General features: G+C 51.2%; 1 protein-coding gene across 1 annotated transcript; it reads right to left on the reverse strand.

The window, feature by feature from the left end:
* Positions 1 to 5,035: 5,035 nt before the first annotated feature.
* Positions 5,036 to 48,843, reverse strand: CHRD (chordin). The gene is made up of 23 exons (XM_056849995.1): positions 48,720 to 48,843; positions 44,461 to 44,564; positions 43,541 to 43,667; positions 33,760 to 33,909; positions 33,174 to 33,291; positions 27,796 to 27,892; positions 26,648 to 26,789; positions 25,995 to 26,135; positions 24,329 to 24,411; positions 24,059 to 24,206; positions 23,553 to 23,659; positions 23,014 to 23,130; positions 22,692 to 22,848; positions 20,529 to 20,773; positions 18,604 to 18,717; positions 14,976 to 15,182; positions 12,705 to 12,798; positions 11,445 to 11,501; positions 9,746 to 9,849; positions 9,351 to 9,453; positions 8,253 to 8,407; positions 5,812 to 5,905; positions 5,036 to 5,148 (listed from the first exon to the last, which is right to left on the reverse strand). Exons 1-23 carry the CDS (start codon positions 48,841 to 48,843, stop codon positions 5,078 to 5,080), a joined length of 2,859 nt encoding a protein of 952 aa, XP_056705973.1. The 3' UTR covers positions 5,036 to 5,077.
* Positions 48,844 to 70,946: the final 22,103 nt, after the last annotated feature.

Genomic DNA, 70,946 nt, shown 5'->3' on the forward strand with positions numbered 1-70,946 from the left:
AGGAAGCCTGTTCCACTGAGGAACTGCACTAACTGTTAGAAAATTCTTCCTAATGTCTAGGCGGAAATTCTTTTGATTTAATTTCAACCCGTTGGTTCTGGTCTGACCTTCTTGAGCAACAGAAAACAACTCGGCACCCTCCTCTATATGACAGCCCTTCAAGTACTTGAACATGGTTATCATATCCCCTCTCAGTCTTCTCCTCTTCAGGCTAAAATCGCCAGCTCCTTCAACCTTTCCTCATAGGACTTGGGCTCCAGACCCCTCACCATCTTTGTTGCCCTTCTCTGGACACGTTCCAGCTTGTCTACATCTTTCTTAAATTGTGGCGCCCAAAACGGAACCACAGTACTCTAGTTGAGGTCTAACCAGAGCAGAGTAAAGCGATACCATCACTTCGCGTGATCTGGACACTATACTTCTGTTGATGTTGTAATAGCGGGCTTCCTGGTGCCTCTAGGAAGCCCACAAACAAAACCACTGCGTCTGCAGCAGCATTCTCCTACCTGTGTTCCAAAGCACCTAATATAATAGGCCTGCTCCTCTGATCCTGGAGAGAATAGGTATGCATCATGACTAGCATCCATTTTTACTGGTAGCCATGGATAGCACTATCCTCCATCAAGGGAGGGGCTGTGGCTCAGTGGTAGAGCCTCTGCTTGGCATGCAGAAGGTCCCAGGTTCAATCCCCGGCATCGCCAGATAAAGGGACTAGGCAACTAGATGATGTGAAAGACCCCTGCCTGAGACCCTGGAGAGCCGCTGCCCGTCTGACTTTGATGGACCAAGGGTCTGATTCAGTATAAGGCAGCTTCATGTGTCCAAGGTCAGTACTGTCTACTCAGAACAGCAGTGGCTCTCCAGGGTCTTTGAACGAGATCTTTCACATCACCTACTGCCTGACCCTTTCGACTGGAGATGCCGGGGACTGAACCTGGGACCTTCTGCACGCCAAGCAGAAACCACTGAGCCACAGCCCCTCCCCAACAAGGAGCCAAGCTAGTTTTTCCCTTGGTGTGTTTGCATTCTATGGCAAGCTTGTTTTTTTCCCTGGGAGAGAATTGCACCAGGAAACCCGAACAAACCTGCAATCCGAGAGGTCACAACCCAAATGAAGGAGCTGTTGATCTATTCTAGACCAATCTGTGGGTCACCACCCCATATGGGGTCGTGTGACTGAATGTGGAGGTGGCGAAAAATTTGGCAACAGTAAAAGGTTTCTTTATGATTTATTATCAGGAAATGTTTGATTTGTATGCCTATTTTATATACCTATATACCCGGGGTCACGTAAAAATTTCTCGGGCGGAAAGGGGTCGCGAGTGGGAAAAGTCGAAGCAGCCCTGATCTAGCCAGTAGCCTCAACTGTCCCCAAAATATTTTGCAAAGCCTTCAGCCCGCACCAGTTTTTTTCCATCGGGCCCGCGAGGCCCAGCAAAATTGGAAACAAATTGGAGCGTGCGTCCGTCTCGTCTCCAAGCTGGCCGCCCTGGCACCAGGTTGCTCTGGAAACGAGGGACCTTTTCGGCCGAAACAGCCTCCTCGACTGATGTCATTCAGCGATACCAAACGATCCTTTGGTCCACTGTGAAGGATAATGGTTTGTTTTTTGCCATCGGCACAAGAATTGCACAGCCAGAATGGGGAACGAGACCCGCACAAAACGGTCACGCGTGGGCTAGATAATCGCAGGAGGGTTGAAACTCCGGCCCAAAGAGAACACAAAGACCGGCTCGGCTGTCATTGATCTCTGCGGCTTGTGTGTTTTGCAGATTGGTCTCCAGCCTAGCTGCGTAGCTGATCGGAAGAGGGATCTTGCCTTGTGTGGTATGACGCCTGCCTTTTGGGCAGGGGAGGGGCCATGGCTCAGTGGGAGAGCCTCTGCTTGGCATGCAGAAGGTCCCAGGTTCAATCCCCGGATCTCCAGTTAAAGGGACTAGGCAAGTAGGTGATGTGAAAGACCCCTGCCTGAGACCCTGGAGAGCCAAGGAGAGGGGCCGTGGCTCAGTGGGAGAGCCTCTGCTTGGCATGCAGAAGGTCCCAGGTTCAATCCCTGGATCTCCAGTTAAAGGGACTAGGCAAGTAGGTGATGTGAAAGACCCCTGCCTGAGGCCCTGGAGAGCCAAGGAGAGGGGCTGTGGCTCAGTGGGAGAGCCTCTGCTTGGCATGCAGAAGGTCCCAGGTTCAATCCCTGGATCTCCAGTTAAAGGGACTAGGCAAGTAGGTGATGTGAAAGACCCCTGCCTGAGGCCCTGGAGAGCTGCTGCCAGTCTGAGTAGACAATACTGACTTTGATGGTCCGAGGGTCTGATTCAGTATAAGGCAGCTTCATGTGTTCCTGTGTTTTAGGGGGGGGGGCTGTGGCTCAGTGGTAGAGGCTCTGCTTGGCCTGCAGAAGGTCCCAGGTTCAATCCCCGGCATCTCCAGTTAAAAGGGAACAGGCAAGTAGGTGATGTGAAAGACCCCTGCCTGCGACCCTGGAGAGCCGCTGCCAGTCTGAGTAGACAGTACTGACTTCAGTGGACCAGGGGTCTGATTCAGTATAATGCAGCTTCATGTGTTTGTGGGCAGCTCCAGAGGAACCGGGGCTCCAACTCACAAGTTAGTTTGTTCATTTTGCAGATCCATTCCTCAAACGGGTGTGTGTGTGTGTGTGCACGCATGTGTGAAAAGACTTGGGCTGCTCCAAACCTTATGAAAGAAGACGGCTCATTGTCCAAACTGCTCGTATTAAACGGGTGTGTTTCTCAGCCACCGGGACTCAGCAGGCCGTGAAAGAAGCCGCAGAGTGAAGGGGGGGCAGGAGACCCTCATGAAACACAGACCAAATCCCCTACACTAAATCAAAAGCGGCTATCTGTGACACTTGGGAAGAGTGCTACTCTATCTTCACATCTCTATGGTGAACGCTGGGTCTTGGCCATTTGGACAAGCGAATACAAAATAGCACCCGATCTGCCACTCGGGACGGCACTGAGAACTGGGATGCCTTGGGAGGATCTGGGCACTGTAAGAAACACACGTGATGGAGAAGAGAAGAGCTGGGTTTTTATATGCTGGCTTTCTCTACCACTTAAGGAAGAATCAGACAGCCAACAGCAGAGCGGGGCCAGCAATTAACCCCCATCACACCAGCCCCTCCTCACTCAGGAAGCAGCAACTCTTTAGAAACTCTGGGTCCTGCAGACTCTCAGCCCAGCTGCCTCAGCTTGTGCCTCTGGTGAGAGGAGGAGGAGGAAGAGTTGATTTTTCTATGCTGACTTTCTCTACTACTTAAGGAAGAATCAAACCGGCTTGCACTTCCCTTCCCCTCCCCACAACAGACACCCTGTGAGGTAGGTGGGGCTGAGAGAGCTTTGAGAGAGCTGTGACTAGCCCAAGGTCACCCAGCTGGCTTCATGTGTAGGAGCAATGAAACCAACCTGGTTCACCAGATTAGCCTCTGCCGCTCATGCGGAGGAGTGGGGAATCCAACCCGGTTCTCCAGATCAGAGTCCACCGCTCCAAACCACTGCTCTTAACCATTACACCACGCTGGCAAACCCCCACAGCGCCCCTCATTTGTTTCCAAGCTGCATCAGGGAACCTCACGCAGGGGCAGGCATGGCTTTACAGCAAACCCTTTTGACTCTGCCAGCCACCCTTTATTAACAGTAAAAGCCCCAGTGTCTACAGCTGCAGTGCCCAAGAGGTAGCTGAGAACCCATGGCTGGGGTCCATCGAGCCAGTGAATAGGGTAGCCACCCTCTAGATGAGGCCTGGAGATCTGGAATTACAAGCGATCTCCAGACTATACCGATCGGTTCCCCTGGAGAAAACGGCTGCTTTGGAGAAGGGCTTTGGGGAGGGGCCCAGTGGTAGAGCATCTGGTGGCCTGCAGAAGGTCCCAAGTTCATTTCTCTGCGGCTTGTGTGTTTTGCAAATTGGTCTCCAGCCTAGCTGCATAGCTGATCGGAAGAGGGATCTTGCCTTGTGTGGTATGCCGCCTGCCTTTTGGGCAGGGGAGGGGCCATGGCTCAGTGGGAGAGCCTCTGCTTGGCATGCAGAAGGTCCCAGGTTCAGTCCCCGGCATCTCTAGTTAAAGGGACTAGGCAAGTAGGCGATGTGAAAGACCCCTGCTTGAGACCCCGGAGAGCAGCTGCCGGTCTGAGTGGACAATACTGACGTTGATGGACCGAGGGTCTGATCCAGTAGAAGGCAGCTGCCTGTGTTCATGTGGAGGGCAGCCCCGAATGTCGGCACACGGCTGCCCTCTGGTGATCGAAGCCGAAAGAAACACGCTTGGCCACGCTGGTTGGTTTTCCTTCGCCGGCTTTTAAAAAATAAATACAGAATCTCCCGTTCTCAATCCTTCCGCTTTGGGAAGAGCAGGGGAAGGTGGACCTTGCTCTCTGGAGCCATAAATTACACAACCAACCAGGACAGAGTACAAACAGTGAACAACGAGCCCCTTACAAAGACAAACAAAGCCACCTGCCCCCCTCCAGAGATGTCACGAAAGAGAGCAATTTTACATTATATACAGGCTAGTCGGGGGGGGGGGGGCCCTCCCATGTCTTGGGGGGGGGGCCACCAGGCAAGCGAAAGGCACAGCTGTGCAATCTCCCCCCAGAAGAGGTGGGGCTGACTGAGCAATTTCAGGTGGGACCGGGATAGGGGGAAGATGCTCGTACGCTTCTTATCTTTATATTGGGTGCGTCTACACCGCTGGGCCAGGCAGTGTCCAGGATCCGACCCCTTCAGGGGGGCTTATTGCTCTGCCCCAAACTGGGCTACGCATGCCCCACGAGCAACAGGTAGGGCGTCAGTCCGCAGCCTCCAGGGCCCCCCCGCAGAGTCCGGGGAAAGCATCGCCTTGCCGAGTCCGCCTGCTTCTCCCATGGTGAAAGATGCAGATATAACCCAGGTGCCAGGCTTGCCACTCTGGGGTGGCATCAGAAGGCGCCTCCTGTTGTCCTTGACAAGCCAACAAAAGACGGGCGGTTCTGGGAAAGCCCTGCCTGGTGCCAGCCACAAAGGGTCCCGGCTTCCGGCTCCTCGGGTGCGCCACGCCGGCCTCCTGGCTCCAGCCGGCCAGCTAGCGTCGCCAGGAATTCTTGGCCTCTTCTTGGAGCGTCTCTGGCGCTTCTTTGGGAAGGTCTTCTGGCACTGCGGGACGAAGGAGGGGGGCAGGAATGGGTCAGTGCGAGAGCGAAATCCCAGGACGGGAGGGCTCTTCCCCGTGGCGCCTTTTGCAATATACTCTGCGCCTGTCGATGCTTAGCTGGGAGGGGCTTGGAAGAGACCTGCGTTCGGGTCTTCCCATCGGTTTTGCAAGGACCAGGGCCACGGCCATAGGGCACATGGGGAAACTAGCCCCTGGTTTCACCAATCATAACTGGACCCCTCCCCAATGCTGTGTTTTATGGCCCTGGAAAGGAGAGTGCCGAACTCCTTTCTCTTCCAAAGGTGGTGAACATAAGAACACCAGAAGAGCCCTGCTGGATCAGACCAGTGAGGGTCCATCCAGTCCAGCGTCCTGTCTCACACAGCGGCCAACCGGTTCCTCTGGAGCTCCAACAACAGGGCACAGAGGCCCAGGCCTTCATAAGAACATCAGAAGAGCCCTGCTGGATCAGATCAGTGAGGGTCCATCCAAGGTCGCTCAGCTGACTTCATGTGGAGGAGTAGGGAAACAAGCCCGGTCCTCCAGATTAGAGTTTGTCGCTCACGTGGAGGAGTGGGGAATCAAACCCGGTTCTCCAGATCAGAGTCCGCCACTCCTAACCACTACACCACGCTGGCATGCCAAACACAGGCTCGGATCTTTACCTTGGCACTTGGAGCAGCAGGCGTCCTCTGTCCTCCCTTCTCTGGAGCAAGAGGCAGGGGAGCATTCCTGACGCTGGCAGTGCGTTTCCCCAGACTGAAAAGGAGCAGGGGCAGAGAGGTCAAGGGACACGAGCCAAGAAGGGGATGGGCTGAGGCTCAGTGGCAGAGCATCTGCTCGGCATGCAGAAGGCCCCAGGTTCAATCCCCGGCATCTCCAGTTAAAGGGACTAGGCAAGTAGGTGATGTGAAAGACCCCTGCCTGAGACCCTGGAGAGCCGCTGCCGGTCTGAGTAGACAATACTGACTTTGATGGACCGAGGGTCTGGTTCAGTATAAGGCAGCTTCATGCGTTCATGTGTTTGGGGCTGTGTTTCACGCCTGAAAACAGGGACTCGTTTCCAATACTTGGGTTCCCACACCAAGGCTCACTCTGTGCGTGTGTAGTAGTTGAGCTAGGACCAAGGAGACAAGTGTTCAGATCCCCCACTCAGGCATCAAGTTCATTGTGTGATTGTAAGTCAGTCTCTTCTCTCAGGTCAAACTTTGGAGATTAGTTGGGTGGCACCCCAGGAGAGGGGCTTCTCGGTCATGGCCCCAGAGCTCTGGAACTCTCTCCCCAGGGAGACTCACCCATCCCCTTCCGTTGCCGTCTTCTACCAGCAGGTGATGACTTGGTTGTTTTGTTTGGGGTTCCTTAAGCGATCCCTCCTTCTGACCCAGCGTTTTAATTGCTATTTTTATGTCTTATATGCATTTTAAACCTGTTTTTAACGGTTTTAATGATGTGTGTTTTGGGGAGGGGGTTGATTTTAATGGGTTTATCATTGTGATTTATATCCAGTACGTTTTAAATTGCTACTGGCCTCAGTGGCCTTTGTGAGGGAAAACGAGGGATATAAATTTTGTAAATAATAATAATAATAATAATACTTGCCTTCTTTAGAGATAGATCACGACCGGTAGCCGTGTTAGTCTGTCTGTAGCAGTAGAAAAGAGCAAGACTAGACTCTTGTTCTTTTCTACTTCTTCAGAGAGTTGTAGCAAGGATAAAACTATTTTGTATTCTTTGGAGGAAATGGGAGATAAAAGTGTGGTCGCTGAAGGTTTTCACTGCCAGGCTGTCTTCAATGATGCTGCAATAGCCCATATTTAAAAGCTTTAAATGGGTGAATTGTTGGTCTGTTTGGGGGGATTAAATTAAACATAAGTGAACACATGAAGCTGCCCTATAACTGAATCAGACCCTTGGTCCATCAGAGTCAGTATTGTCTACTCAGACCGGCAGCGGCTCTCCAGGGTCTCAGGCAGAGGCCTTTCACGACACCTGCCACTTGGTCCTTTTTAACTGGAGATGCCGGGGATTGAACCTGGGACCTTCTGCATGCCAAGCAGAGGCTCTACCACTGAGCCACGGCCCCTCCCACCTCTTGCCTTGGAAAAACCTACGGGGTCGCGGAAAGTCGGCTGTGACTTGATGGCATACACACACAAATATGAACTCCAATGTTGAAAGATAGGACTTTGTTTAGACAATAACCCTTACTCTCTCATACTGCCATAGAATGATAGAATCACAGAGTTGGAATGGACCACCAGGGTCATCTAGTCCAACCCCCCGCACAATGCAGGAAATTCACAACTACCTCCCCTCTCCACACCCCCAGCGACCCCTACTCCATGCCCAGAAAATGGCCAAGATGCCCTCCCTCTCATGAACTGCCTAAGGTCATAGAATCAGCATTGCTGACAGGTGGCCATCTAGCCTCTGCTTAAAAACCTCCAGGGAAGGAGTGCTCACCACCTCCCGAGGAAGCCTGTTCCACTGAGGAACCGCTCTAACTGTTAGGAAGTTCTTCCTAATGTCTAGACGGAAATGCTTTAATTTCAGCCCGTTGGTTCTGGTCTGACCTTCTAGGGTAACCTTGTATTCTTTGGAGGAAATAACTCCCTTGTCTGAGTCCAGCCCACATGGTTCGATTCCTTTCCCCGTCCTCTGAACTGTCTGCCATCCACTTTGGTTCTCGGATCAGGGTCACCAGAATTACTCTTTTGCTCCTCAGAGTTTGGGGCGCTGCTGACCAGCGGCTTCGAGCTGTGGGTGCCTGTGAGCAGTGCAGTGGCGAAAGCCTGATTCTCTCTCGTCCGCTCTTCCCTGCTCTTCTCCATCAACTACGAGAGGCCTGCCGCTTCAGAGGTGGCATTCTGTGATTCGCCTTCAAGCCCTCTGAGAGCAGCCTGGCCGCCTGCCTTTCAGGACGAGCAAGCCATGTGCGGAAGGCGCAGCAGTGCGCTTTGGCATCCGCACCGACATTGGAACGGACCCCAGATCACCCGTCTTGGATCGTGCGGTGTCCCCTGCTCTTCCCCCTCGAACTAACACGGCCACCCGACTTCTTAAGAGAGGGGCTGTCCCTCCACACGCCCGACACCGGCTCACTTACCACACACCAGCAGGTGATGCATTTCATTTCCCCGAAGGGGGGCACGGCGGGATGCCAGCTCTCGTTGTGCATGTACCACTGGCGCCCAAACCGGCAAGCCCTGGGCCCGTCAGCCTGCATCATGTCCGACAGCGCGACGGGACTCTGCTCAGAGGCTGTCGAAAGAAGAGGGGAGGTGGGGAACGCGGGAAAGGGGCAGGAGGAGATGGTTATGGGTGTGGAGTGCTGACAAGTCGCTTCCGACTCATGGCGACCCTATGAATCGATGTCCTCCAAAATGTCCTATCATTAGCAGCCTTGCTCAGGTCTTGCAAAATGAGGGCCGTGGCTTCCTTTGTAGAGTCAATCAATCTCTACCTACCTACCTATCTGCCGGCTGGCCTGCCTGCCTATCACACAGTGACCAACCAGGTGCCTCTAGGAAGCCCACAAACAAGACCGCTGCAGCAGCATTATCCTGCCTATGCTCCACAGCACCTAATATAATGGGCATGCTCCTCTGATCCTGGAGAGAATAGGTATGCATCATGACTAGTATTCATTTTGGCTAGTAGCCATAGATACCCTTCTCCTCCATGAACATGTCCACTCCCCTCTTCAAGCCTTCCAAGTTGGCAGCCATCACCACATCCTGGGGCAGGGAGTTCCACAACTCAACTATGAGTTGTGTGAAGAAATACTTCCTTTTGTGTATTTTGAATCTCTCACCCCCCAGCTTCAGCAGATGACCCTGCATTCTGGTATTGTGAGAGAGGGAGAAAATCTTCTCCCTGTCCACTCTTTCCATACCATGCATCGTTTTATCGACCTATCTCATGTCTCCCCTTAACCGCCTTCTTTCCAAGTGAAACAGCCCTAAGCATTTTAACCGTTCCTCATAGGGCAGTTGCTCTAGCCCCCTGATCATTTTGCTTGCTCTTTACCGCACCTTCTCAAGCTCTGCAGGATCCTCTTTTCAGTGTGGTGACCAGAATTGCACACAGTATCCCAAGTGTGGTCTCAGCCTGCCCCCAGGCACATGGCAGAGCTGTGACTTCAGAAGGAACGGCAATGGAGCACAGCCTGGCCCCAGCTGCTGGCCTGGCAAGTGCGGCTCACCTGGGCATTGCTTGCAGCAGTCGGATGGGTTGGCACGGATGGGGTTGCTGCAGGTCAGGCGCGGGCACTGCACCTTCTCACAGTGCACTTCTCCAGTGGCTCCCTGTGCGAAGACAACCAACCCTGGGTAAGGATGGGAACTCCGGCACATGAGGGACCTGCTCTGAGAGACGCTCTCGACTCCCATCGGAGCTGGGAGGCCTGGGTTCAAATCCTCCCCTCTGCCGTGGAAGCTCGCTAGGTGACCCGAGGCCCAATCCCACACTCTCAGCCTCCCCTACCTCACAGGGTTGTTGTGAAGACGAAACAGGGGAAAGGAGACCCACGTGCACTGCCGTGGATTCCTTGGAAGGAGGGCGCAAGCCTCGCCCAGAGGGGGTGCCCTCCAATCTCACCTTGCACGTGCAAATGGCGCATTTGATGAGGCCGAAAGGGGGGACGACGGGGTGCCAGTGGGTGCCGGCGCCTCTCCACGTCTTGTCACCGTCAAAGTAACAACCTACAGCACGAGAAGGAGAGAGAAAGTCAGAGGGCCTCTCCTGCCTTTTGAGTTTAGATTGGATACCGGTTGAGTATCTCTTATCCTGACTGCTTGGGACCAGAAGTGGTCCGTATTTTGGAATTTTGGTATATTGGAATTTTGGAATATTTTGGAATATCCGGCCCCTAGCCTGAGGCAGAGCTTCTAGCAGGAGTGCCGGGGGTAGTCTCCTCCTCCCCGGAAGGAAAGCTGGCTCCCCCCTTCTTTCTCTCCCCACCCTTTCCCATCCTCCTTCCTGTCTCCTCTGTACCCTGTTTTGGTTGGTTTGGATCTGCCCGCATGCCGGCTCAAACCGCCCGGTTTTCGGGTCAGTCTGGACATTGGGTGTCCGGATGAGGGAGGCTCAGCCTGTATTGCTCCCGGGGTACACTGCAGAGAACTTTCCCAAAAAGGCAGCCCAAGAGAGTGGTCGTCAGAAGCTACGAAGTCTCCGGACAGTTCACTCTTAATGAAATGTGCTAAGCTACAAAAGGCTGCCCCCCACCCCCACGCACTGGTTCTGTTAAGTGGGTCCCAGCACCGACGCACTATTTCATTTGCAACTTTGGTTTCTCAGTGAAGGATCTGAGAGTATTAAACAATTAAAACAACCTCAATATAACATAAGCTCAATATATGCGAAGCTTGGTGATCCAAACTACAACTCTATTGTCACCTTCATTGAATTACACTACTCTTTGCTTACCACATATTCTTCCACATCTATTAACACTTTTATTACTTATTGTAATAAGAGAGCCAGCGTGGTGTAGTGGTTAAGAGCGGAGGTTTGGAGGGTGGAGTCTGATCTGGAGAACCGGGTTTGATTCCCCGCTCCTCCACATGAGCAGCGTAGGCTAATCTGGGGAACTGGATTTCCCCCCCTCTCCTACACATGAAGCCAGCTGGGTGACCTTGGGCTAGTCACACTCTCTCAACCTCACCTACCTCACAGGGTGTCTGTTGTGGGGAGGGGAAGGGAACGTGATTGTAAGCGGGTTTGATTCTCCCTTAAGTGGTAGAGAAAGTCGGCATATAAAAACCAACTCTTTTTCTTCTTGTCGAAATCTCTCTCATTGGTCTTTTATGCATGGCTGTTTCACTCGCCGTCACCCCTCCGACAACCTCGGGTTTTTGCTTTGATTATGCATGCTGTTTCCAACCATCAGAGGTTGCCTCGCTCTCCCCCTGCATTTCCCTGCGTTTTGCCCACGTTTTCAAATTTGAGATAAAACAGGTCTCTGAAAACGTGGGGAAATGCAGGGGGAAAGCGAGGCGACCTCCGACGGTCAAAAATGGCATGCATAATCAACACAAAGACCCAGAGTCGTCGGAGGGGTGATGGTGAGGGAAGCAGCCATGCATAAAAGACCATTCGATCTAAATTTAATTTAGTTGACGTTCCCCAAAAGGAGATGCAAGGTGGCACCTTTTGATACGCATCTTCACTCAGTCACCACAACGGCTTCTCTCCAGGGCTGCAAAGCATTTGAGGACGGGGCTCGGCTAGATAAACCCCTCTTCCTCCACCCTCAACCAGTTCATGCCTTTTGAGCCTCCGTCCCCACGCTTACCTTCACTGCTGTCCCGGGCCTTCTCAGCTCTCTGCCCTTCTAGGATTTCCTTCTTCTCTGTTGAAGAAGAAAGGATGCGGGACGATCACAAACAGAGACATAAGTGGCCACCATGACCGCGTCTGATAAAACCTCCCACAAGCCCTCAGAGGATCCACACTCCTTCCCTCTGCTTCCTGCTGAGACTTGGACCCATTAATCCCCCTTTCACTAGAATGGTGGGAGGGCTGTGGGGGGCATATGGGGGGCACAATGCTGGCTGCGGCGTTAGGTCGCTTCTAGTAAAAAAAATCAGAAGTTACATAGGGTGGCTCTAGGAATCGCCAGAAATGCTATGGTTGATATAGGGTAGTTCTAGGAATTGTTGGAAAATCTCTGGCTCCTGGAGCTCCCCTATGTCACTTCTGGGTTTCCCCCAGAAGTGACACAGCACAGAAGACACCGATGGTTTATTTGAAAAAAGTTCTCCTGCTACCACTCACTAGGGACAGGAAACTGATGCTGACCGCCAGGAAGTGAGGAACAAAGCAAGAGTCAGCGCCACCAAGGAGTCCTCTTCACCACACAGTGACCATGCCTCAGCATCAGGGTTGCAGGACCTTCTTCGTCACCGGCAGGAGGTTTTGGGGGCGGAGCCTCAGGAGGGAGGGGTTTGGGGAGGGGAGGGACTTCAATGCCATAGAGTCCAATGGCCAAAGTGACCATTTTCTCCAAGGGGACTGATCTCCATCAGCTGGAGATCAGTTGTAATAGTGGGAGATCTCCAGCTAGTACCTGGAGGTTGGCAACTCTACTCAGCATCCCGCCGCTCCCATCAAGACGCGCGCAAAGATAGACAGGAGGCATGGCACCCTTGTTCTCCGCACAAACATATTTGCAGCAGGTCTTTATAAAAGTCAGTAAAATAGGCAGCTCTGCAAGTAGGGCTGCCAACCTCCAGGTACTAGCTGGAGATCTTCCGCTATTACAACCGATCTCCAGCCGATAGAGATCAGTTCCCCTGGAGGAAATGGCCGCTTTGGCAATTGGACTCTATGGCATTGAAGTTACTCCCCCCCCCAAACCCCACCCTCTTCAGGCTCCGCCCCCAAAACCTCCAGGTATTTTCCAACCCAGAGCTGGCAACCCTACCTGCAAGGGTCCCTGATGTAGCAGATGTAGCTTCACAAGCCCACTCAAAGATCCCGGTCCGCGTTTTCAGCAATCCACAAGGATAAACCCTTTGCCAACCACGCTCCTGCTCTGCCCCACCTCCCTTACCTTCACACACAGGGCAGCACTGGTCCTCCAGGTGCACCGGCTGGGAACAGTTGAGGGGCTGGCACAGGACCGGGTCACAGATGACGGTGCGCTTCTGCCGAGGTCGAGACATGCAACGAGAGGAGAGTCAGTCATTCTTGCAAAGGCCGATTAAAAAGCCGAGTACAGAGGACTTTCTATTCCTTGGCTCCATCGTCAACCGAAATGGAGACTGCAGCCAAGAAATCAGAAGGAGGTTGAGACTGGGATGGGCAGCCATGAAGGAGCTAGGAAAGATTCTTAAGGGTAAGGATGTGCCACTGGCCACCAAGATCAAGTTAATTCATGCCATCGTATTCCCTATTACTATGTATGGGTGTGAAAGCTGACAGGAAGAAAGTAATTCACAGTGGGTAGCCGTGTTAGTCTGTTTGCAGTAGTCAAAAAGGGCAAGAGTCCAGTAGCACCTTAAAGACTAACAAAAATATTTTCTGGTAGGGTATGAGCTTTCGTGAGCCACAGCTCACTTCTTCAGTGAAAGCTCATACCCTACCAGAAAATATTTTTGTTAGTCTTTAAGGTGCTACTGGACTCTTGCCCTTTTTGACTAGGAAGAAAGTAGACTCCTTTGAAATGTGGTGTTGGAGGAGAGTGTTACAGATACCCTGGACCACCAAAAAAACAAATCAGAGGGGTTTTAGATCAAATCAAGCCTGAACTGACCCTAGAAGCTAAAATGATGAAACTGAGGCTATCGTACCTTGGTCACATTATGGGAAGACCAGAGTCACTGGAAAAGACAATCCTGCTAGGAAAAGTTGAGGGCAGCAGGAAAAGAGGAAGACCCAACAAGAGATGGATTGACTCAATAAAGGAAGCCACGGCCCTCAATTTGCAAGGCCTGAGCAAGGCTGTCAGAGACAGGACATTTTGGAGGACATTGATTCATAGGGTCGCCATGAGTCGGAAGCGACTTGACGGCACTTAACACACACATACACAGAGGAAGCGCAGGCGTCAGAGACGTGTGCCGAGAGTTGTGGGTCAGGGGCTCTGAGAAACTTGAAAAAGTTAACTTTCAGGCTCCTGCAGTATGGCAGCAATTCAACCCAGCCCCGGATTAGGTTTAGGGGAATCTGATCACAGATCCCCGAGGTCACACAGAATCGGCAATAAACCGAGTAACAAACTGCCTTCTGCTGAGTCAGAGCATTGGCCCGTCTCGCTGTGCCGCATGGCCCTCAACTGATTTAGACATCTGTTGTGAGCTCTTTTAGAACTGCCTGTTTCCCAGAGGGGCCAACGGCGGGAGAGGGCCTGAAAAGCCCTTTAGGAGGCTCATTTGAATTTGGTCTTCGATACTGTTAATAATAACTAATACAACAACAGTTTTTTCCTCTTTTTTCTGAGGGAACAATTCCCCTTCTGGGAGGAGCTGCAGAGGATCAATTTGGGAAGGGGCTGTGGCTCAGTGGTAGAGCATCCGCTTGGAATTCAGAAGGTCCCAGGTTCAATCCCCGGCATCTCCAGTTAAAGGGACTAGGCAAGTAGGTGATGTGAAAGACCTCTGCCTGACACCCTGGAGAGCCGCTGCCGGTCTGAGTAGACAACACTGATTTTGATGGACCAAGGGTCTGATGCAGTAGAAGGCAGCTTCATGTGTTCAAATTGGTTTCTTCCCTTGCAAGAAACTCATTCATTCATTCATTCATTCATTCATAAAACGTGCATGCTGCCTCTCCAGAACTGCTTGAGATGGCACGCAACAAAAATGATAAAACACAACCAACCAAGACAATAAAAAGAAGTCAATAAAAAACAGATCACAGCCTAGCCAATAAAAACAAGTCAGGACAATAAAATAAATAAAAACGAGTCAATAGGAACAAACCAGGGCATAAAAACACAGGGCAGTCTCAAATGATGTTAATAAAATAGTCCTTGGGCTAGAAGGGGGTCATAAAACAGCTAAAAAAGATGGAGCCGAAAGTTAAAAGTCTGGGCAAAGAGCCTGGCCTGGCTGTCAAAAGACAGCACTGTGGGGTAGGAGCCAGACAAGCCTCAAGGGGGAAGGCATTCCAAAGGCAAGGTGCTACCTCCAAGAAACCCACGTCTCAGGTCGTCACCCGCCTCCCCTCTGCAGGTGGGAGCGCAGAGACCTGGATTTCAGAAAAGGATCTTAACTAGCAGTACTCTGCTTTGGTCGAGAAACCCATACATCCTCCAGGGGGATAGCGGGACCATCAGCCGTCTTCTGGGCTTCCAGAACACCCCACCTTTTACGGTACCCACCTGGCAGCTACAGACAGAGCATCTCTTGTCATAGTCTGGGGTCCAGCGGGAGCCGTGAGCTCGATGCTGTCCTTCAAAGAAGCAGGAGTTGGGGTCTTTCTTCAGCTCTTCGGGGTTCTTGGGGACGGGATCGCCTGGCCGTGGGTCCTCTGGGTCTTCAGGGGCCAATCGGATGCCCCCCGCCTCACAGTGGTTTGGAATGTGTACCTAAAAGAACGAAGAAGTTTTTTTTTTAATTAAGGATACAGAAGGTAAAAAAGGTAGGGAAAGGCAGGGTTTTGACAAAACATAGGGGAAAAAACATACGAAAAATTAACCGAGCAGGCTACGTAAAGATTGTATCTCTCGAATTGGCTAACATCTTAGTACAAAAAGCACAGATATAGTTTCATTCTAATAATAAACGTCATCATGTGTTTCTTATGACTGTTCAGGAAGTTTACTACTGTACTTCAAAAAACTAACTAGTAGTTATATAACGTTAGGCTTTTACTGTGGTTTCAAGTAGCCTCAAGTTAACTATACTTTCCACTTTTCATTGTGCTGATCATGAGACATCTCTTTTGCGTTCACCAAGTAGTTGGTTTTTATATGCCTTTGGTTGGTTTTTCTCTACCTTTGAAGGAGAATCAAACCGGCTTACAATCACCTTCCCTTCCTCTCCCCACAACAGGCACTTTGTGAGGAAGGTGGGGCTGAGAGAGTTCGGAGAGAGGTGTGACTGGCACAAGGTCACCCAGCTGGCTTCATGCGTAGGAATAGGGAAACCAACCCGGTTCACCAGATTAGCGTCCACCGCTCATGTGGAGGAGTGGGGAATCAAACCCGGTTATCCAGATCAGAGTCCACCGCTCCGAACCACCGCTCTTAACCACCACACCACGCTGGCTCTCATGCTGGCTGTTTTCCTCAAGGCTTGCCCTCTAGATCAGCAGTGAACATATAAACGTATGAAGCTGCCTTTTACTGAATCAGACCCTTGGTCCATCAAAGTCAGTATTGTCTACTCAGACAGGCAGCGGCTCTCCAGGGTCTCAGGCAGAGATCTTTCACGTCACCTACTTTCACGTCACCTACTTGCCTCGTCCCTTTAACTGGAGATGCCGGGGATTGAACCTGGGACCTTCTGCATGCTAAGCAGAGGATCTACCACTGAGCCACAGTCTCTGCCCTCGTCCATGTGAGAGCCCTTTGGCATATTTGCAGTGATCTCTTCTTCAGCGTCGGCTATGTTTTGTTGCATTGGATGCCGATGGAGAATCCTCTCTCCACTGTGCGTGCTGCCTCTGCCTCTGTCCCTGCCAATGCCAAGTGGCTACCCATGATCCCCTGTGCGTGCTGCCTCTGTCCCTGCCAATGCCAAGTGGCTATCCATGATCCCCTGCTAATCCGCCTGCCCAGCACCCAAGACTGGCAAGTGCCCGGCAGCCTCTCCCAGGGCAGGTGACACTTGTTCTCTTCCACCCAAGAACCGGCTCCAACATGGCTCAGCAGCAGCTGGGGGAAGGGGAGGGAGACGCATGTGCCAAGACCGTCGTCTGATGCCAGAATGGCTGGCAGCTTTCCAGCCCAAGGGAGCTTCTGGGAATCCGCCGGCCAGGCTGGCGTGGGGCCCAAAAGCGGGAAGGCGGAGGACAGTCTGCCTTGGAGAAATGCCTGGCTGTGAATTTTTCCAGTGCAGGCGCCGGGAGAATTGGCACGGAGAAATGCCAGGTGCTGCCCTGCAGGCCGGATGGCGGGAAGGCACTGCGATGATCTCGGCCTGGATGTACGGCTGGCCTCATCACCACGAGGGCCAAGTCTAAACAGAAATGGCAAACTGATCTGAGTCTGTTCCCAGAGAAGAATCGTAGAGTTGGAAGGGACCACCAGGATCATCTAGTCCAACCCCTGGCACATTCAGGAGGAGACTGAGACTGGGAAGGGCCGCCATGAAGGAGCTAGAAAAGATGCTTAAGTGTAAGGGTGTGTCACTGGCAACCAAGACCAAGGTAATTCATGCCATACTATTCCCCATAAGAATCATAGAGTGGGAAGGGACCACCAGGGTCATCTAGTCTAACCCCCTGCACAATGTAGAAAATTCACAACTGCCCCCCCTCTCCCTCTCTCTCATATATCTTCTACTCTGTCGACAGAGAAGGCCTCTCACAGCCCTGGCCTTCAAAGCCAGTCCGAAAATGTCCTTGCGAGGCAGATATTCAAGAGTCTATCAGGACAAGGACGGCCCAGGAATCCAGCTTTTCCTCCAGGGATGACGTCAAGAAAAGGATATTAGACACTACTGCACGTGTTCCAGTTTAAATACTGAGATAAGAAACGATTTGCTGGCGCCAAGGCGTCACCCAGCCCCCAACGTCTGAAAAGTTATGATTTCTCCCAAGTGGCGTAAGCAAGAGCAGGGATGGTTCGAGGTTTGGATGAGGGAACCCTGGGTTCAAAACCCCGTTCGGTTGCAAAGCTCTCTGGGTACTCTCGGAAGAAGAGTTGCTAAGTGACACGGGTCACACTACGTATGATGCTGGAATTCCATCGCTGGAACTCCAAAGGTGCATCCTGGCCCTTGAAAAGCAATTGTTATTACAGCAGCTGGGGGGGGGGGGATGACCAATTAGGGAAAGAATATGAAGGAAAAGAGCTCAACTCCCTTCCTCTGCACTCTTGCCCAGATCCATATTACCCCTGGATACAGGCGCTCCCATCTCTACAAACCTGACTGTGCTATGTGAATGGGGCTTCTTCATAGCCATTTATACATGGCTGTTTTTTATGCATGACCACGTGGTCACCCCGCTTTCTTCTTCAGGGATTTGCTTTGATCATGCATGCATGTTTCATCTGGAGCTCTCTTCCCTAATCTTCCAAAGTTTTGAACGATGCTTGTAGCTGCAGCTCCACCGAAATGACAGCACTCTTTGCATGTTCAACGCGTTGCATGAGCCTGAAGTCATACAGAATGGCAGAATCACAGAGTTGGAAGGGGCCCGTACAGGCCATCGAGACCAACCCCCTGTTCAATGCAGGATCAGCCTAGAGCATCCCTGACAAGTGTTCGTCCAGCTGCTGCCAGAAAGGGGGAGCTCACCACATAAGAAAGGCCATGCTGGATCAGACCAAGGCCCATCATGTCCAGCAGTCTGTTCACACAGTGGCCAAACAGGTGCCTCTAGGAAGCCCACAAACAAGATGACTGCAGCAGCATTCTCCTGCCTGTGTTCCACAGCACCTAATATAATAGGCATGCTCCTCTGATCCTGCAGAGAACTGGTATGCATCATGACTAGTAATCATTTTGACTAGTAGCCATGGATACCCCTCTCCTCCATGAACATGACCACTCCCCTCTTAAAGCCTTCCAAGTTGGCAGCCATCACCACATCCTGGGGCAGGGAGTTCCACCGTTTAACTGTGCATTGTGTGAGGAAATATTTCCTTTTGTCCGTTTTGAATCTCTCACCATCACGCAGCCGATTCTGCTGCTAAACTATTTCAGTGTAAAAAACTTTGCCCTAATATCCAGCCGGTACCTTTCCCCCCATAATTTAAACCCATTATATCACCCTGAAAGAACGGAGTCTGCACATAGCAGTTATCAGGGATCAGTTCAGAACGAGTCTCCCATGCCTACCTTCCCCCGGATTTCCCCTCGAGGATTCGCTTTGGTGCTGACTTGCAGGAACGCTGTCCCCTGGGCCAGGTGACGAAGCAGCTCCGGATCCAGGTCTTTCACCACCCCTTGGGCCTGCGCACGAAACAAAAACACATGAGTGGTGATCTGAGCATGAAATCTAAACTAAATTTTGGAACCCTTCCAACGTGGGCAATCGTTGTTCATCAAACAGCCATCCATCTTAACTGACCCAAGTTTGCCTCAAATATTACATAAGTGAGCCAAATAACTTTCCTTACTCAACTTTAAAAAAACAAAAAACGAAATAGCAAACTTTTGAGTTACACAGAGGTGTTTTCCAGATTCAATTTTTCCAAGCAAAGAAAAAGTTGGCAAGCGAGGATATCACATGGGCCACAATGCCTATCTGGTACAGTTAAATAGATCTCAAAGAACATCGGAGGGGTCACGATCCAGCAACCCCGCTCAAACGAAGCAGGTCTCAGCCTGGCTGGTGTTGCATAGGAGACCTCTTGGGGGGAGGGTCTTGTGTGAATGGGTTGGAATATCAATGCAACATCTGTCTAGTCCAGCGGTAGTTGGCAGGCACATGGCTGTGGGAATTGCCCAGTATTTTTGAGCCAACATCTTGAAATCAGAGCTGTGCAGTCTATCTCAGCACAAGGAGGTTCCATTCTCATCTCTCATGGCTACTAACAATTGATCTCACAACATGGAATCGTGTGTCTCTGCGTGTGTGTGTGTGTTAAGTGCCATCAAGTTGCTCCCGACTCATGGCGACCCTATGAATCAACGTCCTCCAAAACCTCCTGTCCTTGACAGCCTTGCTCAGATCTTGCAAGATGAGGGCCGTGGCTTCCTTTATAGAGTCAATCCATCTCACATTGGGCTTCCTTTTTTCCTGCTGCCTTCCGCTTTGCCGAGCATCTTACCACTGTGCTTTCCTTTGTCCCTTTGCGCCGGCTCACTTTCAAAAGCCAACTGCGATTCTAGTGTTTTGAACGAGAGCCACCAGCATTCCTCTTTAGTGGTCTTAATTTTGCCTTCTTAATTAATTTTGTCTTCTCTCGAGTCAAGTGCAGGAGCAACACCTATAACTGAGAGGTGTCCCAGAGATATGTTCCTTCCTCCACTGATCTGAGCGCCTGGATATATGTGCAGGGAGCACAAGGGGACATTGCCGGAAACATGTCCCCTGGGCTCAAGCAGAGCTCAGCAGTGGGGCTCGTCAGAAGATGAGCAGGCTTGTCACACTGGCTTTTCTCAATTAGAATAAAATAGTTCTTCTTGGAAGGGGGTCCCGGTTTGTGGCGCTCTTTGAAAGGTATCCTCGGCTCTCTTGTGGCTGAAAGCAAACCTGAGTTACATGGGCCGTTGAAAGCCCTTCTCCCACTGTTGCCGTGATTGTGTTTTGATTCATTCATTTTCCAGTGACTGCTTTGTTCAGCTGATGAATCCCGTTTGTCTTTTCAACGACTAAGCCACTTTCTGGGCCAATTATGGCTGAAATGAGGGACAAAAAGCTGTATGTTTTAAAGAAATAAAATCACATCCTTGTGGTAGGATCCAAAACTTCAGAGCAAACCCAACAAAGGTTTTTCAAAGAACCTAAGAATTACTTTGGTGGCTCATTCCAAAGGTCGATCTCAACCAGTATTCTGTTTCCAATGATGCCTCTGGGATCTTGGAAACCCAGGAACAACAGCAATAACATTCCCTGTGCGATCTGGTATTCTGAAGTATACTGCCTGCGGATATGGAAGCTCTACCTGAGCTAACAGCCTAATCTCCATGAATGAGTCTAATTTGCTCGGAAAGCTGCCTAGGCTCATGGACATCACCACATCTCGGAGAGAGTTCATTGTGCGATGTGTGAAGAAACACTCTGAATCAGAAGATAGCCCTCGCCACTACCGCCTTACCTCTGTGCCATAGAAGCCCCTAAGCAGTCGCTTGTGTTCCCGGCTGCTGCTGTCTTGGAGCTCACCCAGCTCGGCAAAGCCGTGCAGGTGGGCACTGACGGTTCCGTCATCGGCCCTGCCGAGGCCGGCGACCACGATTTCATAGTGCAGGTGGCAGTGATCATCCAAGGACACCCAGGCGTGGCCAGCAGATCCCGTGCGCACCGGAGGGGACACAAAGTGGCCCGCGAGGGGGATGGGGAGCTCTAGAGAATAAAAGCCAGAGGTCAGATAGACATGGGGCCAATCTATTATCTGCATTTACGGCAGTTTGCAGTGGGCTGGTCAGAAAGGGCTGGCCAGTTCCAGCTCTGGGCATTTACGAGCCTGGGCCACTCAAGCCCGAGACAGGGTGGAATGGAAGTGGGTTCCAGGAACCTTCTCCCAATACGAATTTTCTTCCAAGCGGTTTTAATTTGGGGAGGGGGAATATGATAACTTATTTTTATTTATTTATTTATTAGATTTCTACCCTGCTCTCTTCTTGGCCAAAGCCGGGCTCAGAGCGGCTAACAGTCATTGGAGAAATCCAACATCGCAACATAAAATTCGGTATGATACAATACAGATTAAAATCAGTACGATTTAAACAAACCAATAAAGCCTATTAAAACCAGTTGGTGCACATTAATGACACACTGGAGCCACAGTGAGTCAGGGGGGAAATCAGCCAGGACCCCACCAAGGAATCAATTAGATGGAATAGATATCAAAACAGAAATGATATCCCTGCTTACAAACTCTCCTGGAGAGTTTATGGTACAATAATGAATTTGGCAAATTAGGCCATGCAGCAGTAGTATTAAAGAGCAAGAGTCCATAGAATCATAGAGTCGGAAGGGACCACCAGGGCCATCTAGTCCAACCCCCTGCACAATGCAGGAAATTAGCAACTACCTCCCCCACACCCCCCCAGTGACCCCTACTCCATGCCCAGAACACGGCCAGTAGTTCCTTAAAGACTAACAACATTTCTGGTAGGGTATGAGCTTTCGTGAGTATATACTGCTACAGGCAGACTAACACGGCTACCCATCGTGATCTAGCCTATGCTGTATTATGCTTCTGGAAGTGAAGCCTCACACCGATTGGTTGAATAAGTGTGACGGGGGCAGGACGTTCCAGCTGCTCAGTGAACAACTGGCTGAACATTCCCTGTTTAGGTTGTGTAAGGGAAAGGAGACGAGGCGGGGATATGGGGACTGCAACGTCGCACGTGCCATTACGTCACTTTGGGGGGGAAACCCGGAAGTAACATTGGGTAGATCTAGGAATCGCCGAAATGGCTTAATAGTAAAACCATAGAGTTGCTGGCAATTCCTAGAGTTAAGAACATAAGAAAGGTCCTGCTGGATCAGACCAAGGTCCATCAAGTCCAGCAGTCTGTTCACACAGTGGCCAACCAGGTGCCTCTAGGAAGCCCACAAACAAGACGACTGCAGCAGCACCATCCTGCCTGTGTTCCACCGCACCCAAAATAATAGGCATGCTCCTCTGATACTAGAGAGAATAGGTATGCAGCATGACTAGTATCCATTCTAACTAATAGCCATGAATGCCCTTCTCCTCCATTAAGATGTCCTCTCCCCTCTTATTCCAAGTTGGCAGCCACATCCTGGGGCAGGGAGTTCCACCATTTAACTCTGCGTTGTGTGAAGAAAGACTTCCTTTTCTCTGTTTTGAATCTGTCACCCTCCAGCTTCAGCAGATGACCCCCCCTTCTAGTATTATGAGAGAGGGAGAAAAGCTTCTCCCTGTCCACTTTCTCCATACAATGCATAATTTGATAGACCTCTATCGTGTCTCCCCTCAGCCACCTTCTTTCCAAGCTAAACAGCCCTGAGTGTTTTAACTGCTCCTCATAGGGCAGTTGCTCTAGTCCCCGGATCATTTTGGTTGCTCTTTTCTGCACCTTCTCAAGCTCTGCAATATGTTTTTAAGGTGAGGTGACCAAAACTGTACCTTCCGTCGCTTGTGGGTTTTTTCTCAGAAATGATGTAACGGTGCATACCCCGCTTCAAGCAACAGGACCTGGAGGCACGGTATCCCCCGCCCCGACTGGGGGACTGGCAAACCTATTCCCACCTGCCGGTCCAGCTCCTAGCATGGCGTACCCCTCCTTACCTCGGTGTCGTGCCGGGAGTCCGCTGTACAGCAGGGAGTTGACCTGACCTCGCAGCTCCCCCTCTTCGAAATCCTTGGTCGCCACGTTGAGGAAGAGCTCATTCTGCAGCAGCATGTGAACCTCGCGCCCGTTCACTTGTTCCCAGGCCCCGCTGGCCTGCAAATGCACAGGGGACATTTGATCTAGAACCCACTCGTTGATTTATGTTCTAGACAAGCCAGGGGAAAACAGCCAATTTTATAGAGCAGGGCTTGGCTGAACAGATCGCTAATCCCTACACAACACCCGGTCCAGCCACCCCTCAACCCCTGGGGAGCTCACCGTCCCATCTCTGTAGCTGTGCGTTATGTCATACAAGACGTTGCGCTTGTTCCTCCTCCGTGGTTTGGTCTCCAATGTGATGCCGATCACCTCGCTTCCAGTGCCTGCCACCTGGACCTGCAGGAGAGGGAAGCGCACCTGTGAGCAAGAGTCTACTGGAGGTACAACGACAAAGGTTGCAGGAGTGAGAAAGGTTCCCTAACTGGGATGGACCGAGGCATGGCTAGTGGAGGAATGGATGGGGAGAAGAGGAGAGTGGGGCGCAAATTAAGAGAGGCCTTTGCACCCTGGAGGAACAGATGGGGAGAAGGGGAGAGTGGGGCGTGAATTTAGAAAGGCCTTTGCACCCTGGAGCAATGGATGGGGGGAATAAGAGGGGGGTGTGAATTAAGAGGAGGAACAGGAGGCCTCTGCACCCTAGAGGAACAGATGGGGAGAAGAGGAGAGCGGGGTGTGAATTAAGAGGAGAAAGTGACCTGGGCCCACACCGTTGCCCTGTCCTGCCAACTACGTGCCCAGAACCAGAAGTTCCTTCCTACCTCGTACTCCAAAGTCCCGTTTGAGTGCAATGTGAGTTTGGCAGAACCCACGGCCCCTGTGTGGGTGGGCATCAGGGCATCTCTTCCACACAGCACACTCTGGATGGCTGGGGGGCAAGAGAGAAGAGGGGGGAGTTTATGGCGGCAGAGGCGTTTTCTGGGTGGGGGAGCAAAATGCATACTCAGGAGGCGACACATGCAAGCGAGGGGCCTAGCATGCTGGCTGGGTGCCTACATCACCTTTGGGCAAAACCAGAAATGACACGAGGGCACTGTAGCATTTTTCAAAACCACTCTTGCAGAGTGCTAGAGTGTCACTTCCTGTTAAACCGATGCAACGCCAGCGTCCCAGCCCCTCCCTCCCTCTCAATTCTACCCTCAGTGCCTGATGCCCCTGTGGGCATCAAAGGGGATTGCTGGGAGGCCTCCTACTGTCATGGGCAGCCTGGCATCTCTAGCCTCCCCTCCATGTCCTGGGATCCGGGGAGCTCCTCTCCGCCACTCACTGTCACAGCTGGTCCTGGCAGTGACGCGACCGGCGATCTGGCGCCGGAATCGGCCCTCTACCTCCACGGCGATCTTCAGCTGCCCCTGCGCCAGCCACAGCATCTCTTCACTCGACAGGCCCGTCAGCACCTCGGCAAAGTCGGGGTTCTGAAGGCGGAAGAAAGTGAGAAAAGGGAACAGAGGGGCAGCTGCAGCAAAGCCATCGGGAGAAGCGGGTGGGGAGAGAGGGCTGGGCGGCTGCAAAGCGGCGTTAAAAGGCAGTGGCTTACCTGCAAGGAGACGTTGGCTGAGACCTCCCTTAGGACTCTTTCCTGGTGCAGGATCTGCACCCTCAGGGGGATCCCAGGGGATTCTGAGAAGGAAGGAAAAAAAAGACATGACATGCCACTTCTGTGCTGTAGCGATACCCACCGCCACCAGCCTGGCCCTTTGTCCTGGCGCCCTCCCAGAATCAGTTTATCCACAAGGCTCAACGTGAGGGTTCTCCAGTGAGCCTTAATACTACGGATAACAACAACAACAACAGTAATAATAAGCCATCAAGTTGCAAGTGAAGAAGAAGAAGAAGAAGAGTTGGTTTTTATATGCCAACTTTCTCTACCACTTAAGGGAGAATCAAACCGGCTTTCAATCCCCTTCCCCTCCCCACAACAGACACCCTGTGCGGTAGGAGGGGCTGAGAGAGTTCTAAGAGCTGTGACTAGCCCAAGGTCTCCCAGGTGGCTTCATGTGTAGGAGTGGGGAACCAACCCAGTTCACCAGATTAGCATCCACCGCTCATGTGGAGGAGTGGGGGAATCAAACCCGGTTCTCCAGATTAAAGTCCATCGCTTCAAACCACTGCTCTTAACCACTATACCACACTGGCTCTCTTATGGTGTATTTATGGCTCTCTTGACTTATGGTGACCACATGAAGTTCCACCTTATAGTGTTTTCTAGGCAAGAGACATTCAGAGGGGGTTTGCCATTGCCTGCCTCTACACAGCAACCATGGACTTCCTTGGCCATCTGCTGTCCTAGTAATGGCCCTGCGTAACTTTCACGTTCTGACAAGATCAGGCTAGTCTGGGCTATATAGGCTGCTAAGGGATTCTACTTATTTGACACATTCTAATCCTGCCTTTTCTCTGAGGAGCAGAACATCGTTCTTTCCATCTTTGATTATATCCTACAACAACCCTATGAGGTAGGTTAGGGTGAGTGAGAGCGACTAGTCCAAACTTCCTGGGGATTTGAACCTGGGTCTCCCACTGCCTAGTCTGACACTACAACCAATACACCACACAAAACCTTTGCTTTGCACGGAATAAGACTGCAGATCCACTGTGCCCAACACTGTTTTTGACTAACTATTTATCTCTGAGTGGTATCGGATATTATGCAGGAGCATTAAAATCAACTTTAATTGATATATCACATGAACGCATGAAGCTGCCTTCTATTGAATCAGACCCTTGGCCCATCAAAAGTCAGTATTGTCCATTCAGACCGGCAGTGACTCTCCGGGATCTCAAGCAGAGGTCTTTCACATCACCTATTTGCCTAGTGTTTTTAACTGGAGATGCTGGGGATTGAACCTGGGACCCTCTGCATGCCAAGCAGAGGCTCTACCACTGAGCCACGGCCCCTCTCCATGGCTTTCTAGGTTCTCAGGCAGAGGTCTTTCACATCATTTACTTGCCTAGTCCCTTTAACTGGAGATGCCAGGGATTGAACCTGGGACCTTCTGCATGCCAAGCAGATGCTCTTCCACCGAGCCACGGCCCCTCCCCTAGAGAACTCTGCCGCTATAAAGTTTTGCACAGGGAAAACCTTAAAAAATGTGTTTAGTACAGATCCTCTAAAACGACTCAGGAGGGACTCTCTTGTTACAAAACAGGGCGCTTTCAAGGGTTTGCCCGCCTCCTCCCTGCAAGCCAGGCCCCCTACTCACTCTTGTCTGCTGACTCCAGCAAACCCTTGGTCAATAGGACAAAATGCAGGTTGTTCTCCATGTCGCTCAGGGTCAGCATAGCGATGCCCCCCATGCCGAGGTGGGTGGCGTCCACAGAAGTCAGGATAGCACTGAAGGTTTCTGGAATGGAGAGGAATAGCAAAGGTGCATCAATGCAGTTCCGGCACTCAGCTTGTGCCGGGAGCCAGGGGACGGCCCGATTATTATATCCCAGTGGTAGAACTCAAGGTGGTTCCTCAGAGGTCTCCGATCCAGATGCTACACAAGGCTCACAAAGACTTGGTTCAGCCAGGTTGCCGGATCAGGACCAGACCCTTAAGTCTCTACCACTTAAGGGAGAATCAAACCGGCTTACAATCACCTTCCCTTCCGTTCCCAACAACAGACACCCTGTGAGGTAGGTGGGGCTGAGAGAGCTCTAAGAACTGTGACTAGCCCAAGGTCACCCAGCTGGCTTCATGTGTAGGAGTGGGGAAACAAATCCAGTTCACCAGATTAGCCTCCACCGCTCATGTGTCGGAGTGGAGAATCAAACCCGGTTCTCCAGATCAGAGTCCACCGCTCCAAACCACCACTCCAGACCACTACACCACGCTGACGCTGCCTTGAACAGGCCCCGCTCACTGGTTTACCTGCAAAGAGTGCCCGGTGTTTCATGATTTTGCCTCGGATCTCGCCTGCGGGGTGGGACTTGGTGACCAGGGATATGCGCAGCTGATCCACCTTCAGCAGCCGGATGGAGGACTTCTGCAGGTTCCGCCAGACGCCACAGATCTATAGAAACGGTCGCCAGGGAGAGGGGTGGGATGGAGTGAAGAGGCCCGCGCTATCAGGCCATCCCATACACTAATGCACCACCACAGGACTGGATGCGTGTTTGGTGCCCAGTGGATCCGAATGACATGTGCACCGCACATTAATGCGGGATCGTGCACAGGCCAAGGATACAGAGGGACCATTCTGATAGGCTGAAAATAAGAGAGGCGATACTGTGCAACTCCATCACCTCCTCCATCACCGGTTGCTACTACCGCTTCTTGCTGCCTGGCATCACCCTCTCATCACCTGCCCTCCCCGATGCAATGTTAAATGGTGGAACACCCTGCCCCAGGATGTGGTGATGGCTGCCAACTTGGAAGGCTTTAAGAGGGGAGCGGACATGTTCATGGAGGAGAGGGCTATCCATGGCTACTAGTCAAAATGGATACTAGTCATGATGCATCCCTATTTTCTCCAGGATCAGAGGAGCATGCTGCTGCAGTCGTCTTGTTTGTGGGCTTCCCAGAGGCACTTGGTTGGCCACTGTGTGAACAGACCGCTGGACTTGATGGGCCTGGGTCTGATCCAACATGGCCGTTCTTATGTTCTTAAGGCTTTAAGAGGGGAGTAGACATGTTCATGGAGGATAGGGCTGTCCATGACTACTAATAAAAATGGATACTAGTCATGATGCATACCTATTCTCTACAGTCTCAGAAGACATGCCTACTATCTTAGGTGCTGTGGAGCACAGGCAGGATGCTGCTGCAACCGTCTTGCTTGTGGGCTTCCCGGAGGCACCTGGTTGGCCACTGTATGAACAGACTGCTGTACTTGATGCACCTCGGTCTGATCCAGCACGGCCTTCCTTATGTTCTTAACTGTGCCTCCTGCAGCATGAATGTGACCTGGTTTTCCCACTCTGACTGTGGCTCCATGACCACTGGCTACAGTAACATAGGAATTCAGAAACTTGGCAGGGGGGAGGCTAAGGAGACGGGCAATGCCGCGACCCACTCACCATGCCGTCATGGGGAGAGGCGCCCTTCTGCACGGGGTGTTCGAAGAGGACGGTCCCTTCGGGCTCTGTGAAACGGACTCGGCTCGGCTGACCCAGCCTAGACAAGAAGAGGCAGAACTGGATAAGCAGGTGGAGGAGGCATTGGCCCTGACCTGTGCCGCAGGGAACTCTAGCCCTGGGGAAGGGACCATGTCTCAGTTTGCAGAACATCTGCTTGCCATGCAGAAGGTCCCAGGTTCAATCCTGGCATCTCCAGTTAAAGGGACCGGGCAAGTAGGTGATGTGAAAGACCTCTGCCTGAGACCCTGGAGAGCCTCTGCGAGTCCGAGTAGACAATTCTGACTTTGATGGACCAAGAGTCTGATTCAGTATAAGGCAGCTTCATGTGCTCATGTGTTCATGTGACAGCCTCTGGGGAAGCTCAGCAAAGGGTGACTGTTGAGGCTGCTACCCTCCTCCGCCACTTCTTGCTGGCGGGCAGCCCCCTCTCATCACCTGCCCTCATCACTGTCCCCCCCAGCTTCCCCCCACCCTGGGGGCCGAGCAGCTAAAGCTCCCTCTGTTCTAGTTTCCCCCCAATTTTTTAAAACAGAGCAGCAAGGAAGTCCTACCACGCACACGAGACTTCAAAGACTTTCGGGGAACCAGGACAGAAAGACTGCTGGCTGCTCCGGCTCCCGGGTTTGGGGGGGTACAGGGGGCGAGGGCATGCAGCGGCAACAGTGAAAGGGGCGAGGGTGGAGGCGAGGGGATAGAAGTGCAGAGGCTGCTCTCTCCCCCACAGACACACTGCTAACTGAATCCACCACTTCACTTTGCCTCTTTGGCGCCATAGAGGTAAATAACGGGCCTTCCTGTAATGGAGTCAGAATGGTATAGTGTAGCATCTCAGGAGACCTGGGTTCTAATCCTTCCTTGGTGCCTCTGTGCATGCGCAGTGGGGCATTCAGCAGCCAATCAGCCTCCCGAAGTAGCCAGAACTTTATTATTTTTTATTTACTTCATTTATACCCCACTTTCCTCCTCCGCGGGGACCCAACATGGCTTACAACATTCTCACATGAAGCTGCCTTCTACTGAATCCGACCCTTGGTCCATCAAAGTCAGTACTGTCTACTCAGACCGGCAGCGGCTCTCCAGGGTCTCAGGCAGAAGTCTTCCCCATCACCTATTTGCCTAGCCCCTTTAACTGGAGATGCCGGGGATTGAACCTGGGACCTTCTGCACGCCAAGCAGATGCTCTGCCACTGAGCCACAGCCCTTCTCCTTGGTTCTCCAGGGTCTCAGGCAGAGGTCTTTCACATCACCTACCTGCCTAGTCCCTTTAACTGGAGATGCCGGGGATTGAACCTGGGACCTTCTGCATGCCAAGCAGACGCTGTACCACTGAGCCATGGCCCCTCCCCTTCTCCATTTGATCTAACTGCGAGGTAGGTTAGGTTGAGAGTGTGTAACCGGTCCAAGGACGCCCAGAGAGCTTCCGTGGCTGAGGATTCGAACCTGGGTCGCCTAGATCCTAGTCTGACCCCTCACTGGCTCTTCCTGGAACTGGCTTGATTTTGGGAAGTCTGGTGCTGACTGGAACCCAAAAAAGGATTCTGCAGGGGTATGTGGAAAGTGGGCATCTGGATGAAGGATCTGTGCTCACAGAATCTCTTCTGGCATGGAACCCTCTGGGTCTGTTGCCCATCTCTTTAACACTACTTGACATTATTTGGCACCAACGGGATCCACTGACCCATGTTTAAAGAAGGTGGGCTAAATCCAATCCATACTGTGACTTCAGCTGACCCCTCACCAGGCCTACCAAACTTGAATCGAACTGCCGTGATCAGTTTATCTTTAGTTTCACACAGAAGGAAAAGGGTTCCTTAAGAGACCTGGATTCTAATCCTTCCTTGGCACCTCTGCACATGCACAGTGTGGAATATAGCATACACAGCTTTCGACTGGGTGAGGCTTTCCAAATGACCAAGCTCTGCCTGGATGCATATGCTCGCTATCTGTAGTTCCTGACTTTTTATTAACATTTTTTTAAGGTAAACATTACGTTCCGAAATTATACAATTGCTACGGAACAAAAACGCACAAATGTGCCGTCATATTGGGAGGAATGCCCCTCACTCTTGCAAAGCACAGTGGGTAGCCGTGTTAGTCTGTTTGCAGTAGTCAAAAAGGGCAAGAGTCCAGTAGCACCTTAAAGACTAACAAAAATATTTTCTGGTAGGGTATGAGCTTTCGTGAGCCACAGCTCACTTCTTCAGATACAGCTAGAACGTGAATCCATCGGTCTTTAAGTAGAGGAACAGTATGTAAATGTGAATAGCAGGCTTGATTGGATTAGGTGTGATATGCAGAAGAGTCTGTGATGTCCAGGGGAGAGATGGGTGTGGAGAAATCAGCATTGGTAATGGGCCATGAATGCAAGGTCTTTATTCAGCCCAGGTAAATGCATTGACTTTAGTTTGAATATCAACTGTAATTCAGCAGTTTCTCTGAAAGCTCACGAAAGCTCATACCTTACCAGAAAATATTTTTGTTAGTCTTTAAGGTGCTACTGGACTCTTACCCTTTTTGACTCTTGCAAAGCAGTTATATATCTTCCTCTCCATTTTCTGCTTCTCAGAAATCAACAAAAGGGTACCAATTATGCCGAAATGTTTCCGGTCCCTGTCTTCCAACCTGTAATTTAACAGTTTCACTCAATTTAGACATTTCGACAACATACCAAAGATGCTTCTTTATTGTCAGAACTGCCGGGTCAGGCCAGTTCTTTGCAACTGTGGTTGGTAAATTTTATATTTACAGGTTGTGCGTTGGGTAGCGTGTCATCTAACTAAACAACGCAGGGTGGTTTTTTGATTCTAAGAAAAACTCTCATTCTTCATCTTCAAGCCCTAACTGCTAGGTGCCCCTACTTCCATAACAGGCCCTGAACAATCAATGGTATGTGAGTGTTTGTATGTTTACATGCTAGGATTGCCAACCGGGAAGAGCCTGGAGATCTCCCAGAATTGCAAATGATGTCCAGACAATCAGACCCCTGGAGAAAATGGTAGCTTCAGATGGCAAACTCTATGGTATACCATAGACTGTTTCATTGCTTGCTTGCTTGCTTGCTCAGGATGACTGAGTAAAGAAAGATTCCCCTGAAGAAGCGTATGTGAAATGCATAGGGGCAATTTAACTACGAAACAGTTTTTCCCTTGCACCGATTGCTGCTTTTTGTCTCCTGCTGGTAATTTTAATTTTTTTAAAAAATGTTTATATTATTTATTAAGTAATACTAATTGGATTTTTCACCCCTCTTTTTTCTCCTTCCAAAAGGCTTTTATGTATTTTTCTTTACCTTGCACAATGTTTGTGTATACGCCAGAATGTGTATTGTAAAACTATGTATGTATACCTGGAAATGAAGTCACTTCAATGGCATGACGTGCTAAGATTTGGACAAAACTCAATGGTAAAACTATAAAGTTTTGTCCAAATCCTAGAGCACCATGCTGACGTCACGCTGACTGGCGATGGGATGTCACTTCTGGGTATTCGTCAGAAATGGTACATGAGCCACTTAAAAAAAAATTCACCTGCCAACCCACAGTGGGCAAGAGTTAGGGAGACACCTGGTTAGGGTTCCCAACTCGAGGTTGGGAAATTCCTAGAGATATTGGGGTGGAACCTCAGGAGGGCCAGGTTTGGGGAGAAGAGGGACCTCAGCGAGGTATAATCCACCTTCCAAAGAAGCCATTTTCTCCAGGCGAAGCAATCTCTGTCGCCTGGAGATCAGTTGTAATCCCCAGAGATCTCCAGGCAACTTCTGGAGGCCGGCAACCTTAGCTTCTGCCACTGATGAAGCGCTCTTGGCTGCCTGGTTTGCTATTTCCCTTCCCCAGGCATAAGCAGCACAATCCTGCTTGGCCCTGCCAGGGATAACAAGCGCCTCGGAGGCCGCTTTTTGGATCGACAGATAGATTTGGAAATTAGTCACCGCTTGGCTATGCGAAGGCCTGGCAAAGGCGGGGGGGCCCAGAGCTTCCCGGGGGGGCCAAGCACTGCTCTCTCCCGGCGGAGCAGGCGAAAGGGAAGGCTGCTTGAGCAATCGGAGGGGAGACTGATGGACTGCTGCTCCCACCCCCAGCCAAGCCCCTACAAAAGGGACCCCCCCCAGCACCCGCCAGGAGAGACAGCTGGGGCCTGGGAACATGTGGAGGCTGATACTGTTTGTCGGACCGCTTACCATTTTGCTCCCAAATTAGTTTTTAAAAAAATAATTAAAAAAACACAAAAGCACAACAGGAGCTGCTTTTCTGCCTGGGATGGATTCGGTGCAATCTCAAATCGGTCGTCACCAGCCCCTCCTTGGCCGTTTCGTACGGAGATTGGAGAAATACTGCCTGCCTGCAAAGCCACAATAATTAAGGTTGCCAGCCTCCAGGTACTAGTAGGAGATCTCCTGCTATTACAGCTGATCTCCAGCCAATAGAGATCAGTTCACCTGGAGAAAATGGCTGCTTGGGCAATTGGACTCTATGGCATTGAAGTCCCTCCCCTCCCCAAACCCCGCCCTCCCTCAGGCTCCACCCCAAAATCCTTCCGCCGGCAGTGAAGAGGGACCTGGCAACCCTAGGTGCAATGGAGTGGGTGGAGAGAAATGTGCTACAGGGAGAAAGAATTGTAGGATGGGGTGGAGATTGCTGTATTGCTATTTGCCCTTTCTAAAAATGAGAAGGCACCTGGGTATCGGGTAACAAGCAGCCCCCATCTTTTTAAAAAATATATAAATACACAAAAAGTCATACCCCTGCCCTCCTGCCCCAACACACATAAATTCTGAAAGTTATTATTGCCAGTGTACTGTAAGACTTGTATTTCCACTTTTAAAGCAATGGTGACAAAAGTTACCAATCCACCCCGCCCACAACCTTTTGCATGTGTTTTAACTGCTGGCGCATGAAAGGACCTTTAGCCCAATAAACGGAGGGTCAGAATTTTGGATCGACGTTTCCTGAAAGCAAAAACTATCATAACCATGCAAAAATTTTAAGAAATCTGGATCACAAAGCTTATTTCTCCAGCCCCTGAGGTTCCAAGATAAGATTTTTAATTGTCAGTCGAGGGTCGATATTTCATTTAAGACACCTGGCAATGAATTAAAAGATGCTCTAATATTAGTATTTACTATGTTAACTAGATAGAGGGTTCTAGAGTGGTCATTTTTAATTAGTTTATACCATGGCGCTGCTTCGGATTTTAAGACTACTGAACGATTCTGAAATTCTGAAAGGGTTCAGACCTGGGTAGGCAGTACCTGAAGCTTTATGTGAACCTGTCAGCTGCCCTTCAGCCTTTGGAGTGAGGCAGGGAAGGGAGGTACCCACCTCTCGTAGTTGATGGAGAAGAGCAGGGAAGAGCGGACGAGAGAGAATCGGGCTTTCGCCACCGCGCTGCTCGCGGGCACCCACGGCTCCGAGCCGCTGGTCAGCAGCGCCACAAAATCTGAGGAGCAAAAGAGTAATTCTGGTAACCTCGATCCGAGAACCCGAGCGGATGACAGAAAGTTCAGAGGACAGGGAAAGGAATCGATCCGTGCGGGCTGGACTCAAACAAGGGAGTTGAAGAGAGTATGAGAGACAAACCTGCATACAATCACCTTCCCTTCCCCTCCCCACAGCAGATGCCATGTGAGGTAGGTGGGGCTGAGAGAGCTGTGACTAGCCCAAGGTCACCCAGCCGGCTTCATGTGGAGGAGTGGGGAAACAAATCCAGTTCACCAGAATAGCCTCCGCCGCTCCTGTGGAGGAGCGGGGAATCAAACCCGGTTCCCCAGATCAGAGGCCCCCTCTCCAAACCACTGCTCTTAACCACTACACCACGCTGGCTGAGAGTGTGGGGAAGATGCATTGTGTGCCTGTTCTGTGCTTGCTTTCCCCTCTGCTCGCAGCATGGGTGCGGTCCCGCCCGTACCTGTGCGGCTGTCATCCCGCGCCAAGTCTTCAGAGCTGAGATAAGCCCGGTCGTTGTAGTTCCTGTGCAAATCGTCTTCTTTATCCTGGAAATACTCGAAGTTGTCCAAAAGCGGCTCGGCGGGTCTCTTTTCGGGGACGCCGCGATCAGCTGCAGGATGGAAATCAAGAAAGAAGGTCTGCTTTCGAAGGTGGACTCTATGGCATTACACCCCATTGAGGTCCCTCCCCTCTCCAAACCCCACCCTCCACAGGCCCCGCCCCCAAATCTTCTGGAATTTCCCAACCCAGAGTTGGCAACCCAGCCCCTCGCTAGCAACAAAGTCCCAAGGGACCTGGTTCCAAAGGAAAATACAGTATTTACGCACAAATCAAGAAAACCCACAGACTGAGAAGAGTCTTTCCCTCCCTACAGAATGAGATTTTTGTGTGAAAAGACAGACTGCCAGCCCAAGATATTTTGGCACCCAAGACGGAACATCCATATATGAAATACTGCATCATGACACATGAAAAAAATCAACTATCGTCCATCGTTTCAGGGAGAACATGCTATCCCGCTCTGCCAAAGGTACATATTTATTAATTGATAACATGCCTTCCTGACCCAGTACTAAAAGTACTGTAGAACTGTTGAAGAAAACAACCCAAAATAATAAGTCATAAAATGCTCCACGTTATTAAAACTGGCAAAGCAAAAAAAGCCGACGCGACACGGAGGCCTGCCTGAAGCAACCGGGTGTACAGCTGTCGGCTAAAAGGAGAGAAGGGGGGCAGCAAAAAGCATCTCCAGGCAGCAGATGCTGAGAAAGTTGATTCATTGCCTGAGACCCCGGACAGCTGCTGCCAAAGCGAACAGATCGTACGAGCATGGAGAGGTGAGGGGCTTGGCTCAATAGAGGGCAGGTAGAAGGGTTGTGAATTCTAGGTGGGTAACCTCATTAGACCGTAGCAACGATAACTGGATATTGATTTAAACTGGCCTCTATTTGCAAGATCTCTCCCCCCACACACACACACGCACACATTTTTCATAGAATCATAGAGTTGGAAGGGACCACCAGGGTCATCTAGTCCAACCCCCTGCACAAAGCAGGAAATTCACAACTACCTCCCCCCTCCACACCCCTAGTGACCAGAAGATGGCCAAGGTGCCCTCCCTCTCATCATCTGCTTAAGGTCACAGAATCAGCATTGCTGACAGATGGCCATCTAACCTCTTCTTAAAAACCTCCACGGAAGGAGAGCTCACCAGCTCTTGAGGAAGCCTGTTCCCCTGAGGAACCACTCAAACTCTTAGAAAATTCTTCCTAATGTCTAGACGGAAACTTTTTTGATTTAATTTCAACCCGTTGATTCTGGTCCGACCTTTTTGTTATCTAAAGCTTTGGTACCACTGCCCATCTGAGGCTAGATGGGGGGCAACCCAAGAAAGGGCATTCTCGGTCATGGCCCTGAAACTCTGGAACTCCCTCCCCAGGGAGATTCATCCCTGGGAGGGGCCGTGGCTCAGTGGTAGAGCACCTGCTTGGCATGCAGAAGGTCCCAGGTCCAATCCCTGGCAACTTAAAGGGACTAGGCTAGAAGGTGATGTGAAAGACCTCTGCCTGAGACCCTGGAGAGCAGCTGCCAGTCTGAGTAGACAATAGTGACTTTGATGGACCAAGGGTCTGATTCAGTAGAAGGCAGCTTCATGTGTTCATGTGTGACAATGCCAGCCACCACCTGGAGGTTGGCAACCCTAGTGCAGTGGGCAAGCACGTCCCCGAATCCCTCTGCTCGGCCGCACAGGATCTTGGGATGCACCTTCCATTTCCATGGGGAGCTGGACCATCTCGCAAGCAGCGGAGGGCCAGCGGCAAACCACGTCGACTCAGGCGGTTGCCTGGCCCCCCTCTCTGCCAGCCCTGGCCCCTGTTGTTACTCCGTTCCTAAGTAAATTTTGCGCAAACACAATTAACTTTGTCCCACTAAGGATTACATAATAGCTGTTGTGTAGTAACTCTTTTCCAAGCCGCGTGCCGACGGGGTCCGTGCCAAAACCGCTTTCCAGCTGGGCTGGCTGAGCTAAGGTGGAACGCCTGGAGTCGAGCCAAAGTTGTCCCCTCGATTTCAGGGGGACGACTCCGGCCCAAGACAACACACTGAGATGAGCTATTTTGAAGATCAGGTTGCGGAAGGAGGGAAGGCCGATCTTGTGAGTCCAACGGGTAGGCCAGATTGGTGTTGTGGTTAAGAGCGGTGGTTTGGAGCGGTGGACTCTGATCTGGAGAACCGGGTTTGATTCCCCACTCCTTCACATGAGCGGTGGAGGCTAATCTGGTGAACTGGGTTGGTTTTCCCGCTCCTACACATGAAGCCAGCTGGGTGACCTTGGGATAGTCACAGCTCTCTCAGCCCCACCTGCCTCCCAGGGTGTCTGTTGTGGGGAGGGGAAGGGAAGGTGATTGTAAGCAGGTTTGAGTCTTCCTTAACTGGTAGAGAAAGTTGGCATATAAAAACCAAGTCGTCATCGTCACCTCCTCCTCCTCCTCCTCAGGTGAAACCTCTCTCATGTAACTTCATTAGATTGCCTCTCGCCTTACAAAGCCTTTGGCCTCTTCCATGTGACGGCCCATCAGGGGTTCGAAGAGCGCAGTCATATCTCCTCTCTGTCTTCTCTTCTCCAGGCTACATGCATCCAGTTCTCTCAACGTTTCCTTGCAAAAATCAGTTTCCAGACACACACACACCCCCAACCGTCTTTACTGCCCTTCTCTCAACCCGTTCCAATTTGCCTGCATCCTTAAAGTGTGGTGGCTGGAATGGGATGCAGAACTCTAGATAGAGTCTGACTTTCTGGGCATAGAACGGGGGGGGGGGGGTCACTGGAGGTCTGTGTGCCTGAGTGGGCGGGGGGAAGGTAGTTGTGAATTCCCTGCGTTGTGCAGGGGGTTGGACTAGATGACCCTGGTGGTCCCTTCAAACTCAGTGATTCTCTGTTTCGTGAAAGATTATTTCTTTCCCCTCTCCCCCACTGATTTCTTTGTTAGAACATTTGGCTGTGAACCCTAATAGAGACGTACGTCTTTCTGATAGAGAATAGAGACAAGAGCCGGTCAAATGTAACAGCAGCCTGGCAGAGTGAAACTGTTTTTCAGATTTTCCAAGCAAGTCCCTGCAGTGACCTTGAGAAGCATCTGTCGGGAGAGCATTCCATAAGGAAGGCCATAGAGAATCACAGAACTGTAGAGCTGGAAGGGCCCATAAAGGTGATCTAGTCCAACCCCCTGCTCAATGCAGGATCAGGCTAACGTATCCCTGACAAGCACTAGCCCGGCCTCTGCTTGAAGACTGCCAGAGAAGGGGATCTCATCACCTCTCTAGGCAGCTGACTCCACTTCTGAATTTCTCCTACTGTAAAAAAAAATAATTTCCTAATATCTCTGGCCCGTAATTTTAACCCATTGTTGCGAGTCCTCTCCTCTGCTGCCAACAGGAACAGCTCCCCCTCTCCTCTAAGTGGCAGCCCTTCAAATACTTGAGGAGAGCAGTCATGTCCCCCCTCAACTTCCTCTTCTCCAGACTGAACATTCCCATCTCCCTCCGCCTTTCCTCGTAGGGCTTGGTCTCCAGGCCCCCGATCATCCTCGTCACTCTCCTCTGCACCTGCTCCATTCTGTCCACACCCTTTTTAAAAGTCCTGATCTGAGCAGGAATCAATGTGGATCTGTGCGGGGAGGGAATCTTAAGCACAGCCCTCTACGTGGAACGCCTGTGGGCAGCTCCATTACTGGCCATACTTTTCCATCCATTCGTTTTTAGTTAATTCATTTGTACCCCGCTTTTCTCTCCAATGGGAGCCCAAAGTGGCTTACATACTCCCATTTTATCCTCGCAAGAACCCTAGAATCATAGAATCACAGAATCATAGAGTTGGAAGGGACCACCAGGGTCATCTAGTCCAACCCCCTGCACAATGCAGGAAATTCACAACTACCTTCCCCCCCCCACACACACCCCCAGTGACCAGAAGATGGCCAAGATGCCCTCCCTCTCATCATCTGCCTAACCCTGTGAGGTGGGTTAAACTGAGAGTGAATGACTGGCCCGAGGCCACCCCTCGAGCTTCCAGGACAGAGTGGGACTTCGAACCCGGGTCTCCCAGATCCTAGGCCGACTCTCTGTCCACTACACTGCGACAGCTCGATTGGGTGACTACACCTTAACCTTACAAACAGGGTTGCAAACCTGCAAATGGTGGCTGGAGATCTCCCGCTATTACAACTGATCTCCAGGCAACAGAGATCAGTTCCCCAGGAGAAAATGTGGGCTTTGGTAATCTTGGCCATCATCTGGACATGGAGTGGGGGTCACTGGGGGTGTGTGGGGGGGAGGGGGTTGTGGTTGTGGGTTTCCTGCATTGTGCAGGGGGTTGGACTAGATGACCCTGGTGGTCCCTTCCAACTCTATGATTCTATGACTCTATGGCATTAAAGGCCCTCCCCTCTCCAAACCCCGCCCTCCTCAGGCTCCACCCCCAAAATCTCCAGGTTTTTCCCAGCCCGGAGCTGGCAACCCTTCTTGCAAATGTCAAATTCAGGTGGTATTTTCTTCGATTACAGAGAAGGAAATCTCAGCCAAAGACAACGCTTGTCCTTTCTAGGACTCTCCTGGGCTGGTGGAGAGAGAAGGTCCCATGGTCCAGCGGCACGGTTTACTAAAACATTGACGAAACACCTTCCCAGGTACACACTTCCTTAATTTCAGAGGGTAGCCATGCAGGTCTGCAACAGAACAGCTCGATTCAAGTCCAGTACCACCATAGAGACCAATGGGATTTCCGTTTAAAAGCTTTCAAGAGTCAAAGCTCCCTTTGGTATCTGAGGAAGGGAGCTTTGACTCTCAAAAGCTTCTACCCCAAAAAACCAGTTTCTTAAAACACCCAGAAAACACATTTGGAGATCTTAACTGTTTGCATGTGGATGTCATGAATTTTTTGCACGGCTGTCACACAGCTTCTGACTCCCAACAGAGCGCTGGCGCATTCAGAATTAAGAAAAATTCCACATACACTAGTAATGCGGCGAGATCAGTTTCCAAGTATTTTGCCAGGGACATTTGGCAAATAAGCCTCAATATTCGCTACTTACAAAAGGCCAAATTGGAAATGCAAGAACAGCCATTTCCACATCTGCTCTGTTCACATTCAACACAGGTGACCGTGGGGGACTTTGAGTATGAAAAATAGTGCGCAGAAGCGGGGGGGGGGGAGCTGAACCCTGCTCTCTCCCTGAATTATAACCCCACACTCTTTCATTTCTGGCACTTTTCTTTCCAGCTGAGCTCCTCAGTTAATGCATCCGAGAGAAAGGTGAAACACAGGCAGGAGCCTGCTGAAGTCGTCTTGTGGGCTTCCTAGAGGCGCATGGTTGGCCTCTGCGTGAACAGACTGCTGGACTTGATGGGCCTGGGTCTGACCCAGCATGGCCTTTCTGATGTTTTTATGTTCCCTCTCTCATAATATTAGACCACAGGGTCATCTGCTGAAGCTGGCGGGTGACAGATTCAAAACAGGTATTAGGAAGTATTTCTTCACACAACACATTGTTAAATTATGGAACTCCCTAACCCAGGATGTGGTGATGGCTGCCAACTTGGAAGGCTTTAAGAGGGGAGTGGACATGTGCAATGCGGAGAACAAAGAGGCTCTGAACAAGGAGGCTCCATTTAATTCTTAAGGCTAGAAGAAGAAGGAGGAGGAGGAGGAGGAGTTGGAGGAGGAGGAGTTGTTTTTTATATGCCGACTTTCTCTACAACTCAAGGAAGAATCAAACTAGCTTACAATCGCCTTCCCTTCCCCTCCTCACCCTGTGAGGCAGATGGGGCTGAGAGAGCTCTAAGAGAGCTGTGACTAGCCCAAGGTCACCCAGCTGGCTTCATGTGGAGGAGTGGGGAAACCAACCTGGCTCACCGGATTAGGGTCCGCCACTCATGTGGAGGAATGGGGAATCAAACCCGGTTCTCCAGATTATAGAGTCCCCCACTCTTAGCCACCGCTCTTACCCACTACACCATGCTGGCTCTCAATTGGCACACAATACTGGATCCTGTTTTGGCCACTTAGCTAGCAAGGCTTTTAGCTAGTCCCATGTAGCGGCTCAAGGGAACTGGGTTTAGTTAGGGAGCAGAGTTGGTTTTTATACCCCACTCTTTGCTACCGAAAGAAGTCTCAAAGTGGCTTACAATCACCTTCCCTCCCCCCCACCAACAACAGGCACCTTGTGAGGCAGGTGGGGCTGAGAGAGTTCTGAGAGCTGTGACTAGCCCAAGGTCACCCAGCAGGCTTCATGTGGAGGAGTGGGGAAACCAACCCGGTTCACCAGGTTAGCATCCGCCGCTCTTAACCACTACACCAGGTTGGCTCTCCTTGATGGATCACCGCAGAGTTTCCTTCAGCTTTTGAATTCACGCCCAAAATTGGCTGGTGAGACGTCTCCAGGAAGGCAAAAAAGAAGACAGTCCTGCCCTCCAAAGGTCATGCCAACTTGGCCGCTGTTGCAGAGGATGTGAATCCAGGACTCCCATGAATCAAAGTACACCTACTAGTATGCCAACTCCTTTTGTGTGACACCGGCAGCCTCTGGCATCCCCTGGGGTCTCCCATCCCAGTTCGAACCAAGATCAGCCCCACTTAAGCCTCCGAGATCAGACCAAAGCAGGTACGTTCAAGGGGGCCGGCGATGGCCCCTTTTATCCTTGGTTGGCGCAACGGATCCAAACGAATGAGGAAACAGACTATACAGGGAAGCCCTACAGAGGAAGCGTCCAGTGCACAAAGCCAACACGCCAAATAAACAAGCCAGCAACATGTGTCTGTTCTCCAGATTTCCTTCCTTTTGGTCTGCCGTCTGAAAGGAGGCACGTGCCTCCGTGCGCGCGCACGTGAGACACAGGCTCCAAACGCGGTCGCTTCCCAAACAGACACGGTCACAGCAGCCTTGTGAGCCAGCGAACCAAGCTGCTGGCACACCAAAGTTGGGAAGGAGGAGGGCCACGGAAATGTACACGATGCGGCTCTTAAGAATTATGACAATCCTGGTTCTTTCTTTCTCTCCCCCCCCAAAAGAAAGCTCCTAATCCTCAGAGAGAAAACATGCAGTATACATTTAGAATGACCCCCCAAAACAGCTTTTTTTAACTGCAGAAACTAGAATAACAGAATCAGAGGAGGAGGAGGAGGAGTTGGTTTTTATATGCTGACTTTCTCTACCACTTAAGGAAGAATCAAACCGGTCTTACAATCACCTTCCCTTCTCCTCCCCAAAACAGACACCCTGAGAGGTAGGTGAGGCTGAGAGAGTGTGACTAGCCCAAGGTCACCCAGCTGGCTTCATATGTAGGAGTGGGGAAACAAATCCAGTCACACCAGATTAGCCTCCGCCGCTCATGTGGAGGAATGGGGAATTAAACCTGGTTCTCCAGATCAGACTCCACCGCTCTTAACCACTACATCACGCTTCCACAGAGTTGGAAGGGACCACAAAGTTCATCTAGTAGTCCAACCCCCTGCACAATGCAGGAAATTCACAATTGCTCCCCCTCATACGCCCAGTGACCCCTGCTCCATGCCCAGAAGATGGAGAAAAAATCCTCCAGGATCACTGGCCAATCTGGCCTGGAGGGAAAATGTTTCCTGACCCCAAGGTGGCGATCAGCATTACTTTTGGCATGTAAGAAAGGGCCAAGAGAGCCGAGAAGTGACTCATCCTTTCCAGCCCTCCCTCTCATGATGAAGAAAAAGAATTGGTTTTTATATGCCAACTTTCTCTACCACTTAAGGAAGAATCAAACCAGCTTACAATCACCTTCCTTTCCCCTCCCCGCAACAGACACCCTGTGAGGTAGGTGGGGCTGAGAGAGCTGTGACTAGCCCAAGGTCTCCCAGCTGGCTTCTTGTGTAGGAGTGGGGAAACCAGTCCTGTCCTCCAGATCAGAGCCCGCTGCTCCAAACCACAGCTCTTAACTACTACACCACGCTCTTAACCACTACACCACACTGCCTGAGTTCACAGGATCAGCCTTGCTTTCAGATGGCCAGCTAGCATCTGCTTAAAAACCTCCAGAGAAGGAGAGCCCACCACCTCTCGAGAAAGCCGTTCTAAACTGAGAGAAATCTAAAATGCGTGAGAAACAGACCAGAAACCTAATTTGTTTTCTTTTTCTAGAGATTTTCCATGGATTTACAATGACCATGTTAAAAAAAAAGAGCAATAGATAACTTGCCTGGAACAAGCTGTGCATGTTGTACAAAAGTCAACAATAGGCAAGAGGTATCAACTTTATGCCCTGCTCCTTTTTGGCTGGCTGCTTCAACAGCGGCTAGCCACAACAGCTCAACAGAGCTTCCATGTACAGTGGCAGTATATCTCTGAACGAAAGATGCTGGAGATTCTGGCTTAGATCCAACGAAGCGTTTCCACAGATGTCATAGTGGAGCGCAAAATGCCCCCTGAAATGCTATTTCGGGGGATTATATCCCCAGGAACAAAATTCCAGGTCGCATTTTGGGGTGCACTGGAAGAGGGGAGATGAGAAAGTCATGCTCCATGGGCGGAAATTGATCCATCCACAGACGTAGTCCATTGGGGTCACAGCACTTTGGAATCAGGTATACTGCCTCTGAAAACGGAGGTTCCACTGAGCTATCATGATTAACAACTGTTGATTTACAGGTGGACAGAAATCTCTCGGTCATCATAAGAACATCTAAAGAGCCCTGCTGGATCAGACCAGTGGTCTGTCTAGTCCAGCATCCGGTCTCACACGGTGGCCAACTGGTTCCTCTGGAGGGCCAACAACAGGGCATAGAGGCTGAGGCTTTCCCCTGATGTTGCCTCCTGGCACTGGGATTCCAGAGGTTGAATGCCTCTGAATATGGAGGTTTGCTGAATTAAACAACACTCACATTTTGCGGATAAGGGACTCTCCCTTTGAGACTCTCACTGAAATCCATGGGTGGGGGGAATTGATTTGTGGGATGCGTGCTTTTAAACTGCCTCTAAAACAACTGTGTTCTCTCCCATCTCAAAGATTCTGGCACCCCTGGTGTTTTGGCAGGGTAATATAATGTCAATACAATAGGATGGAAATCACAAAAGGTATTAAATTACAGACAGGTGGAAAACAATATCAATGCATAAAGCCCTTATTTAATTACCTCTAAAAGAAGGATTTCCCATAGTGCCATTCTGAAATTTGGCAAGCCTGATCAACGGGAAGGGTAGTACAAGGCCCGAAAATTTCACACCGTTTGGATGGAAAATACCAAAATTACAGGCTGGAGAAATCTGGCTGGGTCCCTCTTTGGGAAACGACAAGAAATTACACCCCCCCCCCCCCTAAAAAGAATGCACTGACAATGAAGAAGAAATAAAGCCAATTAAATCCAAAGAAACTGTAAAAAGAACTTGTGTGTGTGTGTGTGTGTGTGTGTGTGTGCTGTCAAGTCGCAGCAGACTTATGGCGACCCCTTTTTGGGGTTTTCATGGCAAGAGACTAACAGAGGTGGTTTGCCAGTGCCTTCCTCGGCACAGCAACCCTGGACTTCCTTGGTGGTCTCCCATCCAAATACTAACCAGGGCTGACCCTGCTTAGCTTCCGAGATCAGGCTAGGAGGTCTTAAAATGAAAGCAAGCGGTACCAATATTGAGGGTTGTTTTTGTAAGTCCATGGTAGATTGACTTTTAATTGACGCTGACCCAACAAAGGACTTGGCTTCGCCACCCCCCCAGGCCCCTTACCCTTTGGACAAGTTTTGCAACAGTGTCCCGGCAGCAGGATAGTATCCACACACGGAGGGGTGGGGCACTCATGCTTAATGTTCTTGCAGCTGACTTTCCCCGTCGGCTTCCCACGGCGATTCCTCTGCTGGGGAGGGAAGGGCAGAGTTATGGAGTCTGGAGGCAAAGAAGAAGGAGGAGGAGTTGGTTTTTATATGCTGACTTTCTCTACCACTCAAGGAAGAATCAAACCGGCTTACAATCACCTTCCCTTCCCCTCCCCACAACAGACACCCTGTGAGGTAGGTGAGGCTGAGAGAGTGTGACTAGCCCAAGGTCACCCAGCTGGCTTCATGTGGAGTCCACCACTCCAATTCACCAGATTAGCCTCCGCCGTTCATGTGGAGGAGTGGGGAATCAAACCTGGTTCTCCAGATCAGAGTCCACCGCTCCAAACCACCGCTCTTAACCACTACACCATGCTGGCCTACACGTTGGACTCCCAACGTGTCACCTTGCTCTCCCCACGTTTTGCCCGTGTTTTCAAATTCGAGATAAAACAGGTCCCTGAAAACACGGGCAAAACGTGGGGAAAGGCAGGGGGAAAGCGAGGCGACCTTTGATGGTCGGAAACGGCCTGCATAATCCAAACCAAGTCCCAAAGTCGTTGGAGGGGTGACGGCGAGGGAAACAGCCATGCATAAAAGACCCAAGACCCCTTTCCGTTTGCCTCTGCCGAGATTCGTGAGCATTAGAAAAAAGAAGGGATGAGTATGGGAGAATTTGCTGTTTCCGTCCCTCCGGGATTTTCCAGCTCATGCGCCACGCTTGCACAAAGGGCAGACAGAGAGAGCAAGATCCGGGAGAACCACCTTGGAAGCTGAGCGCTCTCGAATGCCGCAGATGCCTCTACCCACCCTCCAGGCCGATGCCTTACTTACCGGTTCACAGTAGCACACCACGCAATGCATGACGCCAAAGGGCTCGCCCAGGTCCGGATGCCAAGTATCCTCCAGGGCATAGAATCTGCCCCCGAATGAGCAACCTGCAACAGGGGAAAGAGCGATCATCAGTCCCCCTCAAAGCCTCCTACCAATGTCGGAAGGAGCCAGCGTGGTGTGGTGGTTAAGAGCGGTGGACTCTAATCTGGAGAACTGGGTTTGATTTCCCCCACTCCTCCACATGAAGCCAGCTGGGTGACCTTGGGCTAGTCACAGCTCTCTTGAGAGCTCTCTCAGCCCCACCTACCTCACCAGGTGTCTGTTGTGGGTTGGGGAAGGGGAGGAGATTGTAAGCCGGTTTGAGGCTCCTTAAAGGCAGAGAAAACCGGGGTATAAAAACCAACTCTTCTTCTTCTCTGATCAGCAAATGCTCCCCAACAGCTCCAGCAGAGGCCAACTACTAGACCTAATTTTAACTGGAGAGGGGAAACTTCTGGGCGCAAAGCATGTGCTTTGCTAGGCAGCTGTGGCCCTAATGTTGCCAACTCTGGGTTGGGAAATACTTAGAGATTTGGGGGTGGCGCCTGGGGAGGGACCTCAGCAAGGGTATCATACCCAAGGGTCCACCCTCCAAAGCAACCATGTCCTCTTGGGAAACTGATCTCTGCATTCTGGAGATCAGTTTTAAATTGGGAGATCTCCAGGCCCAAGCTGGAAGTTGGCAACCCTCTATGGCCCCTTCAGCTGTAGGCACTACAAAATACAAATTTCTCCTCTGGCTTTTCTTCTTTTGCCCCGGTTAGCTTCTGCCTTAAACACATGAAGCTGCCTTATACTAAATCGGACCCTCGGTCCATTAGTCAGTATTGTCTACTCAGACCGGCAGCGGCTCTCCAGGGTCTCAGACAGAGGCCTTTCACATCACCTACTTGCCTGGTCCCTTTAACTGGAGATGCCGGGGATTGAACCTGGGACCTTCTGCATGCCAAGCAGATGCTCTCCCACTGAGCCACAGCCCCTCCCCAAACACACTACACAAGTCCCTTCCTGCAACCCACTTTACTCAGCCTGTGTTTCCTTCCTCTACAATCCTTACAAACTATTGTGGTGGAAAGTGCCATGAAGCCACAGCTGATTTATGGCAACCCTATAGGGTATTCAAGGCAAGAGAGAAACAGAGGTGGTTTGCCGTTGCCTGCCTCTGCGTCGGCAGAGAGAGTTCTGAGAGAACTGTGACTGGCCCAAGGTCACCCAGCAGGCTTCAAGCGGAGGAGCAGGGAACCAAACCCGGTTCCCCAGATCAGGGTCTAATAATTGGACCTTTATTCTAAGTTGGGCCCTGACCTGGTCAGATCTCGGAAGCTAAACAGGGTCGGCTTGGTTAGTACTTGGATGAGAGACCACCCAGAAAGCCCAGGGTTGCTACGCAGAGGCAGGCAAGGGCAAAAACCCCTCCGTTCAAATCACCTGTTTGTCTCTTGCCTTGAAAACCCTGGGGGTGGGTGGGGGGAGAGGGATTTTTTCCACCGTGAGTCCAAAATATACTTGGAGCTGCTTCTGCTTGGCCAATCATTAAGAAAAACTGAGTTCAGATTCACTTATTTCTCACTTCTTCAAAAATTCCAAACACCGAGGCAGTTCTGTGTAGTGGTTAAACTGCAGAACTAGGAACGGGGAGATCCGGATTCGGGTCCCCAGTCTGCCACAAAACTTGCCAAATGACCTCGGTTCCATCACTTCATCAGCCAAACCAAACCTACCTCACAGGGTTGCTGTGAGGCTAAAATGGAGAGGTGAAGGACGGATGTTGAGCTCTGGGAGGGAACGTTGGACATAAAAAGGTGACGTGACAGACAGACCGAGCCCTTGTGGTATAGGAAGGGTTGTGCTCTGGGGCCAGTGTATTGCAGCAGCTAGGCTGCTGGCCCAAGCCCCAGGTTCGAATCCCCACCCAAAGCTTCAATGACTCCAGGCTTATTTCTCAGTCTAGCCTACCTAGTGAGGTTGCAATGGAGAGGGAAAAAACACACAGGCAAGCTCTTCTAAGGATAGCAAATGAAAGGGGCCGTGGCTCAGTGGCAGAGCATCTGCTTGGCATGCAGAAGGTCCCAGGTTCAATCCCCTGCATCTCCAGTTAAAGGGACTAGGCAAGTAGGTGATGTGAGAGACCCCTGCCTGAGACCCTGGAGAGCTGCTGCCAGTCTGAGTAGACAATACTGACTTTGATGGACCAAGGGTAGAAGGCAGCTTCACGTTATATTCACATATAGTATAAGGCTTCACATTCAGTATAAGTCACATTCAGTATAAGGCAGCTTCACGTGTTCATGTGTTTTAAGGGGAGGCCCTGTGGGTCAGTGGTAGAGCATCCACTTGGCATGCAGAAGGCCCTAGGTTCAATCCTTGGCCTCTCCAGTTAAAGGGACTACGCAAGTAGGTGAAGGGAAAGACCTCTGCCTGAGACCCTGGCGAGCCATGGAGAGGGGCTGTGGCTCAGTGGTGGAGCATCTACTTGGCATGCAGAAGGTCTCAGGTTCAATCCCCGGCATCTCCAGTGAAAGGGGCTGGGCAAGCAGGTGATGGGAAAGACCTCTGCCTGAGACCTGGAGAGCCGCTGCCGGTCCGAGTAGACAATACTGACTTTGATGGACCGAGGGTCTGATTCAGTATAAGGCAGCTTCCTGTGTTCCAAAGGAGCCCTCTCTGTCCTCTGCATGTTGCACAATCTCCCTCCACAGGCTTAACTGGGTGCAGACGGTACAGAAGCCCGGGACGCTGTCGAGAAACTTTTCCGCCTCACGCATGCTCTTCCCCGCCATCTGTCGCTTCCCATGCCAGATGGACAGTTGGCACCCTCCCCACACGCAGACAGACAAAACCGCACCCGCCAGGCATCCTGCCGCCTCCAAGCCCCACCCCCACGCCCCTCTCTGCGCCTTCCCCAGTTGGCACCCTCACCCGCCCCGGGGGTCGATGCCAGTGGGGCAAGTGGAGGGGGGGGGAGAGGAGGCGAAAGTTTCTCTGCGCCTTCCCCGGTTGGCACCCTCACCTGCCCCGGGGGTCGATGTCAGTGGGGCAAGTGGAGGGGGGGGAGAGGCGGCGAAAGTTTCTCTGCGCCTTCCCTGGTTGGCACACTCACCCGCCCTGGGGGTCGATGCCAGTGGGGCAAGTGGAGGGGGGGGGGAGAGGCGGCGAAAGTTTCTCTGCGCCTTCCCCAGTTGGCACCCTCACCTGCCCCGGGGGTCGATGCCAGTGGGGCAAGTGGAAGGGGGGGGGGAGAGGCGGCGAAGGTGTCTCTGCGCCTTCCCCAGTTGGCACCCTTACCTGCCCCGGGGGTCGATGCCAGTGGGGCAAGTGGAGGGGGGGAGAGGCTGAGAAAGTTTCTCTGCGCCTTCCCCCGTTGGCACCCTCACCTGCCCCGGGGGTCGATGCCAGTGGGGCAAGTGGAAGGGGGGGGGGAGAGGCGGCGAAGGTGTCTCTGCGCCTTCCCCAGTTGGCACCCTTACCTGCCCCGGGGGTCGATGCCAGTGGGGCAAGTGGAAGGGGGGGGGAGAGGCGGCGAAAGTTTCTCTGCGCCTTCCCCAGTTGGCACCCTCACCTGCCCCGGGGGTCGATGCCAGTGGGGCAAGTGGAGGGGGGGGGAGAGGTGGCGAAAGTTTCTCTGCGCCTTCCCCGTTGGCACCCTCACCCGCCCCGGGGGTCGATGCCAGTGGGGCAAGTGGAGGGGGGGAGAGGCAGCAAAAGTTTCTCTGCGCCTTCCCCCGTTGGCACCCTCACCCGCCCCGGGGGTCGATGCCAGTGGGGCAAGTGGAGGGGGGAAGAGTGGCGGCGAAAGTTTCTCTGTGCCTTCCCCAGTTGGCACCCTCACCCGCCCAGGGGGTCGATGCCAGTGGGGCAAGTGGAAGGGGGGGAAGAGGTGGCGAACGTTTCTCTGCGCCTTCCCCAGTTGGCACCCTCACCCGCCCCGGGGGTCGATGCCAGCGGGGCAAGTGGAGGGGGGGGGAGAGGCGGCGAAAGTTTCTCAAGCCTCCCTCCCCCCAACCCGAGCCCACCCCGCGGCTGTCACCCGGCCAAGCGGCGGAAGGGGGGGGGGAGGACCCGTCAATGGGAACCAGATGCGGACGCGCCGTTGCCCGGCCAGCTGTGCCAAGCCGGGGAGGCAGGGCGGGCGGGGGAGCCGCGATCCCCCAAGAAGCAGGGAGGGGACGGACGGCAAAGGAGACCCCCCCCCCAAAAAAAGCACCCCGGCGCCCACGTACCTGCCACCCCCTTGGAGGGAAGGGGCTCCGACTCGGGCTGGATGGGCAAGAGGGGCTTGGGGGGGCGAGGGGGGGCGGCGGCCCCGGCCAGGGCGAGCAGCAGAGCCGCGCCGAGGAGCTGCATCGCGGCCCGGCGGCGTCGGCCGAAGCTGCTCCCGGGCCGCCCCGCCGGGCTTTATAGGCATGGGGGCATCTCCCCCGGCACACAAAGGCGGACGCCCCACCGACCCAGCGGGGGGGGGAAGGAGGCACGGAGGGGGGGGGATCGGGCCCCAGGCGGGCCGCTGGGAGGCGGGGCGGGCGGGCGGCCCCGGCTCGCTCCGCGCTGGCGCCGGGACGGGGCCGCTCGCCCGCCCCACGGCTCCGGAGCAGAAGCGCGGCGGCGGCGGCGGCGGGCTCCGCCCGGGCCGGCCGCCGGGGAGGGGAGAGGCGGCCGCGCGCGGCGGCGTTGACTCGTGGAACTCCCTGCCCCAGGATGGGGCGAGGGCCGCCGGCTGGGGCGGCTTGACGTTGGAGTGGGCATGTGCAGGGAGGAGAGGGCTATCCGTGGCTACTAGTCACAATGAACACTAGTCAAAAGGGCCAGAGTCCGGTGGCACCTTAAAGACTAACAAAAATATTTTCTGGTAGGATAGGAGCTTTCGTGAGCCGCAGGCTCACGAAAGCTCCTACCCTGCCAGAAAATATTTTTGTTCGTCTTTAAGGTGCGACTGGACTCTTGCTCTTTTCTGCTACTGCAGATCTGAAGAAGGGAGCTGTGGCTCACGAAAGCTCCTACCCTGCCAGAAAATATTTTTGTTAGTCTTTAAGTTGCTACTGGACTCTGGCCCTTTTCTACTCCTGCAGATCTGAAGAAGGGAGCTGTGGCTCACAAAAGCTCATACCCTGCCAGACAATATTTTTGTTAGTCTTTAAGGTGCGACTGGACTCTTGCCCTTTTCTACTCCTGCAGATCGGAAGAAGGGAGCTGTGGGTCACGAAAGCTCCTACCCTGCCAGAAAATACTTTTGTTAGTCTTTAAGGTGCTACTGGACTCTTGCCCTTTTCTACTCCTGCAGATCTGAAGAAGGGAGCTGTGGTTCACGAAAGCTCACACCCTGCCAGAAAATATTTTTGTTAGTCTTTAAGGTGCTACTGGACTCTTGCTCTTTTCTACTACTGCAGATCGGAAGAAGTGAGCTGTGGCTCACGAAAGCTCATACCCCGCCAGAAAATATTTTTGTTAGTCTTTAAGGTGCTACCAGACTCTTGCCCTTTTCTACTACTGCAGATCTGAAGAAGTGAGCTGTGGCTCACGAAAGCTCCTACCCAGCCAGAAAATATTTTTGTTCGTCTTTAAGGTGCGACTGGACTCTTGCTCTTTTCTACTACTGCAGATCGGAAGAAGTGAGCTGTGGCTCACAAAAGCTCCTACCCTGCCAGAAAATACTTTTGTTAGTCTTTAAGGTGGTACTGGACTCTTGCCCTTTTCTACTACTGCAGATCTGAAGAAGGGAGCTGTGGCTCACGAAACCTCATACCCTGCCAGAAAATATTTTTGTTAGTCTTTAAGGTGCTACTGCCCTGACCTGGATGGCCCCGGCTAGCCTGATCTCGTCAGATCTCAGAAGCTAAGCAGGGTCAGCCCTGGTTAGTATTTGGATGGGAGACCACCAAGGAATACCAGGGTTGCTGTGCCGAGGAAGGCACTGGCAAACCACCTCTGTTAGTCTCTAGCCATGAAAACCCCCCAAAAGGGGTCACCATAAGTCGGCTGCGACTTGACGGCACTTTACACACACAAGGTGCTACTGGACTCTTGCCCTTTTCTACTACTGCAGACAGACTAACACGGCTACCCACTGTGACTAGTCATGATGCATCCCTGTTCTCTCCAGGATCAGAGGAGCAGGTCTATCATATTAGGTGCCGGATTTACGTATAAGCTAAATAAGCTTAGGGCCCCACTCTCTTGGGCCCCCAAAATTTTTTTAAAGGAAATAATAATTATTTCACTATTAATATACTTCTTAATCGTATTTCAGTTCAACAATTACTTTGATAAAATACATATTTTATTATGTGCAAATGGCTTTAGATACCTATTAGGTCCATAAATTACCATATAGCATATATTCAACATAAAAAACAGTGACAATTTGTTGTTGACAAAGGACAACTGGACATATAAAGGGCCCCATTACCTTCAATAGCTTAGGGCCTCATCAAATCAAATCCGGCCCTGTAGTGGAACACAGGCAGGATAAATGCTGCTGCAGCCATCTTGACTGTGGGCTTCCTAGAGGCACCTGGTTGGCCACTGTGTGAACAGACTGCTGGACTTGATGGGCCTGGGTCTGATCCAGCAGGGCTTTTCTTATGTCCCCGCCATTTGTGTCCCCGGTGGCCCACGCGGCCTTTCTCACCACCTCTCCGGGTGGACTCGAATACCACCCCACCCTAGCCTGGCGCTTCCAAAATCTCCCCACCCCCCACACGTGTCTGGCTTCCATGTTCGACGGTTCCCACATTCTCTCCCAGCTATCCCTCTGCTGGATTGTGTGGACCTGCCCCGCCGGGAAAAGAGACCTAACCGAGTCTTTTCCCCCATCGTATTTTGGTCACCTTATGAGAAGACAAGAGTCACTGGAAAAGACAGCCATGCTAGGAAAAGTTGAGGGCAGCAGGAAAAGAGGAAGACCCAACAAGAGATGGATTGACACAATAAAGGAAGCCACGGCCCTCGATTTGCAAGATCTGAGCAAGGCTGTCAAAGATAGGACATTTTGGAGGACTTTCATTCATAGGGTCGCCATGAGTCGGAAGCGACTTGACTGCACTTAACACACACATCCTGGGGGCCGGTCTTCCCCACTCTTCTAGCTGATTTGCAGGACTTGGCCTCCAGGAGCCCTCTAGGGCAGGGTCCCACAGGGAAATCACCCTGGGAGTCAAATGGCCAATCCACCCCTGCTATGCCATTGTAGTATGTTGCTAAGGGGAGACATGATGGAGGTCTATAAAATTATGCTTGGTATGGAGAGAATGGAGAGGGAGAAGCTTTTCTCCCTGTCTCATTATACCAGAATGCAGGGTCATCTGCTGAAGCTGGAGGGTGAGAGATTCAAAACAGATAAAAGGAAGTATTTCTTCACAAGACACAATGTTAAACTGTGGAACTCCCTGCCCCAGGATGTGGTGGTGGCTGTCAACTTGGAAGGCTTTAAGAGGGGAGTGGACATGTTTATGGAGGAGAGGGCTAACCATGGCTACTAGTAAAAAATGGATACTAGTCATGATGCATACCTATTCTCTACAGGATCAGAGGAGCATTCCTAATATATTAGGGGCTGTGGCACACAGGCAGGATGGTGCTGCTGCAGTTGTCTTGCTAGTGGGCTTCCTAGAGGCACCTGGATGGCCACTGTGTGAACAGACTGCTGGACTTGACGGGCCTCGGTCTGATCCAGTATGGCCTTTCTTATGTTCTTACGAATACTAGTCATGATGCATACCTATTCTCTCCAGTCTCAGAGGAGCATGCCTATTATATCAGGTGCCGTGGAACACGGGCAGGACAATGCTGCTGCCACCGTTTTGTTGGTGGGCTTCCTAGAGGCGCCTGGTTGGCCACTGTGGGACCAGTCTGTTGGACTTGATGGGCCTGGGTCTGGTCCACCATGGCTTTTCTTATGTTCTTATGTAGCCATTTATGTTCTTTCCCATAGATTTTGCCACAGGCCGATGCGTCATGCTACTATTCCCCCAACGCGATCTGACATGGGAGGTCGAATCAACACCACTCACCCCTCTCCTGCATGCTAAAGCTTCCTGCATTCTTTGCCAGCCCAGGAGGGTTCCAGCAGCTGTGCAGCGCACACGCTGGGGCTTCCAGAAGTTCAGGATGGTGGCGGGGAGAGGGAAGGTGAAGTCCCCTGTCAACCCACCGCGGAGGCCAAGCTGGAGAGGGAGCATCTTCCAGCAGGGGGCGTACGGAGTTCCTGGAGCCTCAGAGCACCTGCAGGGCTGGAGAAGAAGCTGAGACGGGGCAGTTGATGAGATGTCTTCAGACCGGCAGGCAGCAAATGGTTTCCCCAGAGAGCAAACCGTGAACTATCTGTGAACGGAAAACGGAGAGAGTCAGACAGGATAGATCAAGATAAAGAGGAAAGGTGGAATGCTAAAGCAATTGGGGGGATTTTATTGGGGGAGGGGTTAAGAACTAAACACACGGTAATTTTTTTGGGGGGGGGCGTCAAGTCACAGCTGACTTATGGTGACCCCGTGGAGTTTCCTGCCATTCCCTGCCTCCGCGTCACGCCCCTGTTATTCCTTGGAGGTCTCCTGTCCAAATCCTTGCCAGGGTCGAGGCTGAGAGTGTGTGACTGGGCCAAGGTCACCCAGCAAGTTTCCACGGCAGAGTGGGAATTCGAACCTGGGTTTCCCAGATCCTAGTCCGACACCTTAACCACTACACCCCGAGGTTTATAAAATGATGAGCGTTGTGGAGAAAGGGATTTTTCTCCTCCCTCTAGGGATGCCAGCCTCCAGGCGGGGCCTGGGGGATCCCCCGGAATGACAGCTCATCTCCAGACTACAGAGATCAGTTCCCCTGGAGAAAATGGCCGATTTGGCAATTGGATTTTATGGCATTGAAGTCCCTCCCCTCCCCAACTCCACCTTCCTCAGGCTCCGCCCCCAAAATCTCCAGGTATTTCCCAACCCGGAGCTGGCAACCCAGTTTGGAGGGTGGACTGTACCCACTGTACCCCACTGAGGTCCCTGTCCTCCCCAGGCTCCACCCTCAAATCTCCAGGAGTTTCTCAGCCTGGATCTGGCAACCCTACCCCCCATCTCCTACAAGTGGCTAGGGGGGACTTGACAACCCTCCCCCACTGTAGGCCAGCCCGATGGGACTGCTTAGCAATTGATTCCGGATGGTCACAAAAAAGTCATGATGCACAGAGTATGTGATTAGTTTATGGAAAAAGAAGAAGAGTTGGTTTTTATATGCCGACTTTCTCTACCACTTAAGGAAGAATCAAACCAGCTTACAATCACCTTCCCTCCCCCTCCCCACAACAGACACCCTGTGAGGTAGGTGGGGCTGAGAGAGCTGTGACTAGTCCAAGGTCACTCAGCTGGCTTCATGTGGAGGAGTGGGGAAACCAACCCAGTTCACCAGATTAGCGTCCACCGCTCATATGGAGGAGTGGGGAATCAAACCCAGTTCTCCAGATCAGAGTCCACCGCTCCAAACCACCGCTCTTAACCACTACACCCCGCTGGCTCACTGGAACTCACTGCCGCAAGATTTAGTGGTGGCAACTGGCTTAGATGGCTTCACAAATAGATTCGACATATCCGTGGAAGAGGAGAGCTCTACCCGTGGGCATTTAGCCTTGAGAAATCTGCAGCCTGATACCAGCTCTACCCAGCGTGGCTTTTTCAGTGCAATACCTGCCTGGCACCCCACAGAGGATGCCGACGAGAGGCCGGAAACATTTCCCACCCACCCCTTTTTAGATATCGAGCTCAAGGAAGCGTTCTGGAGGAATCAAAACGATTGCACCCTAGAGTGTGTTATCTAGGTTGGTAATAAAAGGCAATACGCATTTTTTTTGCTTTGAGGATTTTTCTTTGGCTTAAGGTGGCTACCAACAGGCTCTGGCTTGGAGCCTATGAACAAGTTCCATGTGTGCTAGATAGTCTCTGCCGCAGAGTGTGTCTCTTCCTCATCTAGGACTTCCATTGGCACAAGATCAATGGCTTCCCATGAGCCCTGGCGCAAACCGACTCAATGGCCTTTCAGGCAGGGACGTTTCCCCGCGGTCACCCCCACCGACTGCTGTGGGGAGGGAAGGGGCGGTGGCTCAGTTTGTAGAGCACCTGCTTGGCACGCAGAAGGTCCCAGGTTCAATCTCCGGCATCTCCGGCTAAAGGGACTGGGCAAGTAGGGGATGTGAAAAATCTCTGCCTGAGACCCTGGAGAGCCACTTCCAGCCTGAGTAGACAATACTGACTTTGATGGACCAAGGGTCTGATGCAGTAGAAGGCGTCTTCATGTGTTCATGTGCTTCAGGGCTTCCCTTTGATTATGCATGCCTTTTCCACCCCTCAGAGGGCACCTTGCTCTCCTCATGCGTTTTGCCCACACTTTCCAGATTCTGGCTAAAACTGCATGGCAGAGACTATCTAGCGTGCCTGGAAATTGTTCATAGGAGCCAAGTCACAGTCTATTTGACTCTCTCTGTTCAGAGTCACCTCTGAATGCCTGACCTGGGCAATTGCCAACCGGGAAGGCTATGGGTTCCAACCACTCTGTTTCCCCACTCCTACACATGCAGCCAGCTGGGTGACCTTGGGCTAGTCACAACTCTCTTCGAACTCTCTCAGCCCCACCTACCTCCCAGGGTGTCTCTTGTGGGGAGGGGAAGGGATGGTGATTGTAAGCCAGTTTGAGTCTCCCTTAAGTGGTAGAGAAAGTCGGCATATAAAAATCAACTCTTCTTCTTCTTCTTCTTCCACATTCTTAGCTCTAACCACTACACAACACTGGTCCTGGTAATTATTGTGGCGATGGCCAAAATGCATCAGAAGCAAATTGCATCGTAGATTTGGAGTATTATTTCCCGGGGTTTGAGGCCTTGCGAGCGATCGCCGCCGCGAGGCAAAGCTCTGAAGTCAGCAGATACTTTAAACAGTCCCAGTGAGTCATTTGGGATGGGGGGGGGGAAAGGGAGCCATCCTCGCTCCCTCAAATCCCCGTGGCACGGATTCAAATCCTGTCCAACCTCCTGCTCCCTTGAGTTGCGCACACTGGCGCCTGGAGCGGGCCGAGGAAAGGGAAAAAAAAGAAAAAGAAGACGTCTCATTGCTCGCGTCCGACGCGGGAATCATGCGGTAATGTTTGCACATCTGAAGGGCAGCCAGCGCTTGCAGGCGCAAGGTAACAGAGGTGAAGCCGGAGTGGAAAGGAAGGGGGGGGGGGCGGACGGGATAGGAACAGGCCTGTCGGGTTTGGGCCAGGATGAGGGTGCGGGGGACCAGCTGTGTTTTGTCTGCAACACATGGACTTTATTATTTTCTTCATATTAAGCATGAAGCAGCCCCGGCTTGATTGAGCTATGCCCTGGGATTGCCTGTGGAAACTTCCTGTGAAGTCACATGGGGGGGGGTGAAGGGAAGGCATTAGCCAGGTGTTCTGCAGCAAGGCACTCCGGGAAAAAAGCCATTTTTGGTTCGCTTTGATGGCTCCCTCGCTCCTTTTTAACCCGTCCGAGTCCCGAAGTAATGAAAGCGCACACTATATATATATATCCCCTGTAGGGCTGCCAACTTCAAGGTGAGGCCTGGAGATCTCTTGGAATTGCAACGGATGTTCGGTTTGCCAGGTCCCCCTTGGCTAGGGCTGCCAACCTCCAGGTACTTAGCACGGGAGAAAGGGTGCAAAAATGCAGATAGACAGGTTGCAAAGTAGCAAATATATCACGAGTGATAAAGCTAGAAAAGACAAGACGAGTGTGCAAGGCGAAATCTTAACGACTAAGTTGCTAACTCTATACAAAATTGCAAGGTAAGTATGAGATAGTCTTTGGTGTTTTGTGTTGCACACTTGTCTTTTCTTTTCTAGCTTTATCACTCATATATTTGCTATTTTGCAACCTATGTGCATTTTTGTACCATTTCTCCCGTGCTAATTTCCAAACCTTTCGGTATAGGCATGGAGGTGCCCTTGTTTTTGATTTGCTAACCTCCAGGTACTAGCTGGAGATCTCCTGCTATTGCAACTGATCTCCAGCCGATAGAGTTCAGTTTCCCTGGGGGAAAGGGCCACTTTGGCAATTGGACTCTATGGCATTGAAAAAGAAGAAGAGTTGGTTTTTATATGCCGACTTTTCTCTACCACTTGAGGCAGAATCAAACCGGCTTACAATCGCCTTCCCTTCCCCTCCCCACAACAGACACCCTGTGAGGTGGGTGAGGCTGAGAGAGAATGACTTGCCCAAGGTCACCCAGCTGGCTTCATGTGTAGGAGTGGGGAAACAAATCTAGTTCGCCAGATTAGCCTCCTCCACTCATGTGGAGGAGTGGGGAATCAAACCTGGTTCTCCAGATCAGACTCCACCGCTACAATCCACCGCTCTTAACTGCTACACCACGCTGGCTCTCTGAAGTTCCTCCCCTCCCCAAACCCCACCCTCCTCAGGCTCCGCCCCCCAAAATCTCCAGATATTTCTCAACACAGAGCTGGCAATCCTACCAGAAGCATCTCTCCGCCCCTTGGGAACACTGCTTTGTAATTAGCTGTAGTGCTAACTGTGAGAAAAATGTCCACCCACTGCGGAAACCCAAGTGCCATGGTAAAATCCATGTCACAAAAAGCAGTTCTTTCAAAGAAACAGAATGGAGGGGGGAGAAATCCAAGCATCGTTTTAAAACCCATTTTAATGTGACAAAAGAACTCCGGCTAGGAGACATAAAATCAGGATGCATTTGAGTCCCTGCCCCCTGAAACACTGCTTTGTAATTGGCTGTAGTGCTTACTATAAAAAAAAGTCACCCACACCCCACTTCCACTCTCCCGCGCTTTGGATTATGCATGGAGAGGAGGATAATTTGACCTGGGCTGATCTCTCGAGAGATCGAAGAATCGGGATTTCACAGCAACAGGAAGACCCAGGATTTGTGAGGGCTGGCCAGGAGGTTGTCTCTAATGGAGGGAAAACTCATGCGTAACTCCAAGGAACAACTGAGACAGTCTGGGGGCGAACTTGAGTCCAAGTACCCATGCATAAACAACCACACAAAAAATGAGGGGGACTTGCCAGGAAATGCCTGTGTCTAGGAAGCCCCTTTTCTGGAACGGAGGGAGTCAGGAATGTTCAGACTGGAGAAGAGGAGATTGAGGGGGGACATGATTGCTCTTTTGAAGTATTTGAAGGGCTGTCACTTAGAGGAGGGCAGGGAGCTGTTCCTGTTGGCAGCAGAAGATAGGACTCACAATAATGGGTTTACATTGCGAGAAGAAAGGTACTGGTTGGATATTAAGGAAAAAACTTTTTTACAGTAAGAGTTGTTCGACAGTGGAATCGCCTTTCTAGGGAGGTGGTGAGTTCCCCCTCACTGGCAGTCTTTAAGCAGAGGCTGGACAAGCACTTGTCAGGGATGCTCTAGGCTGATCCTGCATTAAGCAGGGGCCTGTATGGCCCCTTCCAGCTCTATGACTCTATTATTCTATGATCTTGGGAAGAGTCGCATTCTAACTTGGACCACCTCTCCTAATGACCACTTTGATCCTCTTCATTTGCCGGAACGAAGCACGCAGATTCAACAAATGCACTCATGCTTGGAAAAACGTGCCTCACGGTGCAATCCTAAATAGCGTTACACCCTTGTAAGTTCCACTGGGCATTAGATGGGTGTGGCTCTGTTGAGGACGGTACTGTAATTTGCTCTGTGTTTCCTTAACAGCAGAATTTATATTTTGGAGAAAGGGAAAGTGGGGAAAAAGAGTTGACAGTAAGCACTCTCTCTCTAGTTCAATTTTAACCCACCATCACCCCCTTCCTGCTTTAAGCTCTGGGTGGCACACATCATGTGCCCTTTGCTCAGAACAACCCTGTGAGGTAGGATAGGCTGTGAGAGGGTGCCTGCCTCAATGAGAGCCAGTGTGGTGTAGTGGTTAAGAGCAGTGGTTTGGAACAGTGGGGAACCTGTTTTGATTCCCCACTCCTCCACAGGAGCGGTGGACGCTAATCTGGAGAACCGGGTTGGTTTCCCCACTCCTACACATGAAACCTGCTGGGTGACCTTGGGCTAGTCACAGCTCTCTTCCAGCTCTCTCAGCCCCACCTACTTCACAAGGTGTCTGTTGTGGGGAGGGGAAGGGAAGGAGATTGTAAGCCGGTTTGATTCTTCCTTAAGTGGGAGAGAAAGTCAGTATATAAAAAGCAGCTCTTCTTCTTCTTCAAGATTACCCAGCAAATTCCATAGAAGCATGGGGATTTGAACTCAGATCTCCCTAACCAGAATAGTACACAGGCTCTGAGCTCATGCTTTTATCTAGCATCTTTTCAGGTGTTTAAAGTGCTTCAAAGACACGGTTGGAAATAGTCCCTCCAACTGCTGTGTAAAATAGGCCAATAATTATCCTTGTATTGCAGATAAGGGATTGAGACTTAAAGAAAAGGTCTTGGTTAATGCCACTCAGGAGAACTAGGGGTTGTCAGGCCCTCCCTGGCCACCAGCAGGGGAATAAGGGGGATAGGGTTGCCAGATCCAGGTTGGGAAACCCCTGGAGATTTGGGGATGGAGGCTGGAGAGAAGAAGGACCTCAGTGGGGTATGATGCCATAGAGTCCGCCGTCCAAAGCATCCATTTTCTCCAGGGGAACTGTTTTCTCCAGTCTGGAGATTAGCTATAACTCCAGGGAATCCCCAGGTCCCACCTGGAGGCTGGCATCCCTAGGGAAAATCGATGCTGTAAAGCAAGATTTGAACTACCAACTTCCCAGCTTGTAACTCACCCTGTGTATACTCTACAGACCTACTTCAGTTTAGAACACTTGAAGTGTTATAAAGTCATAAGAGATGCGAATCAGACCAGTGGTTCATCTAATCTAGGAGCCTGTTTCATACATTGGCCAAACATTTGCCCTGAAGAGCCAACGAAAACAGTTATAGAGGCCAAGGCCTTCCCCTAATGCTGCCTTCTAGCTTTGGGTTTCAGAGGTTCGCTGCCTCTGTATATGGAGATTCCCTTTAGTGAGGATGGCAGGTAGCCACTGATGGATCTCTCCTCCATGAATCTGACTAAATCCCCTTTTAAAGCCATCTGCGCTTGGGGCTATCACTATGCGCACCGGCAGTAAATACCATAATTTAATGACTCATAAAGAACTCTTCCCCTTTGTCCTTCCTGAATCTATTGCCCGTCCACTTTATTGGCTGCTCACAAGGACTTGGATCCGTAGTCTGGCTAGGTGCTGAGAATGTTACCCATCGCTCCTCCTAAAGGTAAAGGTCCCCTGTGCAAGCACCGGGTCATTCCTGACCCATGGGGCGACGTCACATCCCGACGTTTTCTAGGCAGAGTTTGTTTTGCGGGGTGGTTTGCCAGTGCCTTCCCCAGTCATCTTCCCTTTACCCCCAGCGAGCTGGGTACTCATTTTACCGACCTCGGAAAGATGGAAGGCTGAGTCAACCTTGAGCCGGCTACCTGAAACCAACTTCCGTTGGGATCGAACTCAGGTCGTGAGCAGAGCTTCGACTGCAGTACTGCAGCTTTACCACTCTGCGCCACAGGGCTCTATCGCTCCTCCTACTCCATCAAAATAAGAACACAAGAAAGGCTATGCTGGATCAAACCAAGGCCCATCAAGTCCAGCAGTCTGTTCACACAGTGGCCAACCAGGTGCCTCTAGGAAGCCTACAAACAAGACAACTGCAGCAGCACCATCCTACCTGTGTTCCACCGCACCCAAAATAATAGGCATGCTCCTCTGATCCTGGAGAGAATAGGTATGCATCATGACTATTGTCCATTTTAACAAGTAGCCATGAATACCCTTCTCCTCCATGAACATGTCCACTCCCCTCTTAATCTTAAAGCCTTCCCAGTTGGCAGCCATAACCACATCCTGGGGCAGGGAGTTCCACAATTTACCTGTGCATCATGTGAAGAAATACCTCCTTTTATCTGTTTTGAGTTTCTCACCCTCCAGCTTCAGCAGATGACCCCGTGTTCTAGTATTATGAGAGAGGGAGAAAAGCTTCTCCCTGTCTACTCTCTCCACACCATGCATAATTTTATAGACTTCTATCATGTCCTCTTAACCGCCTTCTTTCTGAGCTAAACAGCCCTAAGTATTTCAACCGCTCCTCACAGGTCAGTTTCTCTATCCCCTGATCATTTTGGTTGCTCTCTTCTGCACCTTCTCAAGCTCTGCAATATCCTTTTTTTAGGTGTGGTGACCATAACTGTACACAGTACACAAAATAAACCTAACCGTTCTTTCTTGGAGAGAAAGAGGATAACTTTTATACCTGCTGAATGTATGCAGGCCCTTTGGAACTACACTGTGATTGCTATCGTTTCTATAGGAGCAACCCCACTGAATTCAGCGGTGCTGACTTCTGAGTAAATCTGCAGAGGAACACGCTGCACAATGACTGTCTGTTACTCAGATTTTGATAGGTATTTCCAATATTGACCTGGGTCCAGATGCATCCTCTCCCCAGGGAGCGAGTGTGAATCTGTGCTCTAGAAATAACAATCTTCTACCAGCTCCAGGATGGGACTCAACAGCTGTTTTAGCAACCTACTGCGGCCCCTGACGCCAGGCGGCAGGAATTTTAAGCAACCTCGTCTGCCCGTGCTGACCTCACACTCTTTCCCTTCACAAAGAATATGTCATCAGCACAAGGAGAGTTCCCAGGGCTTATTTGTTCCGCCTTGAGTCAGAGGTTTTGATTCTGTCTACTTAATGTAGCATGCGTGCTCCTCAAGTCGGGACCGCGGGGAGGTGTAATCCATGTGTTAAGAGAAACCGGCTTGCTTCAAAGGTTTGTGAAACCCTTACCTATAGAAATATACAGGTGTGCTGGAATGAGTGTGGATTCTATTCCGATGCTCTAACCACTATACAACACTGGCTCTCTAGCATTGGACGATGCTTCATAAGAACACAGAACATGCGAAAAGCTCTGCTGGATCAGATCAGGGCCCATCATGTCCAGCAGCCTGTTCACACAGTGGCCAACCAGGTACCTCTAGGAAGCCCCCAAACAAGACGGCTGCAGCAGTATTGTCCTGCCTGGGTTCCACAGCACCTATTATAACAGGCATGCTCCTCCAATCCTGGAGAGAATAGGTATGTATCATGACTAGTATCTGTTTTGACTAGTAGCCATGGATAGCCCTATCTTCCTTTCCTTTCCATTCCTTTTCATTGTTTCCAGATCTGGCACCAATCATTTAATTTTATACCACCCTTTCCCCAAGGATAGGGTTGCCAGCTCCAGGTTGGGAAATACCTGGAGATTTTGGGGGTGGAGTCTGAGGAGGGCGGAGTTCGGGGAGGGGAGGGTCTTCAATGCCATAGAGTCCAATTGACAAAGCGGCCGTTTTCTCCAAGGGAACTGATTTCTGTCGCCTGGAGATCTACTGTCATAGCGGGAGATCTCCAGCCACCAACTGGAGGTTGGCAACCCTACCCAAGGAGCACAAAGGAAGTATACAGAGTTCTCCTCTCCTCCATTTCACCAATTCTGTGAGGTAGGTTGGGTTGAGAGAGAATAAGAGTTGAGAGAGAATAAGGGGCCTATGGGCAGCAAACCCCAGTAGGATTGCCAACTCCAGGTGGGGAAATTCCTAGAGATTTGGGGGTGGAGCCTGGGGAGGGCAGGATCTGAGGACAGGAGGGAGCTCAACAGGGATGAAATTCCATAGAGGCTGCCCTCCTAAGCTGCCATTTCCTACAGGGAACTTGTAGCCTGGATATAGTAATTCTGGGAAATCTCCAGGCCCTACCCTCCGCAGGCAAGAAGAAGAAAGAAGAAGAGTTGGTTTTCATATGCCGACTTTCTCTACCACTTAAGGGAGAATCAAAGCGGCTTACAATCGCCTTCCCTCCCTCTCCCCATAACAGACACCCTGTGAGGTAGGTGGGGCTGAGCGAGCTCTTAAAAGAGAACTGTGACTAGCCCAAGGTCACCCAGCTGGCTTCATGCGAAGGAGTGGGGAAACCAGCCCAGCTCACCAGATTAGCCTCCGCCGCTCACGTGGAGGAGTGGGGAATCGAACTCGGTTCTCCAAATCAGAGTCCACCACTCCAAACCGCTGCTCTTAAACACTACACCATGCTGGCTCTCTACCATGAGCCAGCCAACCCTAGTCATAGAATCAAAGCGTTGGAAGGGACCTCCAGGGTCATCTGGTCCAACCCCCTGCAGAATGCAGGAAATTCACAACTCCCCCCCAACCCCCAAGTAGTCTTAAACTACTTTTTCTCCCGTGGCCTTCCAGTGTATTGATCCTTTTTTATTTGGGGCAAGGGATCTTTTGAACGGCTGCTGCTTTTGACGATTTCTGGTTAGGCTGGGTGGCTTTCTAGTCTATCTTCTTAATATTGTTTTGCTTTTGCTTTTATGGTTTTTTTTTAAATTAAACATCATTTAGGTTTCCCCCCCTCCTCTTTGTTAGCTGCCCTAAGTTCTTCTAAATGAGTGGCAGCTTTATTCATAAAGAGTAAAATCTGCCCTTTTCGTCGGGATGGCATCTGACCGGCACACCACAATCAGACTAACGTAGTAGACTCAAAAGAGCCAAAAGGAACTCCTTCTTTAGGGTATAATGTCATCCAGTCCACTCTCCAAAGCAGCCATTTTCTTCAGGGGAACTGATCTCTGTTGCCTGGAGATCAGCTGTAATCCTAGGAGATCTCCAGGTCCCATCTGAAAGTTGGCAACCCTGTCCTGTGACCTAAATCTAGCTGGCTGATCTAGACCGAGACAGTGCGCTTGTCATAGAATCCTAGAGTTGGAAGGGACCACCAGGGACATCTAGTCCAACCCCCTGCACAATGCAGGAAATTCACAACTACCTCCCACACACACACACCCAGTGACCCCTACTCCACGCCCAGAAGATGGCCAAGATGCCCTCCCTCTCATGAACTGCTGAAGTTCATAGAATCAGCCTTGCTGACAGATGGCCATCTAGCCTCTTCTTAAAAACCTCCAGGGAAGGAGAGCTCACCACCTCCCGAGGAAGCCTGTTCCCCTGAGGAACCGCTCTAACTGTTAGAAAAGTCTTCCTAATGTCTAGACGGAAACTCTTTTGATTTAATTTCAACCTGTTGGTTCTGGTCCAACCTTCTGGGGCAACAGAAAACAACTTGGCCCCATCGTCTATATGACAGCCCCCTTCAAGTACTTGAAGATGGTTATCATATCCCCTCTCAGTCTTCTCCTCTCCAGGCTAGACATACCCAGGCTAAACAAGACCCATATATATAGCCTCTTATTGCAGTGCTTACATTCCTTTGCCCCCGGCAACAAATTTGGCCAAGCTTGTGCCGTTTTGGGGACCGTGCTTCAGGGCAGGGAAGAGTTAATCCCTTGACTGTGCTTAGGGTCCTGTGGGGGGAGTAGCTGGGCACAGAAATGGAATTCCTTCTCACCGGCTTGCGAAACCCTGGCACAAATATTTGCCTGCATCTCCCGGGTCTCCTTGTGTGGCAAGCCCCCCCCCTCCCGGGGAGGTGAGGCTGGGAACCTGTCGCCTGGCAAACACAATTCCCTCGGCACCCCCGGTGTCATTAAATCTTCCCTTTCTAATGCATCCCATAATCCTCATGCCAAACAAGCCCCCCCTCCCCAGCTACGGGTGCAAGGGCACCCCACAGGCAGCTGCAAAAGACACAGGAAAAGGGGGACAGCTGGCGCCCTTTGATCTCTTCGGAGGGCTGCAGATCAGGGAGAGTCGCTTTTGCCAAAGACCCACAAATTAGGTGGGAGGCCCCATCGATAGGGTTGCCAACCTCCAGGTGGTGGCTGGAGATCTCCTGCTGTTGCAATTGATCTCCAACCGATAGAAATCAGTTCCCCTGGAGAAAATGGCTGCTTTGGCAATTAGACTCTATGGCATTGAAATCCCTCCCCTCTACAAACCCTGCCCTCCTCAGGCTCCACCCCCAAAATCTCCAGGTATTTCCCAACCCAGAGCTGGCATCCGTACCCATCGATCTGTTCTCCAAACTGGGCAAACTGGGAAATGCAGGCACCTCTCCAGTTCTACCTCGTTTGATTCCATTCCCCAACTGCATAATTAAGGTTGCCAACCTCCAGGTGGTTAACGAGACGAGCAGCACCAAGGCTCATAAACTTAATATAATTTGTAAATACTCATATAACAATGAAATAAAGATATGAGTATTTACAAATTATATTAAGTTTATGAGCCTTGGTGCTGCTCGTCTCATTAACTAGTGTTTACTCAGCACACGTATCAGTTGATTCAGGTTTAACCTCCAGGTGGTGGCTGGAGATCTCCCACTATTGCAACTGATCTCCAAGCGACTGAAATCAATTCCCCTGGAGGAAATGGCCGCTTTGGCAATTGGACTCTATGGCATTGAAGTCCCTTCCCTCTACAAACCCCGCCCTTCTGAGACTCCAACCCCATAATCTCCAGTTATTTCCCAACCAGGAGCTGGAAGCCCTATGCATAATACAAGCATTTCTAGATTAAAGTATCAGGGTTGCCAATAGGGTTGCCAACCTCCAGGTACTAGCTGGCGATCTCCTGCTATTACAACTGATCTCCAGCTGATAGAGATCAGCCCCTGGAAAAATGGCCGCTTTGGCAACTGGACTCGATGACACTGAAGAAGAAGAAGAGTTGGTTTTATACCCCTATTTTCTCTACCTTAAAGGAGTCTCAAACCAGCTTACAATCAGCTTCCCTTCCTCTCCCCACAACAGACTCCTTGTGAGGTAGGTGGGGCTGAGAGAGATCTAAGAGAGCTGTGACTAGCCCAAGGTCACCCAGCAGGCTCCTTGGGGAGGAGTGGGGAATCGAACCTGGTTCTCCAGATTAGAGTCTGCTGCTCATATGGAGGAATGGGGAAACAAACCCGATTCTCCTGCTTGTGTGTAGCAGTGGGGAAACCAACCTGCTTTACTAGATTAGAGTGAGCTGCTGATAATCACTACACCACCCTGGCTCTCTAAGAGTGATCTCTCTCTCTCTCTCTCTCTCTCTCTCTCTCTCTCTCTCTCTCTCTCTCTCTCTCTCTCAGAGATCTATCTATCTATCTATCTATCTATCTATCATCATCATCATCATCATCATCATAGAATTAGAAGGGACCACCAGGGTCATCTAGTCCAACCCCCTGAACCAAGGCAGGAAATTCCAAACTACCTTCCCCCCTTGCCCCCAGTGACCCCCTATTCCATGCCCAGAAGATGGCCAAGACGCCCTCCCTCTCATCATCTGCTTAAGGTCATAGGATCAGCATTGCTGACAGATGGCCATCTAGCCTCTTCTTAAAAACCTCCAGGGAAGCTCACCACCTCCCGAGGAACCCTGTTCCACTGAGGAACAGCTATAGATACAGATATAGAAGTGATATAAGTTCCTCTGGCTGTCTAAAAGTGATAGATATAGATATACAGGAGTGATATAAGTTCCGCTGGTGGTTTTAAATCTCTGACAGCCCAGCCACAGTTCCTGTGTTGCCGGAGTCACCAAGTGATGAATGCACACATGCAAACCATCCCATAGAGTGGGGGCGGTTAAAATTTTAATCTGCTCTGAGTCATCATTTCATAGGCTGCCTTCCAGTCCCAGCGTTGCATTTTAAGGATCACGGGGAGACCAAAAGCTGAACTGGATAAACAACCGTTCAAAGCCAAGAAAGCTGTTTTGGGATTTGTATTCTCAGAATGGTACAAAATGATGGATGGGGGGTGGGGAAGCAAACGGACTCTGCAAAGAGGGAGATCAGGACTGGTACAGTGTAGCGGTTAAGACACAGATCTCGGCCCCAAATTTGTTTGCTTGCCCTAAACTGCAATGTGTGTGTAAAGTGCCGTCAAGTCGCAGCCAGTTTATGGCGACCCCTTTTGGGGTTTTCATGGCAAGAGACTAACAGAGGTGGTTTGCCAGTGCCTTCCTGTGCACAGCAACCCTGGACTTCCTTGGTGGTCTCCCATCCAAATACTAACCAGGGCTGACCCTGCTTAGCTTCTGAGATCTGACGAGATCAGGCTAGCCGGGGCCATCCAGGTCAGGGCGGGAGAGTAATGATATTCAGCCGTACGGGATTGATGTAAGAACGGCTTAGAAAACAGAGGCAGATTGCAAAACTCTTGCCAAATGCTCCAGAAATGCTCTTTAGTGCTGACAATAAAGTCATGGAGTATCACAGAAGAAGAAGAAGAAGAAGAGTTGTTTTTTATATGCCAACTTTCTCTACCACTTAAGGGAGACTCAAACCAGTTTACAATCACTGGCTTTGTGTGCAGGAGTGGGGAAACCAACCCAGTTCACCAGATTAGCCTCCACTGCTCATGTGGAGGAGTGGGGAATCAAAACCGGTTCTCCAGATCAGAGTCCACCGCTCCAAACCACCGCTCTTAACCACTACAAAACGCTGGCTAGTCCAGGATATTGTAGAGCATGAAAAGTTGCAGAAAAGATCAACCCCAATGACCAGGGGGCTAGAGCAGCTGTCCTATGAGACTGGTTAAAACACTTATACTGGTATGCAGAGTTATTCCAGTCTAAGCCCCTTAAAATCTAGGGGCTGAGACTGGAGCAACTTTGCATAGGATTGCATTATAAGGGCTGTTAAGGCTGGAAAAAAGGCGAGTAAGAGGATGCATGATAGAGGCCTATAAAATTATGCATGGCATGGAAATAGTGGACAGGGAGAAACCCTCTCCCATAATCCTCAAACCCAGGACCATCCACTGAAGCTGAGTGGTGGGAGATCCAGGACTGACAAAAGTAATTACTTCTTCACGCAGCACCCCATTAACCTGTGGAACTCACTGCCACTTGATGTAGTGATGGCCACCAACCTGGAAGGCTTGGAAAGGGGAATGGACACATTCACGGAGGACGGGGCTATCAATGGCCACTAGTCACGATGGAGATCTACTCCCTCCTGTACCAGAGGCAGCATGCTGCTTTGTATCAGTTGCTGGGGAGCACAGACAGGAAGATGCTGTTGTAGTCGTCCTGCTTGTGGGCTTCCTAGAGAGGCAGGTGGTCAGCCGCGGTGTGAAAAGAATGCTGGACTAGATAGGCTAGGGTCGCCAGATCCAGGTCAGGAAACTCCTGGAGGTTTGGGGGTTTAGCCTGGGGAGGACAGGGACCACAGTGAGCTACAATGTCACAGGAGCTATCCTCCAAAGCATCAATTTTCTCTGGGGAAGTGAGCCACCCTTTGAGCTTCCCTGAGCCAGACTGCAAAGGCTGCCCTTGATTCCAACCTACTCCAACCAGTAAGAACTCTATGTTGAAGGATGTCTTGGCCCCAGGCACCCCCAAGTCAATTTTGTTGTCAGCCTCAATTAAGCGAGAAGGAGATTCTCCAACAGCATCACATCATCCACCACTCTGACAGATACCAGGTGTGAGAGAGCTACCGGGAGGACTCAGTTGATGACTGCAAACCAAGAGCTGCTAAGCGGCTCTACCAATTCTTTCCATGACACCGTGCAAGATCCAAACAGTAATTTGGGGGTTATACTATATTACAGGGGAACTGATCTCCGTAGGCTGGAGATGACCTGCAATTCCAAGGTCTCACCTGGAGGTTGGCATCCCTAAGGATGGAAGATGGAGGTTGGTGGGAAAGGTTGCCAGATCCAGGCTGGGAAACTCCTGGAGATTTGGGGATGGAGCCTGGGGAGGACAGGGGCCTCAGAGGGGTACAATGCCACAAAGCCCCCCCTCTGAAGCATCCATTTCCTCCAAGGGAACTGATCTCTGTAGTCTGGAGATGAGCGGTAACTCCGGGGGTCCCCCAGGTCCCCCCTGGAGGCCGGCATTCCCTAAGATGGGCCTTTGGCTTGATCCAGCATGGCTCTTCATATGTTCTTATGGTTTCTCATAGGCAAGGGAAACTGGGCTCTGCAGCCATAAGGGACAGAGAGGTGGACAGCCCTTTGGCTAAAGATGGAAGACAGATAGGAGATACTACAGGCTTTTCCTGGGGCATGGTTCCAAGGTCGTATCCTCAAAAGCCTCTTCAGTTTGCTGGTTTAGGGACAGTTGAATTCCTCTCTCTTTCTCTCTCTCCTTCCCTCCCTCCCCCCTTTTCCTGAAAACGTCAAGGCATTGTTATACTATCCAGATTCTCTTCTCTAAGGCTAATTAAAAAATACATTTCCTGTTTACTGAGATCACCATAAGCAAACTGATCCCCGGAGCTGCCGCTAGTTATGGGTGAGGACGGGGAGGAATGCATTGCAGGGATGAGGGAGACTTGATAGATGGGGGGTGGGGGCGCTAACAGCGAAGCATCAGGGCTGTTAAAAGGGTGCAAAAGACCCTCTGTTCTCTCCCCTTTTCCAGCCAAACAAACACCACCCCTTTCAGTCTCTCCCCCGCCCCAACAAACATACACTGTGACTTAGAAACCGGATATCACATGTTTGCTAGGGATTTTGGAAACTTCACACTTTTAAAATGCTTTCCACCAGTGAAAGTTTGCGAGATAGTCCAGACAGACGCATGGATTATTGTAATGCATATGTCATTTTTTATTTAATCCCAACTTCACATATACAGTGATGGGATCTGTGCTGGCAGCGACAGACCAAGAAAGGGATCTTGGGGTGGTAGTGAAGGGGATCTTGGGGTGGCTCAATGAAGATGTCAACCCAGTGTGCAGCTGCTGTAAAAAAGACAAATTCCATGCTGGCTATAATTAGACGAGGAACAGAGAATAAAACTACTGATATCATACTGCCCTTGTACAAATCTATGGTGAGAGCACACTTGGACTACTGTGTACAGTTCTGGTCACCACACCTCAAAAAGGATATTACAGAGCTTGAGAAGGTGCAGAAAAGAGCAACCAAAATGACTAGGGGACTAGAGCAACTGTCCTATGGGGAGCGGTTAAGACGCTTAGGGCTGTTTAGCTTGGAAAGAAGGCGGCTGAGGGGAGACATGATAGAGGTCTATAAAATTATGCATGGCTTGGAGAGAGTGGACAGGGAGACGTTTTTCTCCCTCTCCCATAATACTAGAACACGGGGTCATCTGCTAAAGCTGGAGGGTGAGAGATTCAAAACAGATAAAAGGAAGTATTTTTTCACACAACGCTTAGTTAAATTGTGGAACTCCCTGCCCCAGGATGTGGTGATGGCTGCCAGCTTGGAGGGCTTTAAGAGGGGAGTAGACATATTCGTGGAGGAGAGGGGTATTCATGGCTGTTAGTTAGCATGGATATTAGTCATGCTGCATGCCTATTCTCTCTAGTATCAGAGGAGCATGCCTATTCTATTAGGTGCTGTGGAGCAGAACCTTAGCCCTGTGTTGGGTTGCTAGGGGTCCCTCTTCGCCACCGGCAGGAGGTTTTTGGGGCGGAGCCAGAGTTTGGGGAGGGGAAGGACTTCACCGCCATAGAGTCCAATGGTAGGGTTGCCAACCTCCAGGTAATAGCTGGAGATCTCCCGCTATTACAACTGATCTCCAGCCAACAGAGATCAGTTCCCCTGGAGAAAATGGCCGCTTTGGCAATTGGACTCTATGGCATTGACGTTCCCTCCTCCCCAAACCCCTCCCTCCTCAGGCTCCGCCCCAAAAATCTCCTGCTGGTAGGGTTGCCAACAGCCAGGTAGTAGCAGGAGATCTCCTGCTAATTCAACTGATCTGCAGCCGACAGAGATCGGTTCCCCCGGAGAAAAAGGCCGCTTTGGCAACTGGACTCTATGGCATTGAAGTCCCTCCCCAAACCCCGCCCTCCTCAGGCTCCGCCCCAAAAATCTCCTGCTGGTGGCGAAGAGGAACCTGGTAACCCTACCTGCTGGTGACGAAGAGGGGCCTGGCAACCCTATCCAATGGCCAAGGTGGCCATTTTCTCCAAGGGAACTGATCTCTATCGGCTGGAGATCAGTTGTAATAGCAGGAGATCTCCAGTTGGTTGGCAACCCTAGCCATGCGGCTTGCTAGCAACCCTTCACGGAGCGTCTCACCCTCTGGACACCGAACAAGCCCATCGGTCTTCTCGACCGAACGTCGGAGGGCACGATCCAAGCTCCGTGCACGCTCTGTGCTCGTAAAAGGAAAAAAACACAACGCTGCACTTCCAAGGCCCTGCCAAAAAGAGAGAGGCTGCATTCCCCGGCTGGTATAAATTACGCCGTTCGACTTGAAGCCGCTTCGCTGTTTTGTTTTGCCTAATTTGGTTTCTGCTTATCACCGGAAATAGCAAGAAGTCCGCTGAAGGCCCGTTCCCGGATGCTGGAAATGTGGTTCAGGCAGCTTTTGGGCTTCTGAGATCCCTGCAAGCACACTTCTGAAGCAGGCGCTCCCCCTTCTAAGGACTAGAAGCTTGCTTTTTTGGGGAGAAAGCTGCAATCCTTGAGATACCAAGTTCTTCATTCAGTCCTTCTGGTTGCCAAACGTGTGTGTGGGGGGGCCCACGCAGGAGAAATGCCACACTGCTTCGATCGCAACTTAACTGGACTTTATTTACCTCCACGCCAAGGGAAATTGCAC

This window comes from Euleptes europaea, chromosome 5 (assembly GCF_029931775.1).
Source record: "Euleptes europaea isolate rEulEur1 chromosome 5, rEulEur1.hap1, whole genome shotgun sequence".
NCBI classification, from domain to species: Eukaryota; Metazoa; Chordata; class Lepidosauria; order Squamata; family Sphaerodactylidae; genus Euleptes; species Euleptes europaea.

Excerpts from the sequence above, each read along its gene's own strand:
- CHRD (XM_056849995.1), bottom strand. The coding sequence starts at position 48,843 with ATGCAGCTCCTCGGCGCGGCTCTGCTGCTCGCCCTGGCCGGGGCCGCC. Across the intron at positions 26,136-26,647 it reads ACACCGGGCACTCTTTGCAG|AAACCTTCAGTGCTATCCTG; the intron begins GTAAACCAGTGA and ends TCTCCATTCCAG. Across the intron at positions 20,774-22,691 it reads ACTCCCGGCACGACACCGAG|AGCTCCCCATCCCCCTCGCG; the intron begins GTAAGGAGGGGT and ends TTTATTCTCTAG.